Genomic DNA, 72,089 nt, shown 5'->3' on the forward strand with positions numbered 1-72,089 from the left:
CTAGCAAGTAGATATAGTCTGATGTTGATTTCATACTATTTTGGCATCCAGCATAATCGGAGTCGATATACCCAATAATCTCGAGTTTATCTGACGTCTAATACGTGAAATGTAGTCTTTTATTTTCTATAAATACCACAAGACTCGTTTGATTGCCTTCTAATGATCTAATGTAGGATTGCTTAAATATTTACCCAACATTCCAACAATGTACGCAATATCCGGACACGTACATACTTAAGCATGCATTAGACTCTCTACTACTGACTCCCTACTGCTGATGTATAATGAATCTTTTGCATTTTCTTTTCTTCAAAATCATTCTTAAGACATTGGTCGAGACTAAACTTGTCTCCTTTAGTCACAGGGGTATCACTTGTTTTGCAATTTTGCATACCACATCTTATAAAAAAATTTTCGATATAGCCCTTTTGTGATAGTGCAAAAATATCCAGAGCACGATTCCAATGTATCTGTATGCCTAACACAAAAGATGTATTATCACGATCTTTCATCTCAAAGTTCTTAGTTAAAAATTTCTTGTTTTCATCCAATAGTCCTATATCGTTGCTGGCAAACAAAATGTCATCAACATACAATACTTGAAAAATATATTTACTCTTACAGAACTTATGGTATATATAATCATTTACTAAATTCATTTTAAAATCAAATAAGATAATCACTTGATGAAATTTGAAATACCATTGTCGAAATACTTGTTTGAACCAATAGATGGATTTTTTAAATTTGTAAATCATATTCTTTCGATCTCTTGATATAAAATTTTCTATCTGCACTATATAGATCGTTTAATCATTATTACCATTGAGAAACGTTGTCTTTACATCAATCTAGTATAATTCAAAGTTGAAATGTGCCACTAATGCCATGATAATTCTAAAAGAGTCTTTCGAAAAGATCGGAGAAAAAGTTTCTTTATAGTCGATACCTTCCTTTTATATAAAATTCTTAATGACAAGATGAGTTTTGTATCTTTTCACATTGCTTTTCGAATCTCTCTTGATTTTAAATATCCATTTACAGCCAATGAATTTCACTCCTTCTGGTAATGAGATAAGATTCCAAATATCATTGTCTTTTATAGATTTAATCTCTTCATTTATGACATTGATCCACTTTTAAAATTTAAACTTTTCATAACTTGACGGAAGTTGATTAGATCATCTTCCATCAATCTAGTATCATTCTCATGTTCTTGGAGAAAAATAATGTAATCATTTGGCACTGCACTTCACCTTTCTTTAGTAAATCTTTTTAATGGCACTGATTCTTGAAAAGGGAAATTTGTTCTTCTATAATAGTTTATTTTTCGCCATTGTCTTGATTCGTTATATCATGATCAAGGTTAGGAATGGGATCTTGAACAAGATCAATAACACATGTGGGAATATTGACATATTTCTCTTCAAAGACAAGGTCCCTTACTATATCTTCTCCCCAAAACTCGACATTTAGAATCGGACATTTTCTGTCTCGAAAATCGATTTAGTTGTGGGATCATAAAACTTGTAACCTCCGGATCTTTTAGATTATCCAACAAACTAACAACTAACCGTCTTTGAGTCCAGTTTCTTTTCATTTGGCCTATAAGGTCTTGTCTCAACTGCACATCCTCAAATATGTAAATGCTTTAAATTGAACTTTTTGCCTGTCCAAAACTCATAAGGGGTTTGATAGTCATTTTAGTTGAAACTCTGTTAAGGATATATGCTGCAGTCTTAAGTGTTTCTTCTCAGAGTGATTTTAGTAAGATAAAATGACATGTCATATTTTTTTACCATGTTCTTAACCATTCTACTTCATCTTTCAACTACACCATTCATAGTGGATGAATCCGGTATAATGTACTGTAGGATGATACCGCATTGCTCTAAACATTTAGTAAATGGTCCTGGATGCTGTTCACATGAACCGTCATATATGCCATAGTATTCACCACCATGGTCAGATCTGATACTTTTGATTCTTTTGTTGAGTTGGTTCTCAACTTTAATTTTAAATATTTTAAACATGTCCAGCGATTGTGATATTTTAGAAATGAGATATATGTAGTCGTATCCTGAAAAATCGTATATGAACGTTATAAAATATTATTGACCATTCCAAACAGATATAAGAAATGATCCGTAAAAATCTATATGTATAAGTTCTAAGACGTTCAATAACCTATTGATTTCAAATCTCCTTTTATTGGTTTGTTTCCCCTTTATACAGTTAACACAATCATCAAAATCTATAAAACTTAAAGGGTCAAGAATTTCATTTGACATAAATCTTTCCATTCTTAGTCCAGAGATGTGACCCAATCTCTTATACCATAATGCAACTGAATTTTCATTGGTTAATTTTCTCTTTACTCCTTTAGTACTCAATTGCAAAGATTCATTAAATGAGGCAATTGTATCAATTAAATATAGATTATCATAGTGTATTAAAGAATCAGAATCAACTAATTTTGAATCATGAAACAAATTAAACTTTTCATTTTCAAATGAACAAAAATAACCAAATTTGTCCAAAGCAGAAATAGAAATCAAATTCCGTCAAAAAATGGTACAACAAATATTTCATTAAGATCCAAATAAAATCCGATCTTTAACAATAATCTAAAAACCTCTATTGTCTCAACTTGAACTATTTTGTCATCGCTCACGTAGATATATCTTTCGTTATCATTAGCCTTTTGGCAATCAGGCAACCTTGCATAGATACACTGATGTGAGTTGCTACACCAGAATTTAACCACTATGTGTATCTAGATACCAAAGTTAAATTAATTTCAGAATAAACTAAATTAAGAAGTATACCTTTTTTAGCACGTTAAGCGTGATAGTTGGTGCAATGTTTCTTTCTATGCTATTCAACTCCATAGAAGAAACAACTATTCTTTCCCAGATCAACGAATTTCTTTTGTTGTTTCTTTTGAAGTGCTATACCTACAGCTTCTTTATCCTTCTTCCTTTTATGTCCCTTACCTTTATTATTAGTGGTTAAAATCAGATGAGTATTTTCTGTCTGGTCTTGTTTTAACTTTTTCTCTTCCTCTACACAGTGTGACATAAGTTCATTTAAAAATCAAGTCTCCTTTTGACAGTTGCAACTCACATTAAATTGGCTAAACTATGTAGGAAGGGATATCAAAATCAACTACACAAGTAACTCTTTAGAGAGTACTAATTTAAGTGCATTTAACTTAGAAACAAGATGATATATCTCCATGATGTACTATCTGATGTTACGTTTACCACTATATTTCATCGAAATTAGGCGTGTCAAGAGCGTACTTATTTCAGCCTTTTCATTCTTCACAAACCTTTTTTTAATGTCTTGAAAGAACTCGTTAGCGGTAGCTGTCGTTTCTGATATTATTTCTCTAAATGCTTCTAGAACAGCTTTTTTAATGATAATCAAATACAAGCGATTTGATCTCTCCCACCTTTTCTTACTCCTCTTTTCATCAGAGGTACTCTAATCTGTAAAACGTGGAGCAGAATCATCCCTTAACACAAAGTCGAGATCCATTACTCCAAATAATATCAAGAGATTTTCTTTCCAGAACTTGAAATTTGTACTATTCAGTATAAAAATATTATTGATGTTGGTAGTAATATTTGTAAATTCATTCGCAACTAAATAGAAAACATAAAATAATTAAAACAAGTTCACATAACACAAAATAATAATAAATTCAAATAAAGGTAACCCCATCTCAAAATACTGATGTTCCATTAATATTCTGTTTTTGGACAAAAATATTAATTTTTAAGTGATATTTTGGCATAGTAATAAACACTGACAATAATAACATGTCAAAAAATAAAATTTTTTTTGGACTAATTTATAATCACATGTAAAAGAAAATTGAATAATCATCACGTGTTTATTACTACAAGTGCATATGTATTTTTGTTAAACATTGACCTTCATTTGAACCGATCAATATTTATAAAATTACAAGTACCTAACTAGTTATATTTTAGAATGAATTAATTTTCACAAAAGATGTCACTTTGGTGGCATATTATTTTAATTAATTTATTCTAAAATATATATAATCATACCAATATTCAAATTTAAAATTGCACAAATTACACAAAAATTTTGATCAAAACCAACTTTGATCAACTCTGGTCAAACCAGTCAAATGGATCAAGACTTATTGGACTAAAAGTCCATATTCATAACTTGATCCAAATTTGTCATTCAACCGCAAAATTTTCTTGAAATCTATAAATGCCTTATAAGACTATATATTTAGTGGGCCAACCTTATGGACTTTGTAAGGTTTAAATGTCTTATTTAACTTTATTAGGGTTCACTCAAACTAGAGAAACCCAGGGGGTCCGTTTGGATTAGCTGTTTTTGGGGTTGTTTTTCAAAAACAATACTGTAGCATTTCGTTTTTGAAATACAAGTCCGTTTGGATTAGTTGTTTTTTGAGTTATTTTTCAAAAACTATATGAAAAACTTTTACTGTAGATTTTTTTGGATTATTTTTAGAGGTATTTTTAAAATATATTTTTGAGTATTTTTATAATTTATAATTTTTATATTTTTATATTTATATAAATTTATGCATTTATGCATTTATAATACATTTATAAATAAATATATTTATATAAAAATATATAAATGTATTATATTATATATAATACATAATATAAATATATTTATAAATGTATATTATTATAAATGAATATTACATAAATGTATAATTTATAATTTATAATTTTTATATTTTTATATAAATATACATTTATGCATTTATAATACATTTATAAATATTTATAAAAAAATATATAAATGTATTATATTATATATAATACATAATATAAATGTATATTATAAATATACTTAAATATATATATTATGTATAAATGTACATTTATATAAATGTTAATTTTCTTAACATAAATATATGCATATTTATTCTCAAACAAGGAAACAAGCCAAATAATCCAATTGTTAACAAATTGAGCAATAAAGGCTTATATTGAATACTAATATGTATGATCATGAATCAACCAACTAAAATAATGTATCTATAATGATGAATCGGCCAAATCTGTATAGACAATTAATCGGTCAATCTTAAATATCATAGAAAGGAACTGAAGATTGGTTATCGTGAAGCCGACTAAATTCATGTTAATCAAAACAATGGATCGTACGGGGTGACTGACATCATAGCAATCATGCGAAACCCGAAACACGAAGCCGAAACATGAAACATGACCAAAACCTGGAGCCGAAACATGAAGCCATGTATTGTGTACAAAAGTGAACAATCAGCCAATTAAAGTTTGACCAAAGTGGGACCCATTGAATTCAATGTAACCAAAGAGAACTCTTATTGCATGATCTATTAAACCTTTTCTTCACAAATACCACATGAATTTAATCTGGATTCATGCGTCAAAAACAAAATCCGAAAATATTTGATCTAGTAGATCCAATACAAACGACATAGGAGCAGACCACTCATAATTTATAATCTTTAAAATAAAACTTTCAAAGACTACAAATTATGGATTTAAAACTTAACCTAATATTGGTTGCTCTGATACCACTTGTTAGAACTTCCAAGATCTCAATATCAGATATTTAAATAGAACTATAATATAAACAGAGAAACGTACCTGGATTCATGTTGACAAATTGGCGCTTGAATTTCTAGAGATTTGGGGTGGCCTTCCAGATCAACATGTATTTGTTAATCCCCTGAGAAAGTCTTTAATTTCTCTCTGGCATCTTTTTTGACGATGAAATATCAAGAAAGCCTATTTTATGGTACTAGAAAATACGATAATAAGAATACGTGTGATCTGAGGACTATAACCCTATTTATAGATAACTTTCCTGTTATCTTTTGGATTCATATTTCAACCCATCATAGAAATAGAAATTACCCTTAAGTCTCTACACATTAAAGACCCACGTCCTATTAGATACATTAAAGTCCAAATCACAATTGATCACTTTAATTTGACTTAATCTTAATTAACAATTTACAATACATAATTATTCACATATAAGTCCAACGTTAGATTAAGAATCCAACACTAGATGTACATGATTGCACACAAATCATTTTTTCATTTGTTTTTAGCAAAGGAGGGGTAGGAATTAGGAAGTAGAAAGGAGAGAAGAGGAATAGTACTCAAAATATCTAAATTATAAATTCTCAACTTTAGTCATTAGATCAAAGCCTTGTCAGTTGTATTCAAAACTATTTGAAGACAATATAGTCAATAACTCAACATGGAGATGGGGGCAAATGTTTGTGAGGAGGTGTTTTTGTTCTATGAAGAAGCTAAGATTGGGCTGTTAGGTTATTTGTTACTTGTAGATAAATATGGTAGACTCCTGAACAGGCAAGATCAAGGGAGAAATATACGAAAGAATAACGTTGAGTACTATTGTATTACATATCATGGGTCTCAGGGTCTCTGCAATTATCACAACACTTGGTTGGCCTACCCCTACTTAGAAAATGGATGATGGATGTTGAAATTTGTACTGTCTAACATTAATTGGCTAAATTATATACTCAACATCTTAATTTCTAAAAATATACATGTGATTGGTAATGACAATTCGTGTCCCTAATTCTTGTATTATATTTACGAGGAGGAATATGAAATGTTGGAGATGCGTTTTGAAGTTTCAAGTAAATATTGTCTAATCTAGATTTGGCCATTAAACATAAGTTTATGACACTTTTACTAACTCTTTGTGTGTATTTAACCATGACTTCTTTCTCTTTGAATTTGCTTCATGATTTTAATCCGCTCCACTTTTTCTCATGTGATTGTTGAGGGAGATGCTGCAACAATCATCAAGGGTTTATTAGAGGATGTAGAGGATTTCTATCCTATTGGTCCTTTACTAGATGATGTGAAGAGCTTGTATATAATCTTGTTCAGTATGAATTTGTTTGGTCATGTAGGAATTGTAATTGTGTCGCAGACCTACTTGCCAAGCAAGCCGAAGTCATTGGCTCTTTCATTTGGAATCATCCTCCAGAGTTCTTGTATTCTGCTTTGTTGGCAGATTCATCTGCTTTATGCAATGAAGTCATTTGTTATATATATATATAAAAAGTACATATGCACAACAAGAGTTTATAAGTTATAAAAATTATATTCCTTGTGGTAACTTTTACAAATAATACTAAGGGTTAATTTCAGAAACCTTCCTTGAGCTTTTTGACAATTTCACTCAGTTGCCTCCAGGTTTAGAAAATTACATTGAGCTCCCTTGGAGCAATAAAATAACTACAATGTCCTTTACTTGACAGGTAATTCACACCATATAAAAAACAAACCCTAAAGAAAAGGAAAAAATTGCCGCTACAAACCTACAACACATCTTGCTCTTTGCTCATGACTCAACCAACAACCCCTATTTCCTTATTTCTTTCTCTCCCCTATTCTCTTCTACCTCTTATCTGACTCTTCCCATAATCCCACTACCAGTCACCATTGCTTCCCAGCCACCAACTACGCCACCATGCAAACCTATCGGAATGTTGTCTATTTTCAATCTTATTTTCTCTTTCCTTTTTATTATACTATTAGCCCCATTAGTTTTTTCAAATTTTGTTATCCTTTGCTCATAATAGAGAACTGAAATTGCCAAAATCACAAATTGAGCAAGCGGATTTCCTTTGTTAAACAAGATGTAGATGAAGAAGATGATAGTGATAAAGGAAAAAATTTGAAGTTGATTGGTGGAAGGATGGATGAGGGTATGCCATTATGTCTATTGTGCACAAAAATATTAACATCTCCATGTGGGTTTTGTTTTTCTAAAGAAATTATTCCTAATACTAAGTTTACATAATTTCAGAAACCTCCTTGAGGTTTCTGACAATTTCGCTCAGCTCCCCTTAAGTTTAGAAAATTACACTGACCTCCCTTCCTTTTACTGTTTTAGTAACAATCTAGACCCAATAAACCAAAACTATCTTCAAATATCCTAAAATACCCATTTGTAAAATTATATAGTATATATAGAAAAGGGAAAGCAAAAATTTTTACTCAGCGGTTCTTCACCTTGCTTGAAAACTAGAACCTTACCAAATTGATCATGTTTGACGTTACCAAATTGATGAAGCAAACTTGATCAACTTTGGCAGCCCTAGTTTTGATTCCTAAATTCAACCAATTTTTGTATCCTCAAAATCCCTAATTTTTGCCCCTTTCACCACAAATCAACTATAAACCAAGATACCACCACCTCATATGATCCTAAAAGCTTACTTACAACCTCATATCACCTCAATTCTACAATCAATCCTGTATTCATGAGTTTTGCACTCTAAACTTTGAACCAAATGCCTGCAACCTACCTAATAAAAAAAAAGCTAGCCCTCAACTACTGATACCAACACTAAGAGCAACCCTAAACTCTAGCCTAGAGAGCCATTAGTCTGGAGGCAAACCAACACCAAAAAATTGCAAATAAAAAAACGCCACATGGAGATGTTAATATTTTTGTGCACAATAGACATAATAGCATACCCTCATCCATCCTTCCACCAATCAACTTCAAATTTTTTCCTTTATCACTATCATCTTCTTCATCTACATCTCGTTTAACAAAGGAAATCCGCTTGCTCAATTTGTGATTTTGGCAATTTTAGTTCTCTATTATGAGCAAAGGATAACAAGAATTGAAAAAACTAATGGGGCTAATAGTATAATAAAAAGGAAAGAGAAAATAAGATTAGAAATAGACACTATTCCGATAAGTTTGCATGGTGGTGTAGTTGGTGGCTGGGAAGCAATGGTGATTGGTAGTGGGATTTTGGGAAGAATGAGATAAGAGATAGAAGAGAACAAGGGAGAGAAAGAAATAAAGAAATAGGGATTGTTGGTTGAGTCATGAGCAAACAGAAAGACGTGTTGTAGGTTTGTAGCGGCAATTTTTTCCTTTTCTTTAGGGTTTGTTTTTTATATGGTGTGAATTACCTGCAGGGATGGCAATGGGGGCGGGCGGGGATCACCCGCCCCGCGGGGGGCTAATGGGGAGGGGGTTGGGGCGGGGACGGGGGGAATTTTTTTCCCCCAGCTTAGAAACGGGGCGGGGGAGTGTACCCCCGCCCCATCCCCCGCCCCGCCACCCGCTTTTAAAAAATAAATATATAAAATATATATGTATATAATATATAATTTAATTAGTTACAAACTTATGATAATGATATTATTAGTTATATGTATTATATAATGTCTATTAGTATATATAATATAATTGATATTATTAATTATACTAATAATTATATATGTGTACTAATACAAATTATTAATTGGTTATACTAAATTTACTAATACATTTATACTAAATCCCTAATTACACTTAATACAATAACATTTTTTTCTTAAAAAAAGCACAAGCACAATAATGAATTAGTGATTGTATTTGTGCCAAAAGTGAAAACTTGACTACTTTAGTTATATTTATTTCATCATGTTGGATTGTATTCAAATAATTTTTATTTGATTGTAAAATTACAATGAATAATAATTTGATGATGTGTTGATATTTTAGTACTTGATTATTTGCTAAAATTTAACCATAATAAAATTATATAGCAATTTTTTATTAGCCCCGCGGGGGCACCTGCGGGGGAAGCGGGGCGGGGGGGAGCGGGGGACGGGGGATGGGGCGGGGGCGGGGGGAGTTTGTAGGCAGCGGGGTGGGGGATGGGGGAGGGGTCCCCCGCCCCAACCCCGCCCGTTGCCATCCCTAGTTCCAAGGGAGGTCGATGTAATTTTCTAAATCTGGAGGAAGCTAAGTGAAATTGTCAAAAACCTCAAGGGAGGTTTCTGAGATTAACCCTATGACTTAATTCTCTTTTGAATTCAATATAAATAACTAAACTTATCTTTGCAAATAATTTGCTCATTTCAAGTTTTGTCCTCAAAGGAGATGCATTATGATGTTTTTTTCTAACATGGGACCAATTATTGACGATTTGTGCATAATTCTGTTTAATTCTTATGATATTGATGGAAATTGGGTTCTAAGGAAAGCGAACAAGGTTGCACATGAATTGGCATATTATGCCAAAATCTCTGACTTTATTGAATCCCTTGTGCTAGACAATTTCCAGTATTTTGAGTAATAAAATATCTTTCTTATCCAAAAAGAAAATAAAAAAACTAAACTTAGAGATTTCAAATTCTGTTTGAACGTAACAAAGTTGTAATGGAATAAAGTCAATTACTGCAGAAGTTTAATTATATGAATATTAATTATATGAAAACTACTAATTATGTATAGATTTGCGACTTTTATAATTGCTAATGTCAATTACACTCTCCAATCTATCCACTCACACAGCAAATACATAAACAAACAAAACGTGCAAAAACGCAATAAATATTTTCACCCAATGAAAGTTGTGTCCAATATATGGGGACGGTTGTCCACGGAATTGAGTTTTTTGGCCTTCTTAGACTTCATTTATATATCTGAACAACTTAATGCAGTTTTTTTTATGTTTACACCCCTTTTTCTTTGAAATGTTTACTTCCAATAGGGTGTGTGCACTGATTCCCTATTTTTCATTTTTATTTTTTTCAACTTTTCATTTCTTCAACTTCTTCGGTTTAGTTGCTTGTTGATCATCTGCTATAAATCAGCCAATGACCAAAATAAAAATTATACAAAATATTCATGAAGGAACCTAAGGTCGGGGGTACCTACTACAAATTATTTTGAAAGATCTCAATGTAAAAGATTCCAGAAGGTCAATTATTTTGAGTTATCAAATCAATAATCACAAGTAGTAGACCCCAAAGGACAATGAAATTTTTTTTTTTACATACAAAAATTATACGTGAGAATCAAGCTCAAAAACGCATAATATGTACTCTTAGAAGAATAAAAAGACGACTTCACCCTCGAAAACCACAAACAGTAACACTCATAGCCTTTTAGCTGGCAAAATATTTGTCACATGTTGAATATTGATCAATATCTATACTTTTGAGGTGGAGGTTTTGAGGTGAATAATTGTTATCACTTTCAACTTTACCCTTATAAAACTAAATTATTGCTTTATTACCTAAACATACATTATCTATACTATATAGTCATGATCGCAGACTAATCCACGAAAAAAAATCAAAGGAAGCCAGAGAGCAAGTAGGAAAAGCCCAACTGCATTTAAGTCAGATTTGATAAAATGATAGAATGATTAGTGATTACCCTACAACCATAGGTTATTTAGTCACAGCAACAAGACACCTAAAGTCTAATGTTTTGCACAGGACAGAATTTCAGAGAGAAATTTGATATTCTAAATTTGGACAGCCCAGAAGCACCGAAGCCTATATAAAATAGTTATCTAGGATAGATACATATAAAACTTGATAACCATTTCACTATGATGAAACGGCTATTAGGTGTGGCCTGCCATTGCTCGTAGCTGCGCAATCATCAGTGCAGCAGCTGAATCTGTAGCTTCTTCAGGAGTAGAAAGCAATTCACTGAAACAGGAAGAATCAAAATCCATGCCTTCTACAGTTACCTTAGCTAAAAATCCACCTAAAAAACAGAATAAATGGGATAAAACATATACTCCCTTTAGGAACACGAACACAAAATGATTTCTATGCATAGAAATATTGTTCATTCTTGCCCTTGCTACCTCACCTTCAGAAACTGTAGAAAAGAAGATCACAATATACATATACATTCATACGATAAGCAAATGAAGTCTTGGGTTCTTTCTTTGAATTATTTCCTTCTCGGCAACTTTGTTGTTGTGTTACTGAGGCCAAAGTGGCAGGCAGTATGAATCAGAGATGGTAAAAATTGGTTTAATGATGGCTTGAGAATTACATACAACTGTAGTAAGGCTTGATCCTGGGAAATTCTTCTTATCAATTGTTTTATGCCATATTAAGTGGGTAGCAGCTCTTATCAAAAGTAAAGAAGGCTAAGAGTATATATTCAGACAGCCCTAATATTTAGAAATTCAAGATCAATGTAGATATGTCTTTACCATCTGGGGCTGACACGGAATAATTGACCATCCAGCCATTCACACCACATATACCATTCAAATCCTGCAAGGAGAAATTTAGACATTTATCACACCATCCAAAAAAGAAAACTAACAACCAAACAGTTCACATGCCTAACACTATCTTAAAAACAAATCCAATCATAAAACATGTACGAAGAATACAGCAGGAGAATTTCTTTGAATCCTGCACCACTTGCCACCAAAAATTGAAAATGAAAAGGACACGAGGAAAAGTAGCAACAACAACATGTCAACCACTAATGGTTGTATTCTGGGTGCAAGATGACAGCCTGAGACTGACAAGGAGGAGCATCATGCAGTCTAACACATGCTTAGAAAAATATGACACCAAAGTTATGTAATTATTCTACTGACAAAATAAACAATTGTCTTACCTAATAAGAAAAGCATAGAAAAACACATCATTCCACAACCCCTTCACTAGTATCTAGTTCGCATTGTTTCCAAAAAGCACAGGAGTGAAAAGCTAAAAGAGAACTTCTTGAATGAAAGACATAAAATAAACAGACAAATCTAGTATGTTCATTTGCCTGAGTAGGAGACCGCAAATTAAAGATGGCATCTGATATCCTCTTTGTGGTTCTGAGTTGATTTAAGCGACGATGGCCACCATGTTGATAACTCTCATGCTGATATTTATCTTTGAAGCATGCATCATTACAACCATCCATGATGGCATCTAACATAAGAGCCAAAGCATCCTCATTGCCTAGTACAGAACAAGAAATGTGAACATAGGACATAGCTATTCAATTTCACCAAATAAATTAGTAATAAAGTGATAAAACTGCAGAAGAGCAAAAGGTTGTTAAGAACTTTTTCTTGTAAAGTTACCATCATGTCTTGCATTTATGGGCCTTTTAAAAGAAGCAAACTCATTCTCCATGTATAGTTTTACTCGCAGAGAGGAGGCCATCTTACCTATTGAATTATCCATGAATCGAGTGAAACTAACTTTGGGCATCTAACCCTTCATCCATTGCATAAACAAAGATTAACAGCTCAAGAATCTTCTAACTATATCACAAGGTTAGCATAAACCGTTGTAAATCTTAACTAGGTAGCTTTGTTCATAAATCTAATGCCAACTCAGTCTTAGTATGCAGCCTACACCTAAGAAAGGAAATAAAAAATATTCCTTGATAATTCAAGAATTTATAATCCAACAAATTGCCATGGAAATTTATATCATTTTGGAGGCTTGAATTCTTATTTTTCACCTCTTTTGTTCACTTGAAAAGCTGGCCCATATTCTAAAGAAGAATGTGACATGTTCAATTCTTTTCTTATGAGAACGGAGAGGAAAATTTAACTATGGTAGAGTTGGTATGCTGAAGAATCAAGAACCTAGCTTGGGAAAGGTGAAGCGGAAGAAGAGCTTAAATGTATTAAGTATGATACCAACTGAGGACCTTCATTTACTGAATGGAAGATATATTTTCTATTCCATTCAATTCTTGCACAAGGTATCAGGCATGTGCAGGGATAAAGAAACAAAACAAGTCAAGATAAGCACTATACCCTCTATGATCTTCTGGATGTTTTGATCACAAGCTGCAATCTCATCATGCATGAGGCGAGCTTGATGACACTGCCAAGACGAAAAGATAAGTCAATGAATGTTCTATACCAGTTTAGGAATGGCTAGGACTGAATAAAATGTCCAAATGGAACATTTAAGAAGATGAAGTCACTATGTAATTGGTTCATAGTTGGAATATTCACAGCAAGGAAATCAAGCTTGGAATACTAAGACAAACCAAATATTTGCAGCATTCAGAAGATTGACTTTCCAAAAAATGTACCAGATAATATTAGAGAGAGAGGTTTTTAGTATCCAGGACAATCTTTCCGTCTCACAAGTTTTAGCACTATTTTCTGCAATACACATGTTATAGCTAACTCTGATGCATATAAATCATACAAAGCCCAACTTGTTAGAAATACTTCCATCGCTTTTAGCTACCAATCGTATCAGCAAACAGAAATATTTACTGATCTCTTGCTTCTTGATGGAACTTAAAATATTTTGATGTACTTTTCCCTTCAATCTACTTCAACTTTCTGGCATTTCCTTAAAAAGATAAGATCAGGGTTCATTCAAGGAGCTATCAATAGTCAACATCATCCACCCCGTCACACTTCTCACAATAGCATTCACACAAATAAAAATTGGAGAAAGAAAAGATGAGAATGATTGACTTCCTTATGCTGCTGGTCAGACAATGAAGTCCGTCACTATCTTTTGGAAATAACCCTCTTCTAGGAAATAACATATCCTCTTCAACTAAAGCAACTGTACTTTTACCCTAGCCAAGTCTATCCAAGTGATGTTAGCAATGAAGTCCATCACTATCTTTTCGAAATAAAGTTGCTTAAAAGAATCTTTGGCATGAAAATCTTTATCTATCAGAGACAAGCACAAGGTACAGGCTAGACTACCAAAACCTTACCATTTTTGCTCTTTTACTGAATAAATGTCCCAAAGCAGTCTGTGCCAGTGCTACGTCTTTTGTTACAAGTGTAGCCTGCTGAGTTTCAACACTTCTGGCATTTGGCTCAAGACAAACTGGTGCATAATCTTCCCCTTGAGTCCAATTTAGATTGTATGGGAGAGTCCAATTGATGCCAATTCCAGAATCCTTTCCTTCTCTACTATTAAATCTATTTGATTTTGGGCTACCAGCTGACTCCACCTGCAGACAATTAAGTGTCACAAAAAGTAGATCACTAACAAATTCTCATAGAAAAAGGACACTAGTTAGGCAAGCAGTATCAAAAGCTGCAATGAGGCAGTTAAACATTGGTCCACTGAAAATGATGCTTTAGAACCACTAGAAGAAAAGTAAGTTGATTGACTAATAAAGAAAACCACACCAAACGATTACTTTTGTGTCCTACATATTTTTTGTAACAACTTAAAATAGCATTTCCAGCAGTGCATCTTCATCATCACACAAAAGCTGGAAATATGAGCACTGAATGATTAACCTCATCTCTAAAAGGAAATACTTTGAGCTTTTGATATCCGCAATCAGCAATTATAAATAGTCGGTAGAAGCTCAATGGAAAGAGTTACCTTCAGGTTATAGAGAATAAATTCACAGTGTACATGTTCAGAGAAATTTGACATTATATACTTGTGCAGTTGAAAGAAAAAGGCTGGTCCTAAATATGCTTTCTATTTTCAACATAATTTTCTCTAGACTACGGGAGAAGTCAAGATCAAGAAGCCTCAGCTAATAATTCAGAAAGTGAAACAATAAAACAATCTATCACGTAATCTGAAAGACAAGAAGAAAAAAAGAAAAGGGTTATTTTCTTTTGTATAAAACCTTTAACCTTGAGGAGCTAAACAATTCGATTTACATCCTGAAGTGGTTGGAATCACTCTTGCAAAGGCTAAAAATACATCCTAGAGTTGGATCTTCTATTTTCAAATTTTCAAGGAGACAAAAGAAGACGAAAAATACTTCAGCCAAACTCAATGGTGGACCAAAAAGATGGACACTCATGTCATAGCATCCATGACCAAAAAAAGCATTGACGAAGGATTGTAAAGAATAGGATACCAGAGGAATATAAAGAAGGTGGGGCTTGTACCATATGGGAATTGTCCTATATTACACATGTATTTAGTGATGAAAATGGTACCTGGGTAGTCTACTAGATGATGACTGTTCCTCCTCCCAAAGCATATAACCAGAAAAAAAACAAAAAGAAGAAAACCTACTGTTTATCATTCAGTACCACTGCAAATAAAGTTCACCATGCTGCTTTCACAACACAGTTAATCTTCCCTGTTTATGATGCGGTCCCTACTCACTAACAACTGAGGTCATCTTTCAAAATAATAGTCTGCACGGACTACAAATCTCTAAGGCACGTTTGTTTAAGCAATGCATCTTCTGAATGGGCAAGATACTTGCAGTTGTATACCGTACTTCTTTTGGCACAAAGTTAATTTTGTACATGCAGCAATAATAGTGTATGAACAAGAGAAGGTCGAGATGTCATGGCGCAGCCTCATGGTTTCACAATCACACTTCTGGTTCTTGTTGCAACTACTAGGTATATCTCCCCAGTTTGCACATGCAATTGATAAATTTCCAATAATCAAGTTCACTTATCATGTTGAACAAGCATCTCTTCACACTGCTTTATGTGCATGTGTATATAGGTGATTGTGTAGCTAAACTTTCACACAGATAAACATATTCTCAGACACCAAAACCAATTACCCTAGCCCACAAAAGAACCGACCCTGCCACGGGCAATTGTTAAGCATAAGAAGTTCCTCTAGCATCCTTGTAATCAATCTTCTTTTCTAAATTTAATCTAGGTAAAGAAAAACCATGATAAGGTAATTACTAAGGTGCTAAACTGTATTACAAATGCCGCCATTAAAAGTATCCAATCGGCATATAAATCTGCATCTATTCACTCCAGGAGTAGTTGCGCACTTCTCAGCTTAATGGAAATGTCCATGCTTTACTTCATAAAGCTTGTCAGCAAGTAAAACCCCGATGCAAGATGCAAATTCAAATTGCTATATTAGGTTGGTAAGCTAATTGTAAAGAGACAACAATGATTTTCCAGAACCTCTAATCTCAGACTAAAACAATCCCAGAACTCATACTGCTGCCTTTGAAGTAATAGGAGCATCTAAACTGCTACAACACCAGAGCAAAAATCAAATATCACAAAATCTCCTCAAAGATTATTAAATGTTAATAACTAGAGCTTGCAAATAATTGGTACAAGGCTACAAGCTACTTAAATACAATCTTTAACAGGACACACACAATTAATTGAAGTTTATTTGATTTAAGCGAAGACTTTCCTACTTCTTAGTATCATCGAACTCAGACTTCCACTGGGCACTTTAATTCGAATATCAACAAATGAGGGTGCATATGAACCTATATAGCTTAACTAACAAGAAACATATTACTTGCAAAGTTTTTTACCTTTATTGTAAGTCAGAATATTAAAGTCACTTACATTGACAGCTCCACCTACAGAAGCACATGCACCACTCTTTACAGGAATCTTCCTTTTCTGGTGATGGTAAACTCGCATAGGTGAATCTGCACTCTTATTCTTGTCCCCGTTTTTGGTAAATCTCATTATAACTCCACCATCATCCGTCTGCTGCCTTTTTCTGGGAAGGAAGCAGCTTATCTGGAGTTCATTAGTAGGACCCTGTTTTGAATCTTCAGAATCCTCATTGTTCATGGTATCCAAAGATTTATCAAGCTTTTCTGTGTCTTTGATTACTTTCTTTATCTCCTTACTATTGTATGCATCAATTGTATGTTTGCCACTAGAATTTCCACTGATAGAGTCTCTCAACCCTTCGACAGTTGAGTGAGTGAGTTTACCTGTATCAGAGTTTTTAGTGCCTTCAACTTTATTCTCCACCCTCTTAGCATTGTCACTACCACTGTTCTCTTCACTTATACAATCTATATAAACACAATTTTCTGACTTTTTCACAGTTGAGTGACTGATGTCCGATAATGCATCAAGGCTTCCTGTTTCTTTATCTTCTGTCTCTGCCCTCTTGGAGTTGTCAGTACCAGTTGTGTCTTCACCACTACAATTCTCCAACTCTTTCACAGTTGTGTGATTAATGTCCAAGAATTTATCTGATTGTTCTAGTTCCTGAGCTTCTTCAGTCTCCATCTTAAATTTGTCAGTAGCAACTGTCGCATTACCTCTAAATTGTGCATTTTTGCAGTTTCCGTCCAGTTTTTCTGCTTCTTGAACTTCTTTATCTGCCCTCTTGGAGTTCTCTGCACTAATTGTGTCTTTACCACTACAATTTGCATCAATGCAGTTCTCCAACTGTTTTAGAGTTGGGTGAGTGATGTCCCAGGATTTATCAGATTGTTCTGTTTCTTGAGCATCTTCATCCATCGTCTTAGATTTCTCAGTAACAGCTTTCTCATTAACAAGGTTCTCCAACTGTTTTAGAGTTGGGTGAGTGATCTCCCAGGATTTATCAGATTGTTCTGTTTCTTGAGCATCTTCATCCATCATCTTAGATTTCTCAGTAACAGCTTTCTCATTAACAAGGTTCTCCAACTGTTTTAGAGTTGGGTGAGTGATGTCCCAGGATTTATCAGATTGTTCTGTTTCTTCAGCATCTTCATCCATCATCTTAGATTTCTCAGTAACAGCTTTCTCATTAACAAGGTTCTCCAACTGTTTTAGAGTTGGGTGAGTGATGTCCCAGGATTTATCAGATTGTTCTGTTTCTTGAGCATCTTCATCCATCGTCTTAGATTTCTCAGTAACAGCTTTCTCATTAACAAGGTACTTTGCACTGTTGCAGTTCCCATCATTGCACTGCCCCTCATTGTTAACTTCTGCATAACAGGGATTTTCCAGCATTAGATAGCTATTGATCTCTATATTTCCCTGTTCCACACTAATATTCTGCAATCCATTTGAGGTAACTTGCTCTCTTTCAGAAAATTTTTCACCAAAATTCTCCTCAATTTTCAGAATGCTGCTCACATTGGATCTCTGCAAGCTAATTGAGGGAAATTCCCTGAAATAATTGGTGATTCAGAAAGTAAGACAGTGCAGAAAAGCTTTAATGTCTGTAGACTGTTTAAATAAATAAAGCACTCTACTCTTTTTAACAGCATAAGCTTTTACATTTAGTGCAACTCCACAGTTTATCAAATCTTATGGCCAGAAAAAGAAAATGTCATGAAAACAAACGAAAATGGAAAGAATCCATAGTTTAAGCAAATCCCAAACACTGAGGCAGATAGTTCAATCATTCCAATGGAATTTCCATGCAACTACTCCCTCAACTTAGAAACTTAACTATCATTTTGTCCAATGAAAATAATTCACAGTTGAGGCCCATAAATAATATTCTGCGATGTGTCATGCAGAACTCAGTCAAACAAGATCATGTAGATACACACATCTTCCTGTGAGCCTAAATTCAGCAGCCAAGTAATAAATGTTTGACCCCACAAACACATTGCACCAAGATTTTCAAGGGCACAAATGCACAAAAACTGCAAAAGTAGCCAAATCCTCTGAAGCATTCATAGAATTCATGACTCCTGCAAAACGACTAAATTGGGATAGAATCAGGTATACAACGGAAAAATTGATTTCTTTCCATTAAAAACAAAGAAACGAAGTTTGAAAAAGGTTGTCATTATATGCATGCTTCCTTAGAGTCAAATGGAGTCTGACAAAAACTACTTTATGCAGCTCATATAACTTTTTCTTATAAAGGTCCTTACACTAGATTCCTCAAAGTCTTTCATTATCCAGAACTGAAAAGAATGTCCAATGTACATGTGTTTTGTTACATTATACAATTGTAAACTACAGAATATAGGTTTGAGCATGAAACCTTTATAAACAGATATCATTTAACTTCAACGTCATAGTACAAATGCAACAGGTAGTCGTTAAGAATCTATGCTCATTTCTAGAGCAGTAAGAAAATATATTAGAAGCTGTGATACCAGTAGTAGCAAGCTAAATAAATATGCTAAGAAGTGGCAAGAAACAGAAGTTCACTGATGAGACACTAATGAGACGGTAATAAAAATAAGCACTGACAATTCCCTAACAACTTAGTTAAAACTATACAAGTTAAAAGCTCTAATTTCAGTCAAACATTTAATTTCTTGGATGATTCTACAAAGTCATCCTTCTTAGTCCACCAAACGACCTCCATTCCCCACCGCCCCAAAGGGTGCCTGACCAATTGGACACAAAGCCCAAGTGGAATAACGGATTACAACTTGCAAGAGTTTCCTTTCACGTAACAAAGACATAACCTTTCCAACCCTGACCACAAGACATGCATTCACAAGCCAAAATCCCTCCCTTTTGCTGATCATAGGAAGACCATCACATGCAAACAGTAAATCAAAGGAGGGGAAAAAACAGACCATATCCTCTACAACATGGCAATGAGGAAAAGACCAATTGAACCACCAGGATTTAAGTGACAATGATGAATGCATCACCTTTGAGGTAAGGGTTTGGAGATCTGCTCCATGTTCTCTTTGGGTAGATTAGGAAGTTAATGATAGGCAAATTTATTAGGTTTGAGGCCATTGCTATGTAGGTCTGGAAGGTGGGGGCGGGTACGGGAATTCCTGTGTGTATAAATGTAAGCAAGTCGAACGCAGTATTGAATCCTCAGTGGACTCCTCTTATATTTGAGAAAAGCTCAAACTCATTTGACCAAAATGAAGTCCGATGTAAATAGGTAACTTAGCTCCCTGTATTAAACTCCAAATGGTTACCGGAGGCCACAGAACAGGTACAGTCACCAATATTAAAGCAAAAAGATAACAGTGTTGCGAAATCCTAATTGGCCATTAAAAGTGTAGATCACATTTCAATACCATACTAAATGAATTTCCAATTTTTATGGCACGTAACTATGGACCACTGGACAACAGGACAAATATGACCATTAGTCCATGAAGTAGGGCAAGTGGAGAGAGGTAATTACATGGAATATCCTGAAAGAGCATTTGAAAATTAAATTTTGAAAGTTAGTGATGACGTAAAGTAGGAGCTAGATACTGCTGATTGCAGGACAGGGAAAACATATGGGGAAAGCTGGTTGGCTAAAGAGAAAGGCTTGAGAATTCTCACTCAGATGAACCAGCTGCTGCCAGTCTAGAGAGATTTAGACCTTGCCCTCATAAGGTGCAACCTATGAATCTACTGGCTGTAGGCCAATCGACTATGATGAAGATGAAAATATTCAAGGTGTTTATTTTAAATAGGTAATGAACTGCTCCATAAGAAACCTTGAATATGAAATAAAATGTAAGACAACTTCTGCGTTCAACCAGCAAAAGGAAAAAATGAAAATAGAAAAAACATTTTGAAGCAGTAGAAGAGGAAGATTTTATCAAGACGTCATGAAGAAAATTACATATCCAATTTAAATAATGTAATCATCTATAGCATAATGGGTCTTATATTTGTGCATCCATACATCTCACTAATGATAAGTTATTTTTTCTCAGGATATTAATAATATTGTCTTAAAGTTGAAAGCAAGCAAGCTGATCAAATGTCCTCAGAAAAATGTGACATGCTCTCATCAGAGCAAAAGAGGATTGGCCGCTCAGAAAATTCTCTGCAATTCAAGTTCACTTCTGGTCATGAGCATCCTGGTTGAAATCAAGACACTTCTCCTCTTCATGCCTGCTTTGCATAAGAAAGATATGTGCAATTTATACCTATTATCCATTATGTCAGTTACTCTTCGTAACCGATCCACTTCCGACAATAAAGAAACTGAGCATGAAATTGAAACTTTTACCTTATAAAATCCAATAGACTGAAAAAAAAGTAACTGATTACAGAGAAAAATGAAGTAAAGACCTTCTATCTCTGAATTAGTAATGATCTGGAAGATCCAGCAGAATGGAGAAAAGAAAGGAACCAAGTGTTTATGAAAGAAAACTACTAAGAAAAGAAATCGCTAGATGAATGATGCCACTTGTACCTTGAATACCAGCTTGACAGAATCATGGCATAAGGAAGCACGTTATAATGCTCAACCACTGTGGTAGTCATCCAGCTATGAGACATCCATTCAAACAGGGGGCCCTGCAAACTAATTCAAATGCAGAAGCACGTTTATGGTACCATCATTGTTACCTGGGAAGAAAAATGATAATTTAAAGCGTTTTCAAATCTTAAGTGGCATCCTTTAATTTTCAAGCAGCTCCTGAGTTTTTAAAGACAACAAATGATTGAAAATTCACTCAAAGATCTGATACAAGATAACTTGAAAAGCTCATTTAACTTCTATGGCCTACCTTGCAATTTCTGAGCAATCTACTGTGGAAATAATAAATCCAAAAAGATTTATAAAATGTTGTAATCATAGACATATAATCAAAGGTGTTTTACAGATGAGCTAATTTGGTCCAGTAAAATATCTGGTTGTCTCCTTACTCCTACACCAACTGGGCAAATTCTGAAGAATCTACAAGGAGAGGACAAAAGTATCTGATCGTCTTCCTAAGAGTGTTCCATATGGCCAAATTAGTACTCAACGCAAATCCCATGTGACTAATTAGGTATCCATAACTTTCACATTTTCCTAGATGAAATTAAGCAGCAACACTCTGTTGTCTAATTCTGTGGGCAGTCAGTGTTTACACAGTCCAGCTTCCAGCTTCAATGAGTCCTTCCATCTGTTTCTTTTATCCCAACCAAGTACTAGTTTCTTCTCACCACTTCTCAATCAACTGGATAGACACCTACTTAAAATGTCAAAATTTCCTATTCTTCTTGCTTTCCCTTGATCTTTTAGTGCTTTACTTGCTGAGCTGCAAAGTAGCACAATAGTTCCTGCAACAGCAAGTTCCCCTATTTGCCAACAAAGCAGTCACCACTGCTGGCTCTTCTCTTCAACTCTTGCTTCTCTAACCTATAATCTTTCTTTATTTCTTTCCTCACTGCCAGCAGCCAGAGTCCAGTAGCAACGAAACAATGCTTTGCAGCCACAGTAGCAGGTACAGAGTCTATCATTTTATTGATAAGGACAGGAAATGAAAATGAACGATCAGAAGAAGACGTTAGAGAGTAGTTTGAGGGTTAAAGAAATGACTGAATGGGAACTTTAAAAATTGTGTACCAACACAACTGGTGGCACCTGTCTCCTCTAACAATCCAGAACATTTTAACTTTTTTATGAGTGACTTTGCAGGCAATTTTGGGCTTGCAGGCACTTCAAAAATTGGAGAGTTTTTAGGTCATCCTTAGGTCATTTTACTTTACATCTGCGAACTGATTTTATACCCCCTCGCAAACCATGGATTATTATTATATCATCCTTTTAGGTCAATTAAGCTTACATATGAGAACTGATTTGACACCCCCTTGAGATTGACAGAAGCCATGAAACTAAAAAAGGGATTGGCAGAATCCCATGAAATTGAAAGAGACTTAGTGAGAACCGATGAAACTGATATAAACCTCCTTCATGTACACGTGGGTGAACTTAGTGCCAGAACCCTCTAGAGGAATCAGCTGGATTTATGGATCGATACTGCCTCGAAAAAACCTAAAGGAAAAAACTGAATTATTAACTATGTCTAATGCCTAGCTCAGATATCATATGAAAGAAACTGGGCATCCAATTTAGAAACCAATTCTCTAAGAGTAAAATTGTCCAACATCTTCCCTAGTTCAAAAGTGCTTGAACGACCAAAGAGGTACTTTGCATTTTAGCAGATACTGAGTTGTGCTCCATTAGAACATTTATTGTAACCTAGTATAAATCTAGAGGGAATGCATTAATATACCCTTTGCATTACATATGCATTTATTCTGGCAGTTCAGATGCATTCCATTGGGTATCATTTTCTATATCTATATCAGTAAAAAGTCCTTTGCTCTTCAAAAAGATACACTTAATCCAAAGAACCTAAAAAAACATCGGTTTGATTCTGGAAATGAAGCGTCTCTATTGGTTTGAAAAAACAAGGGAGAACTTAGATGTAAGTTTGTTTTAAAAAAAAAACACACACACATTCAAAATCAAGGCAGAATGCAACAAGCATAAACAATATTTGCAAATCTCTTCTGCTTCAAAGACTAATCAACATCATTTCTGAATTACATTAGTGTAGCTTTGACTGAGAATGTGTATTCCTCTGCCTTAAAAAAGATACAATTAAGTATAAAATTAAGGTTACAGCAAAAGTCATATAGGATTCCAAAATATAGAGAAATGAACAGTTGAATCAGAGTAACAATTAGAGGAGTTAAAAATAAATGACAGAAGAGCAAAGATGGCTTCTAGTATCAACTTTTAGTTCTAAACAAATCTGAAAACTAAATAAAGCTGAGAGGCTGCTCCAAAGCTATATGTCAAGATAAGAGCCTGTTATTAGCTTAATAATATGAACTGACATCAAATGCTCTTCATGAACTGACACCAAATGCTCTTAACATAATACCTAAGTTGAATCAGAGTAACAATTAGATTCTGAGCTGGAAATAGAGCTCAGAATCAAGGTCCTTAATGAGTGAAATTTACTCATTCAAATTTGTAACAAACAAAATAATAGCACTTCAATAAAACCTCATAATATGAACTTCAACTTCCAGAAACAACTATCATCAGGAAATAATGAATAGAACTAACCTCTCAATAGTATCTTTAATAGGAATTTGAATGTCTCCACCACTTGTGCATTGCATAATGTAGAAATAAGCAGCTGTCTTTTCTTTACTTAAAGAATACACCACATGCCTCTCCAAAACCATGAGATCAGAGTGATTAATGCCTATTTACAGTTACCAAAACATTCAAGCACCATAAGTACTGTTTGAAAAAAGAAACTTTACTTGGAGCGGACAGGGGGAGGAGGATGGAAAAAGACACTCAAGCAAATTGGTAAGATTTTTGAGACCTAATTCATATGAGTAGGAAATAACATAACAGATAACAATCTAAATACAATTCAGGCACTGACCAGATAAACAGTTACAATAAGTTTGACTTCAATATCACTACGAAGAAAAGAACTACACATGCAACAGCTCAAGGAGAAATTAAGAATTCAAGTCTTAGAGTAGCTCTATAGTCCATCGAGCCTGCTCTTAAATTAATTAGAAGACAGGAGAGTTGTAAAACTATCAAAGAAACACCAGAGATTCATTAGCCTCCATAACTCTTAAGTTCCAGCGAAGAATGCATTGCAATTTCCAATTTTAATAAGGTATTTTAAGATGTTAGACAAAAATGGAACAGGAAGAAGAAAACATGTCTATTTACTGAAGAGAGAAGCTCCATAAATAATTTTGTCCATTTAATTACCGAAAAAAAAAAATTACACGCATGGATGCTCAATAGTCCATATTCTGGAACAATGGCATACCTGTAGCTTCCTTGACAGCTATGGAGGCAAGCTGCTCAAAGTATGACTCTGTGAGTTGTTCACCTGTCATTGTTTGACTGATTCTTTTTCCCTCTGAGGTATTTTCCAAATCTATGTTGAAGTCATCGACAGATTTTTCAATAACAGACCAAACACCATTAGTAACAGAACCAAATAGCAGCACGCAATTCTCCTTTTCTGAGTCGACCAACAGCACTGAAACTTTTGAAATCGGCCATCCTTCTATGCTTGGAATGTCTTTCAGTGCATCTAAAGACAATGAGATATTGCAGGCATCCATGACTGCTTTCTCTGTCACTGAAAGTTGGTTTTCCAGATCATTCAACCCAACAGGATCGGTTTGGAGTGTAAACTTCATATGAGGCATTAGAGTTGGCTTTAAAGTTAAAGCCAACTTGCAAAATGGCACAAATTCTAAAAAGCACAACTCTGGATCTTGCTTCCTATGATAGTAGTTGTAGAGTAGCCCAACAGCATGCATCTGTAGCAAAGCAGAAACGGGTAAGAAACATCAGTTAGTAAAACAACAAAATCCATAAGATTCATAAATTCTGTACCAAATGCTTCAATTCAAAAACAAAATTTTGTCTCAACCCCAGTAGAAGGAAAAAATGAAAAACCATAAGATCCTACATTTGGCTAAGGTAAGTAAATGCATACTGCCACAAAAGAGCAAAGGACACGCCATTGATTTTGCATACCGCAATTCTTTCTATTGGTGAGAATTAAACACTACTACAAGATATGATTAGAATTGAGTATACTTAATAGAAGCATCCATGTCTTTTTGCATGGTTAAGATGTTATTTAGAGGGACAAAAAAAAGCATGATTGATGAGCTAAGTTCATGTGAAAATACTTCGGCAACAAACTTCCATGTTATCTTTTGGCTTTCCCCGATGCTACCATAACATCATCTTTTGATGATAGACGCCTAGAAATGAACAAGAATGGTTTTCAATGTTCTGAAGAAAAGTAAGCACCACCCTAAAAATGAAATAGAAAATCCTTCTTTCTCAGAGAAATGCTTCCAGCAGTAATAGATAAACGAATATGAAGTTAGCAATACTGATAACCATGGAAATCACTTCCAATCTCTACAATGATTTACAGACCAGTTTTAATTTTTTTCTTCAAATCCTTGGTCATTTAAGTACAATATAATTGGATAGCCCAGGACAAATATACTTGCATCATTGTAAATAGTTAAAAAGAATTTTAAATTACAAGGTTTAGTTAATACAAGCAGCTTTTCTAGAATAGACGACTCCAATCATACCTTATGCACAATGCGCAATTTGATTCTAAGTAATCTGCACTCTCATTACAATACAAAGGCAACTTTTAAACAGAAAACTACAGATGTAAGTAATTCCTTGAACACTTCTGCAGTTGGAATCTCCGTCCTCTCCCTCCCTCCCTCTCTCCCTTATATTCTAGTCCTAGTGACTTTTCCTTGCATGGCCATGGCAGCCTTTAATCTTTTAATAGAGGGCATCCTTCTTGACCTTTGGATCCAGTTACAAGTGCTACTCCCACATATATGTTTCTCATAAAGTGCCTAGAACCACTATCATTGAGCTCCAAACCATTTTCACACTTGGCTGTTCATTCAGTATCCTTCTTCATCGTATGGGTGTGTGGATTCTCCTTTTTAAGTCACCAACAAAATGGACAGACTTGTTGCCAATTTTCCAGGAAAGCAGTCTAATTATATGAAATGCACATGCTCAGGCCAATGAAACATTTTGAAATTTGAGAACCAAAATGACAATTTTTAGAGGTTTCTATGTCTGCACATAGTAATTTTCTTTTTCTTGTTATTTATTATGAAATGAGAATGTCTAAAACAAAAACCACTGTAGACTGTGGTGCACAGAATGCATTACTGCCAAATGTTTCACAAATGTGTTCATACCATAATCTATAAGATTCTACTACAATTAAAATAAAAATGATATCAGTACAAGTACTAACAAAGCAGAATTAGTTCTAAAAGAAGTATAAAAGAAAGCTTACAAAAAAAAAAAATCAACTAGGGGACAGAGAAAGAACACCTGTCTAGCAACAGACTGCTGATTGTCAAGTGAAGGAGGATCCTTTCCATATAGCTTCGAAGGTAACAGTGGATCAACCAAGCAATCCAACAATGCGCTTACTGCCTCCTCGATGGGTGCCACGTCCGACATAGAATAAGCTATCCTTAACTAAACAAAATGACAAAAACTCAACAATTAATCCAAGAATTATAAGATTAAAAGATATCCACAACATTGCAATTTCTGCTCTAAGATTACAATGTGAGATGAATATATCATTTCAATGTGTTACTTGCTTAAATTTAGTTGTGTGGGTTTGCATACATATGAAAAAACAAAATAATATTCCCTAACAAAACATGGAAAACAATTTCCCAACCAACTAGCGTAATCCTTAATATCTATTTGCCCCACAACCAGGGAACTTGAATTTCTTGTATATTGCAAAATATTCCTAACATTTATTAGTCCCCACAACCACGGAACTGGAATTTCAGTAATTTGCAAAATATAGTTCCATTACCACATAAATTTGGCTGGAACAATACCTGTTTCTATAACAGGGGTATCGAATGGTTGGGATTATGCAACTAATTATTTTAGCTATCAAGATTTTTTTTGAATATTAAAACACATTTGGTGCACAGAAAAAAAAACAAAAACTTAAAAAAATAAAAATAAAAACTAAAAGCCGCATGAACAACATTTCCTTAAAAACATTTCATAAAAAATCTTCATCACCAACGAATTATCAGCATGCATGCAAAGAAACTAACAAGTTTCCACAAATTCAACCGCTAACTTAGGGTTCCTGAAAAACATAGAAAATTACCAAATCAAAAACTTCATATAGGCCTTGAACTTCGGTATTCCTTGAAAAAAAAATAAAAACAAACGCAAACACAAACACAAGAACGAGAACAAAAGCTAAAAATTAAAACAAAGCAGAGAAAGAATTTTACCGATAAGATTCCTTCACACCGTTCGACCCAGCTAACAATCACTACTCACGGCGAACTCCACGGCGGCCAAAGCTTTTTATGGCGCTAAGGAGAGAACCGGAGGCTAAAACGGCGCCGTCGAAAATGCTAGCAAAGAACAGTGGACTGAAGTAGAGAGGATTGGAAGAAGCAACTTGGGAATTTGGGAATTGGTACTGACAACAACAAGAAGAAGAAGAATCGAAAGAAGAAGAAGACAGAAAGTGGGTGAGTGAATGCGTTACGACTCACTTACCATAACAATGTGCTGTGCTGTGCTGTGCTGTGCTGTGGTTTGCTTGAAAAGGCGCGCACTTTGCTGACGTGGCGCAAGGTAAAGAAGGAGAGCTTCCGTTACTAAATGAGATTTAAATGTAATTTGCATTCCAACCACTGGGCCAATGGCTTAGTGGCCACCAGGAAGTGGTTTAAGTCCCTTCTTGGGCTGTAGGTGAGGGTTCAAATTTCACTTGCAGCGAAAAAAATCTAAGAATTGTGGTATAGCTGATAGCACTCCTTTGGTGGGCCTAGTTGGAAAGGACAAATGTAGATATTAAAACAACACGTGTCTACATAGATTAAAAAAGTTGTGCTTTAAAACAGGACCTAAATCAGATACCCAACATTTCGCTTTTCTTGTGCCAAAAAATGAAAGACTGAGTCTACATTTTCACTTTTCTTGTGTTTTGATACACTGTGTGTGCGAGGACTCGTATTTTATTTTATTTTATTTATTTATTTTATTGATTTATTCACTTATTTATTGGTTTACTCCAAAATAGTTATTTTCATGATTAATTACCAAAGTGTTAGTTAATTATACTATCATTACAAGAATTTCTTAGAAATTTCACTTTATCGCGCACAAGTCGGAAGTTCGCGTTTTCACGTGAGCGATTAATTGAGGGACTTTAGAAAATTATTGCTGGACTATTAAGAGTGAATAATAATAGTGTTAAAGGAAGTGCATTAGAGGTTTAGTGCACAAGTGAAATAAACTCGAGAGGAAACGGGCACGAAACACGCGTGTATGCGCATTATTGAGAGTTGACTTTTGTGCTAAAATTTGAACTACAACTATCAAGCTTCTCCAAGAAGCTTCCCATATCAGCACCATCTCTCTCTTTTCTCTCTCAAAGCTACTAAACCCTCAAGGAAGAAGAAGGAGCAAAACTTCATCTCATCTCACTCAAATCTTGCACCTTTTCACTCCAAATTCACTGTACAAACTCACAATAACTTGGAGACTCACTTGGACTAGGAAGAGAGCATCATTTCCACGGTTTTCTTGGAGCTCTTAGTGGCCGAAATTTCTGAGTTTCATCAACCAAGAGGTAGTAAATCATCCAACCTTTGAAACTTGATTCTAGTGAGTTAGATTTCACTTGGAAGCTTGTAACTTCACGTGGGTATCTTTATTTTGTTGGAAATCATTTGAGTGGGCTCTATGAAATCCCACAATGGACATGTTGGACTGATATAATGATTTTGGGTGTTATTTATGTTGATTAAGTGTTAAACTAGTGGATATAAGTTGAAAAAGTGGAAAGAAAATCAAAGGAAAGCTTGCATGAGAAAGGGCTGAATTCTGCCCTATTTTTGCAGAGCACTTGGTGCAATTTTTTTGTGACCAAATGATCTTGATTTTGATGTAGATATGTTGTATAGGTTGTGTGGAAAGTTTCCACCAAAAATCACTTGATTTGGTTGGGTAAAAGTTAGATTTTCGAAATAACTTCAAAGCTGGAAAACGGGTAACAGGGATTACCTGGTAGCGAACTTTGAACGATCATAACTCCTTGCTCCGACGTCGAAATCGAGTACCATTTGCGGCATTTGAAACTAGATACTTCCAGTTTTTTAACGGTATAAAATGCATCTCCTGATTTAAACTGAGTGAGCCGTACCAGTTCTTCAAAGTTACCTATTCTGTTTTATTGCTGTGCTGGAGAGTCAGTGATGTGCTGGAACTTGTTGCTTGAATTTGAGCTAGCTATGAACTGAATTTCAAAACAATTTCTCTGATGAAATGTAGCCCTGGGAATGTAGTTTCCAACGCCACCAACCATGCCCAATTCCAAGTTGAATTGACTGAGTTATGGCCAAATTACAGAACTGCACCAGTGATAGAAAACCCTAATTTTGGCTAGCCGAATGGCTTAGCTCGAATGGGGACTTGTTATTTTGAAACTTTTGGTATCAATCACCTACCAAATGTATTTTGAATGTTTCTTAGACCTTTTCTTCATAAATGAACCATGTTTGAGATGATTTCATTGGTCAAAGGTTTGAAAAAAGGAAAACTGAAACATAAGGCAGAATTGCCTTGAAAATTCCTGGAACTTTAGTGGTCTTGTTAACTGACTTCCCGTATGAATTTTTGCATAAAATTTGATAGAGGAGTATCCCTTATATGGTAATGTAATCATACCAAATTTGGTGCTATTCCAAGTCCATTTCAATGCCCAACCGAAGTCCCAAAGTTTATGTTTCAAATCTGAAAAATTGCACAATGGTCTACATTTTGAACCAACTTTGAACTGCTATATCTTGGCGCTCAAAACTCCGATTCTTATTTCGTTTATTGTGTTTTAAACTTTGATTGTAACTCTAATTGAGTTTCAAATTTTAGAGGCTAGTTCACATTCTGTGAATTTTGCCGAATTTCCAAAATTTACCAAAAACCAACCCTGAATCTATCTTGGAAGTACAAATCAGTAATTTAAGCCGAAATTTGAGTATCTTCCATTTAGAATTATGGAAAAATATCTTCTAAAAACTTTTAGTACTTTGGAATTAGTTTCCAACGGTACTGAGTTTTCCAATTTTGGACCTATGGAGAATGAGATATGATTTTTCAAAGAATGCACCTCAAATCTGAAATTTCTGAACTTAAAGGAAATTGAGTTTTTAGAACTCTCCATTTCTCTTCGATATTGCTTGATCATTTTACACTTGATTTCAAAGATGAAAATCAGTTTTTCATTGTATTATTAAACCCCACTTTTGAGTCTCAATTTACGAATAATTAGGGCTCATTTTCATGATATTGTCTTAGATTGTACAAGAATACAATTTTCCTTGATAATTGGGGGTCTTAAGCGATAGTGTGTGATAGATAATTATTGTTTACTCAGACATTCAAGAGGACCTCACAACGGATGCTTAAATACTTGAATTGAGTACCACTCTCTCATTTTGACTAGGTGAGTGTCAAGTGTGTGAAAACGTGTTACGTGTTTAATTGTTATTGAAAATTGAATATTTTGAAAATGCTAAGTCGAGTGTGTACTTTACCGCACTCGTTCTCATTAAAGTGAAGTATACTTGAATTACTTGATATGAAATACTTGAAGTGAATATTTACGTGAAGTATACTTGAATTACTTGAAGTGACTTGTTAAGTAAATTAAGTGAAGTGTTTCAATGATTATTTATGCTATGGCTGCATAAGTCGATTGGAGTGAATCTACTCGACTCTTAGTGATACTAGTGGGGGACGTCCAAATCTCATCGGCCAACTTTGTAACTCGAGCCGGCATGGGTACGGTCGAGAAGCTTGGTGAGCCATGAGAAACGTGTATAAGCTTGATCTAATGGGGAGATCTTGCTTGCCATACTCGAGTAGTATCGCTTTAAATAAAAGACAGGTGAACCCGGTACAGGGGTATGTAATGGTGATCGGAGAACGAGTAAGTGAAGGTCTACGGATTATTACCTACCCGATTGACGGAGTGTCAACTAGTGAAGGTTCTTGATCGTGCAAGTGGAAAATAACTCCTGAGAGCTCTTATATCCTTGAATTGTTTCTGTTTACTTTTCTCGCCCGAATTGTTATTTAATTGAATATTACTGTTTATTTGTTAAATGGGATTGTTACTTGGACAATATGCTTGCATGTGTTTTTCTTGGCCTCACTGAGTATTGGCTCATTCCATTAGTTTGTTTTCTTAACAGGTGGATTGGAAGATTATGAAAAGCCAACTGGGTTATGTTTTTTATTGGAATCTTGGTTGTAATTATTTAGTCGACTTTTTAATGGTTGTATTTTGGGACTTGATGTATCTTTTGAGAACCTGATGTAAGATTTGGATATTGGGTTAAGGAAGCGACTTTTCTTCATTTTAGACTTGTATTATTTTGGTATGTACTGTTAAGTTTAAATTAAATTGTCTTGAGTCCTGACGAGAGTTGGGTAGGCGTCCCGCGGATACCGTTGGGTTCGCCCTTGGGAGAAGTGGGGGCGTCACAATGTGCTCATCATTAATCAAGTTTACATTTTTCTTGTCATTTCTACTAATTTTCTTCTCCCGTGCATAAACCACTTTAGCTCAATAAATAACTAGAAATAGGGGATGAAGACAAAAAGACCACCAAACAGAACCCAAAATTTAGTACATTTCTTGAAATAGGTAAGCTAATGGACATGCTAACTTATACAAGGATATCTTGCTTTAAGAAAACCAAACTCAATTCATATAGTTAGTACACTTTCGGATTTTGAGTTATGAGTTTTAGGTTGATACATGTGAATCTCATACTTGACTCACAAAATATTCAGGCTATGAACCTAATTTGGATTTAGCTCAAACTCACTTATTGCTCCTTAATTTACTTAATATAATTACTATAACTATTAAATTCTAAAACTAATTTAACATTCATAGGATCATAGCAATAATTTATCAGTTCATTAAAAAGTATATAAATAAAAAAATTTCCAACAATAATATATCCAATTAGTTCAAAATATATGAAAAATAGTAATAAATCATGATCAACAGTTAATACATCTTCAAAGATCTTACATTTGCTCATACTAAGATTTATCCTTCTAAATCTTTTGACATAATTTTGTATATTTAATATTTCTTACATAATTAAGATGGTTTGACACATAACTCATAAATATGAAGTATTAGCATTATATATTTAGATAATTATATGATCTTATACTAGCAATATCATAATAAGTAGAGAAAGATAGCTTTTTTTTTTATAAATTTTCAATTTTATTCATAGGAAAAACCAAATACAAGAAAGAGAAGCGCAATTTTCTAATTACAAGGCAAATTTTGTCCTCTCATGGCCCTCTTCGCTCTCCTAATAGCTGGTATTCCTCATTTGTCAAGTCGAATTTCCCCCTTTGCCAACATAGGAGTAGCATGAAGGCTGTCATAGATTCAAAGCGAGTCCTGGATATGTGCGACCCCCACGTTGGCCAAGACATCTGCCACTTTGTTCGTCTCTTGAACACAATGCGAGAACCTGTCCTCCTCCACCACCATTTGCCATATCTGTTCTACCTCCATCCGAACATACCAAGGGCAATGAAAACATCGTTGAAGGATGCCTACTAAGATCGTAGAATCCGACTGGACAAAGGGTGTGGCCACTCCCCTTGCCCCCGCACAACTGGAGTGCTATCAACAGAGGTAAAACCTCTGCCCATAAGTTGGATTGTTCGCCTAGGAAAGCTGAGAACACAACTACTAATTGACCATTGGAATCCCTAAACACTCCATCTCCATCACTCATTCCCGGATTGCCTTAGGGACACCTATCAGTGTTGAGCGTCAACTGGCCAGCTGCACTTGGTGTCGCGCCCCATTTTTTGATAAATAAATAAATGGTTTAAAAAATGTATTTTTTGATTCAATTGGAAAATGAATTGTGATTTAAAGAAAAAATGGGTCTAAATGGGGGGTTGAGAATGCGACGATTTGACCCAAATTTATAGTTTAAAAAGGGTTTTTGAAATAAAAATTGGAGTCGCCACTTGGTAATGAGTTAAGGTGTACCAAGTCACCAAAAAATGAATTTTTAAAGAAAAAATAGGAAAAAGTAGTAAGAAACCCCTTTTAAACGACTCCTAGTCCACGTAAACCAAAGAAAAAGGTTCGGGAGTCACATTTGACGAAGGGGAAGGCAAGGATAAAAATCCAAGGCACCCCTTCGACCTAGCCAAGGCTAGTTGCGTGATTTAACCCTTATTTTCCTAAACTTTTCTACCCAAGGTATGTATTGCAAGTTGGATATGACTAATGGATGAGAAATGCAATCCTAAATCTAAGAAATGTCTCTTATGAGGCTTTTGGTCCCATTCACATGAATTGCGACGGCCAAATAAGGAAAGCCCTCATAGAAATCGCAAATAATGCAAATGAAGACTCAAATATGTGCAAGTGTGAAAAGTGTAAGAAAAGTGCATGTGTGCAATTTGAGAAAAGTGTTTGTGTGCAAATGGATGAAAATATAAGTGCTCGTGTGTAAGTGAACGAAAATAGTAAATATAAGTAAAATGGGTGCAATGTGTGAAAGGACAAAATAAAGAAAGTGAAGAAGTGTGTGATTATGGCATGTGGATTTAAGATATATATTTAGTGAGAGAAATAGTGAGAAAATGATATGAAAATGCATGAACTTAGAGGAATGCATCAGGTCGGGTACGGGGATGACCTCTATTTTTTTGTGATTTCAATTTTCCCTTTGATTAGAAGGGAAAACTAGCGTGCTAAGGCTATTTTGAAGCCACACTCGCTCGTTTCCCTTACCCAAGGGGGTTTTCACGCAAATGAACCCTATAACTAGCATGAGATGCAAGTCCTAAAGTGAAGGGGAAGGGGTTTGAGGAACATACCAAATGATAAACTAAGGAAAAATGCGTGATATGTGGTGATCATGCACTTCATGAAAAAGGAAAAAAAATCTATTGTGTCTAACATTGGACTAGCCCCTCCTATGAATTCCGACTAGCGTTGGACTAGTGGAAACGATAAAAGAAGCCACAACTAGCGTTGGACTAGTGTGGTGACGTACATTCATTCATTCCATTCATCCACACTATAAAAAGCGAGTAGACATGCGAATCACTTATAAACACGTAGCACATAACACTTAGCATGCTTGACTAGATGCAAAATCCTAATAAAGCATTTAACATATAACACATAGGCATGCAACCATTACATTTGCTAACTAAAACAAAAGGGAAAGGGAAAATGGACCAAATTACTTGCTACGCCCTATCTATTACAAGCCAAGAGGTGTACACATACCCCATGAATAAATAAAAGAAATACTTAAAATGAAAGGAATTAAAGCAAATTTAAGAAAGCCAAGTAAACATGTAATTCTCAATTAGCACATTAGTCCACATAGGAGAGAAACAAAAGGGGTAAAAGAGATTATACCTCCCCGTTGGTGATACTAAGGAAGTAAACAAACTCAACTTGGCTAGATTCAACCAAGAAAAGACTAACTTAGGCTAAAATCACCAAAAACAAAAGATTAATGCACCAATTTAGTGATAAGATATAAACTAAACAATTTGAATCCATCAAAACATCAAACTTTCCCTCAATTGCAACTCAATGAAGTCAAAACTACTTAAAGACCAAGGCAAAAGGCATGATCATCCGATCCCTAAGCATAACATCTACTAAAGACCCAAAAGCAAGCACTACTCAATCATTTGAACCTAATTGAAACCTTTAAAAACACAAAAAGTTCCCCAAGTAAATAACAAGATTCAAACAAACATTATGGAGTTTTGAAGGTCCAAGAGTGAACAAGGGTCCATGAATGATTTAAACATGCATTTTGAAAACTCGATAGCCACCATTAATCAACCAAATAAAACTAATTGAAAAATTTAAGAGCTTCAAAAATCCCAAAAAAACAATGAAAGGCCAAATGATGACTCAAAGTACACCCACCTTAGGACCTAATTGTAAAGAAATGAGAACATGCTTGGGCTTTTGTGGAACATGGAGAAGCTTGAGGGACTAAATTGATTAAGTATTCAAATTACTTGGGCCATAGTGAGCTAGGGGGGACTTGGGGGGTTCAAAGGCAATTTTGAAACAATTTCCATGCAGGTTCATGCAAGCTACGTGAGCAAACATTCTGCAACCAAAACAAATATTTCTGCAGCCAAGAAACCATCGCAACTTGCATTCTCACGAACAGATATCAACCTCAACACTCATTTTGATCAAAAATCTTTCAACCAAACATTCAAAGTTAATCTAAACATCATAACACACACATTCAGAATTCAAACAAACTCAAATATAGAAGAAAACTGATGCAAAGACAGAAGGCAGCTCATGCATTCAGCATATTTTTCCAGCCGCAGCTTTTCTTTCCATTTCAATCGTGCAAACCAGATTTATAATTCAAATACAAAGCTTTGATTAGATATTTCTCAAAACAACATCTTAACTCTAACTAATTAACAAGCTGCTTAACTTAACTCCAAACCAACAAGAACAACGAAGGAGCTAATCATCAAAGGTAGAAAGAAAACTAAACAGCAAAAGAATGAAATAGAAAAAAAACGCAGCAAACTTTCTGCAATTCGGCACTTTACAAAATCCAGCTTTCAAACACAATCAAATCCAAACACAAGGCTTTAAACTAGGCAGCAAGCCATCATCCAAACAAATAGAAAGAAAAACTGAGCAAAATCCAGTGCAAACACAAATAAAATACGTTCAGCAAGTTGAAAAATCTGGAACATATAAAACTGATTTGGCAAGTTGAAATGCATTTTCCAGCAAGTGCTTGGGCATGAATCCGAATTTACCTCGGTTGAATCATTGTGTTAAGTACCCAAAACTAACATGCAAGGCTACTTAATGAAATTACTATCATTTCTAGTTCAGATCAAATTCGGACAGCTACTATAAACATCCACAAATCCAGAAATTCTGTTCACCATTCTTGGATGAACTTGCATGTAGCCGCTCACTATTTCATTTTTTTTCTTGCTTAGCCGAACCAATAAACTTCCTGCAAAGCTTAATCATCTAATTTTAATTAGTCAAACACCTAACCAAGTGAAAATCAACCACTTTCCAGCAAATTTCATGCTAAAATACCCATGCAATTTCCAAAACAACTTCAACGGCTAAACTGGAAAAATTGTTTCAGCAATCCATCAAATTCCATTAAAATTTCCAGCCATGTAACCGAAATTCAGACCACGTAGCTTACATGCAACATCAAATAAGAAACTATCTATCAATTTTGATCCATAAGCAAATTCGGACAACATCAAAACATTACTCAACCAGAATTCAAACAATCCTGCTCCCGGTTGGCTTGCATGCAACCTGATTTTGTATCTTTTCAATTTTCTGACTTAATCAAGGTTAACTACCTTCATGCAAATCTTAATCATCCAGGTTTTAGTCGATTAAATGTGCATCTAGGCTCAGATTATCACAGATTAGCTAATTAGAGTTACAAATTCCAGCTCAAACTTTCGGCAGCTCCAATTCTTCCAAACCAGATTTCTTAAGTCTCAATTCCTCATCTAACCTCACAAACCCACATGCATGCGTATAGACAGCTGCGTCAACCCATAAACAATTCATCTAAGTCCAGAATTTACCTTGGCTTGAAGCCTAAAACCCACGACTAGCAGCTGCAATCTTTTCTTCCTCTCGGCTATCCAGAAATGCCGCCTGCCAGCTCCTCCTCTCCCTTGCTCCAACTTGCGACTAGGATGGAGGAGGCCTGGTTTTCAGACCCTTCACCAGCTCACGGGTACAAGGATACAAAGCAGCAGGTTTCTTTTTTTTCTTTTTTTAGCTCACGGACAGGAAAAAAAGAAACAAAAGGCTCGGCTCTCTTTCAGTCGTTAATTCCAATGACACTGCTCTCTCCCTAGCTCACGGCAGCAAATGGAAATGGATGTGTGTCCTCTAGAGATCCGGAAGTGTTGTGGTAATTAGTAGTTGATATAGTAGTGTGTGGTAGTGGAGAAAGAAACCGGCACTAAGGATAGAAAATACTAGAATGTGAAGTGGAAATGGATTCGGCAGAAATAGGATTGTGATTTTTTTGATTGATTTTTTTTTAATTAATTAAATAAAACTGATAATAAAAATAGATAACAAACAACAAAAACAACAAAAAATTTAATTAACATTGGATAGAAACTAAATCTAAATAAACTAGAATCCACGAAAGCACAATTTTCCATTTTTCATCAATTTCCTCTTTTCTTTCCCTTTTTTTTTCACAAATTTTACGTTAAAACTTAAAACTAAAACTAAGACTAAAACGTGAACAAAATTAATATGACAAATAATTAGCAAATAAAAGACAAATAAAAAGGTAACAACTAAAATGCAGATAATCTAAAACAAAATCATGAATTAGATGCAACATACAAATTATTTAAAAATTTGGTGTCTACAGTTTGCCCCTCTTTGTCTGAGTTTTGAAAAAACTTGAGACAAAGAAGTAGACACCAAATACTTACCTGCGTTATTCGGCTGCAATGGACGCTTCTGAAATGAGGATCGACCTCTTTAACATTTTTTTTTTTGATTTTTTTTGATTTTTTTTGATTTTTTTTGATTTTTTTGATTTTTTTGATTTTTTTGATTTTTTTTGAAATGGGATTGATCCAAACAGGAAAGTAAAACGGGACTGACCCGAGCAGAAATTTAAAATTGGGACTGACTAGAGAAGGAAATTCAAATCATGGGACTGGCCCGAACAAGCTTTAATCGCGGGACTGACCCGAATAAGCTTTGAATCGTGGGACTGACCCGAATAATATTTGAATCATGGGACTGACCCGAATGAGCTTTTGAATCGTGGGACTGACCCGAATGAGCTTTTGATCGAGGGACTGACCCGAAAATGCTTTTGATCAGGGACTGACCCGAAAATGTTTTTGATCGAGGGACTGACCCGAAAATGCTTTTGATCGAGGGACTGACCCGAAAATGCTTTTGATCGAGGGACTGACCCGAAAATGCTTTTGATCGAGGGACTGACCCGAAAATGCTTTTGATCGAGGGACTGACCCGAAAATGTTTTTGACAATCGGTCAGTGGGATTAAACCCGATCCTGCCGTGATGAAATTTGATTCGATTTTGGTTTTTGATTGATGATTTTTGCTTCTTTTTGACTTTTCTTTTTGACTTTTAAAAATCTTTCCGAAAAATTAATTTGCTCCAGTATGATGAATTTTTGCAATGTGAGTCCAGAGTTGATTCTGTATCACCATGCTGTTGCATTTTTCGATGAAATTTGCTTGCGACATTTTCAATCTGCCTTTGTTCACCGGAGAACTCTTTCCGACACCGATTCCAGTGCGAGGTGTGATTACTTTCATCTGTGTATGCAGTTTTTCTGCAAAAGAGAAAAGAAAACAAAGAAATTGCCACCATCACTTGATCCGTTTTCCTTTGAGAATCGTGTAAACATGAGTCTTTCAACGCCTTTATCGACTTTTGCTGCGGCAGTCGATTGAGTTGGATTTTTCACCCTAAGGCTTTTCTGATTTACAAACTGATCAGGTATGTGCTTTGCCATATTGTGAAGTCTGCGTAACTGACTTTGTTGAACCTTAACCCTTTTCAAGAGATGACTGAACCCAAGTATGCTTCGAATAAACCACGGGGATTGTTATTCACCAAAATTCAAAGATAAAGAATGAAGTATGCAAGAAAATTCACATGTCATGAAAGAATAAATATGCACAAGAATGCACACATAACCACTTGTGCTTAAATTCTACAAAAATGCCATGAATGCAAGTAATTTGGAAAAATGAGCTTCCTAAGAATGTATTTGCAAAAGAATGTTTTACAAAATGACACAGTTTTGGCCAACAAATGTCATATTCAATTCTCTGGATATCTTTGTTCTGGAATTCAAAATTGACAGAAGTATGACAAAATGAGGAGAAATCCAAATGGATCAAACCACCAGTTGTTCCTCCTTGTGCTTGCTCGCTGCGGAAATCCTACCTTGGCGCCCTTTCGGGTTTTTACCAAGGTTGCCCCTACTCCTTTTCTTTTGTTTTGTTTTTGTTTTTGTTTTTCTCTTTTCCTTTTCTTTTCCTCCTTTTCTTTTGAGGTGCCCTTTCGGGTTTTCACCTAAAGACGCAAATGAAAGAGCTCAACCATGATCGACTCAGGAGTATGAGTTGAAGATTTCTGGCATCAGTAAAATGCACTTCCCTTAGAAGTTTAGGCGAAGGCATTATGGACATCACTTGTCAGTTGATTAGCAAACTTTCCAATAGAAATACTGCAAGTGACGAAAGCCAGGACTTTGGGCTTTTGTAATGGGGTCAGGTGGGGTATGTCAAGAAAAGTTAAGGCTTGAAAACAATTTGCTCTTATGAGAGGTGAAATAACCTGAGATTGCATCATTTGAAATCATCTTCAATTTCGAACGAAACTGAGGGAAATTTGCCCCAGTTCGATTGAATCCTCTCTCCTTGCATTTTCATTGCATTTTCCTCACTTTTTGCATTTTTCTTCAAAGCTAAATTTGCCCCAGTATGGGGTTCTCTTTTCCTTTTCATCTTTTTTTTTTGATTGATTTGTCTTTTGGCCTTTTGCCATTCTTTTGAACTTTTTCAAAAATTTGCCCCAGTGTAGGGTTTTCTGCTTTTTCTTTCTCTTTCAAAATAAATTTGCCCCAGTGTAGGGTTTTCTTTTCTTTTGATCATCTCTTTTCCAAAAAAACTTGGCCCCAGTGTGGGGTTTGCAACTCTCAGGGGCTGCCAAACGAAAATTACTGCTCTGATGGCTCAAAAGGGATAACTAGGGATGAAATGTTTTGATTGGAAAGGAAGATGGCCTGACTTTTACCTCGTCCCTTGCATGATTTCCAAAAGAAATTTGCATAATAAAAAATAAAGACTTCTTACACATGTCTGATTTGATAGGTTGAGAGAATGTTTGTCCATCCATCTCTTCAAGGATAAGTGCTCCACTCGGTGGCACCTTTTTGAATGACAAATGTCCTTACTAGTTTAGATCAAATTCGTCTTTGACTTCATCTTGCATTGGCAAAACTCGCTTTAACTCTTTGTCCTCCTTCTCTAAAGGCTCGGAGGCGGACCTTTTTGTTATGAACACAGGCCACGCACTTTGATAACATTAGCCATGGCACATGGCGTTCAGCTGCTTTTCATCCATCAAAATCAATTGTCGGTGACGCTGCTTTAATCAATCAGCTTCGAACTTGGCAAAGAAGGGATTTTCTCAATGAAGAGATTTTTCAATGAAGGCTTCCTCAATGAACGAATTCTTAATAAAGGGATTTCTCAATGAAGGCTTTCTCAATGAAGGAATTCCTCAATGAAGACTTTCTCAATGAAGGAATTTCTCAATGAAGACTTTCTCAATGAAGGGATTTTTCATGAAGGGGTCTCTCAAAGAAGAGGTTTTTGTCCTTCTCAAAGAAGGGATTTTTCAACGAAGGGATTTTTGGCATTTTCAAACGAAGGGATTTGTGGCCTTTTCAAACGAAGGGATTTTTGGCCTTTTCAACAAAGGAATTTTTCACGAAGAAATTTTTGAATGAATGGTATTATCGGAATTTAGAACAGTGATATTCAAATGGTCAAATAATTCCATCTTTGGCCATCTAAAAGAATTAAAAATTCGGGACAATAATCAAATAAACAGAAAAAACAAATTATGCATTTGATGGAAAAACTAATCAAAACGGAAACAAGACAAAAACTTAGTTGCAAAAGATGTTTTCATTAAGCTATTCACATATGCAAGAAATGGTTTTCGTGAACCTTAGTAAATAACAACCCCTAGATTTATCGAAATTCCCTTCGAGAGGGAAGATACTCGGCCATTCAAATTATGCAAAGTTCCTTCAGGATTTTCAAATTTCGTCATTGGAGGTGGATGCTTCGAAGGTGTCCTTGTGTTCAGGGAAAGGATTTGTACTTATGCTCGGCCCTTGTTCACCTCTTTTCCTTAGCATTATTTCCCCTGCCTCGATCATGTCTTGGACTTTGTGCTTGAGTGCCCTGCAATCGACGGTTGAGTGACCAGGTACTCCCGAATGATAGGCACAAATAGCATGTGGATTGTACTCAGCAGGCATGCCATGAAGGTAAGTTGGAGGGGGAATCACGCCTATTTTGTTGGCAACCTTCAATTGCTCATACAATTGGTCCAAAGGCCTGCCTAGGTTGGTGAAGGTTCGGGTACGGCTTTGATTGTAGGTTTCAGTGGGTCGGGGATAGTTGTAGGTGGGTCTATTTGGTGGGGGAAATCTTTGGTGGTAAGGAGGCCGAGGACGAGCTTGTTGAAAGCTTGGTTGAGATATTTGGAAAGGGGTTGTAGGCGGGTTGGCATAATTTGGGCGAGGTCGAGGATGAGTGATATTGGTGTGGTAAACAGGATGAGGATTTGAGTAGTAGGAGTAAGGGTTTGAGTAGGTAGGGTATTGTCGAGGTCTGGGTCTTGGGACAGGGTTTTGATTCCAGGTGAAGGCAGTTTCCCCCTCTTTCTTTTTAAATTGCGGGTTCTTCTCACTAGTCCCCTGTCCTTGCAAAGCATCCAACTGGGATTTGAGGGCAGAGACATTAACAATCTTCCCAACTTTCACGAAGTCATCGTACTCCTCAAGTTTATTGACAATGGCGGCGAACGAGCATCCAGTCATGCGGAAAATTTCTTCAAAATACGGGGGATCATGTGCTTTAATGAAAGTGCGTATGATTTCGTCCTCAGTCATCGGTGGCTCGACTTTTGCAACTATTTTCCTCCACCTCTTGGCATAAGTCTTGTGATCCTCGGAGGGTTTTCTTTTTGTTCCTTCCAACGTGGTTCGTGTCGGAGCCAGCTCGTAGTTATACTCATATTGCCTTACAAAAGCATTGGACAAGTCAATACAGGTTTTTACTTCTTCGGACTTCAAATTTGAGTACCAGTCGAGGGCATCCCCCTCCAGACTTTCCGGAAACAACCTTAGAGGCAGGTTCTCGTCGTCTACAGGCTTTCCCAACTTGTTAGCAAATAGTCGGAGGTGTGTCTTGGGATTACCCGTCCCATCGTACTTGTTAAACTTCGGAGTTTTGAACCCCTCAGGCAATTGCACATTCGGGAAAAGGCAAAGCTCATCATAGTCCAGCACTCCTTGTTTGTTCAGCCCCTGACTCTTCCTTATAAATTCATCAAAACGATCAAGGCGCTTAAGTAACTTCATATCAACGGGAGCGGAAGATTCCCCCATTTCTGGCTTGGTTTGAAAAGTATGGTCCGGCAGGAATGGCTCAGCAGCAGGGTAATAAAAGGTATGTGGCTCAGGTGGTATATTTGAAGTGATTTGGGGTTGTGGACCTCGCATGTGAGTAAGAAAAAATGAAGGATGAGGAGGGTAAGTGTATGGCAAATTTGTGGTGGGATAGGTGAAAGTTTCTTCGGGTGCAATAGGAAATGATGGAGTAACAGTGGTATGGGCCGAAGGTAGGACAAATGTCTCTTGCTCAGGCTGTCTGGCGGGTACAGGTTCGGGTTGAACTCCGCTGCTAATTAGCTCATCATTCAACTTCCTTTGGGCGGCCATCTCATACGCCATCTCTCCAAACTTGGTAAGCATCTCAGTCAACTGAATCCCCGAACTTGCAGTCTCGGGTTGAGCGGTAGTAGCAGACCTATCTGACTGTTCCGGTTGTGAACTCATGTTTACACGACTCCTCTGGGCTTGACTACGGGATCGCGTTATGATGGGGCTTCGACGAGAAGCTATATTTAAATATTACCTGAGAATTTTTGACAGATTGCCTTTAGATTTAACCCTCGCTTAGTTATTCCAATAAAAACAAAGAAAAAGAAAAGAAAAAACAAGAGTTAGTAGATATTCAGAAAATTCGGATGCATGTCCTATGGGGGAACCCTTTTGTGCCAAGGGTAGGCCTAGCATGAAAATGCAGTCCTCCAGAGCAGGCACTATACAATACCTGATGGATCTGATCGACTGATCGTGTGAGGAATGATTTGAAAAATTTGGCCACTTGGAGTGAGAAGAGACATTTGCCCTAAAACATGAGGACGAAGTCGGAACGGATTGCTTGCTTTGATCTACACATAAAATGATTTGTGAAAGGGATTGCCATGTCTCGATTAATTTATTCAATGAACCCTAAAGGGGAAAAAGCGAGTCAAATGGATAAAATTGGTGATTTATTCAAAATCGACCGATTTACCTAAAAATAGGTAAGCTGGATAACATTGACGATTTATTCAAAATTGATCGAATAGATAGACTTGGTCAACTGAATTGAATGAAATTGATGATCTCTTCAAAATCAACTTGATTTCGCCCTAAAAATGGGTAAATTGGCCAAAGAGATGAAATGGAGTTAATGATTTATTTTAAAAATCGGCCAAATCCCTAAAAGGGTAAATTGGTCAAATGAATTGGATGAAATGAATTTATTCAAAAATGATTAGATTGAACTAAAATTGAATGAATTGACAAAAATGGATTGGATAAAATGGATGATTTGTTCAAAAATCGATTGAGTTCTCTACCCATTGGGTAGTTTCAAGAAATCATTACAATGCCTTAGTCTATGAGCCTCCTAAAATCAAGATTTGGCCTCCATTGATTTATCGTCTCAATAGTGAAGAATTATTTGGGTTTCTTCAAATTAATGTCCTTTACGCAAGGGATTTTTACCAATTTTGATAAAGTGGCCAAAAGGTGATTATTAGACGCTCATATTCCAAAGATCGCTCTATGAAAATGATCGGATCCTACCTTACCTTGTGCACTACCCTTTTGGATGATACAAAAAATGTAAACGTGCAAGTCTCCTTGGATTAAGTATCCGAGACATATGGTGGCTTATTCCTAAACACGGGATCCCCTAAATGGCATTCCCTTCCTAGGGTGGATGCGTGATGCCAGTTTATTAAAAGCAGTAAGATATGCAATTTGAAATGAGACATGACCTAAGGAACCCTTTGTTTGCCAGGGTAAGCCTAAAAATGACATGCCATTATTAATTTACGAATGAAATACACCGAAATTTCTAAACATGCAATAGCCTATCTATAAGGGTAGGTCCTAAAAGAAGGTCATGCCCGACCTCTTATTTCCTAACGTTTATGAATGCAAAGGCAAGAGACAAGGAAAGTTAGTTCAACACATAATCACATAACACGTTGGACAATTAAATGATATAAAAAGTAGGAAAAGTAAATAAGGAAAAGGGTGGGATCCCTCCCCTCGTGAATGGTGTCCCTACTAGGGCAAGGCAGACTCTACCCTAGGTGAACTATATGGATGCATGCGGTTGGGGTTCACTAATGCATCTAGACTCGATAAGCTCAGGTCCCCAAGCCTTCAGACTCGTGGCCAAGGGTCATCAATCCCAAGGCCCTTTGTCGGTGGCTCGAGCGATTCCCCAAACACCGCTACGCACACGTCGTGTTACGGCTGCATGTTTGAGTGAATCTATAAAAAACCCTCAACCTTCGACTAAAAACTAAAGGCTATCAACCCAAAGTTTAAAGCGGAAGATTGAGTGACCCATTGGATCGTGCTACGCACACGTCGTGTCACGATCACACGTCCAAGTGGGTCTCCTAATCCTAATAGGGTGGAGTGGCGTGACAAGCCACTAAAAAGAAAATAAAGAGGGATGAATAATAAAGCGTATGCGCGTATGATAGTATACGTTTTGGAGGGGAGGGATCGAGAACCAACGCGTGGCTCTAAGGGTGACACACCCCCCCCAAAATGCAAATGCAAAGCGCGAGATAAAGCAAGTACAATCATACATCCAATCATCCAATCATACATACGTGAGTGAGGGAGTAGTTTGATATGCGCGTACGTGGCAAAAAGTCCTAGAAAGGGAAAATGCAATCCTAATATCCAAATGCTATACATAAAGAGGGTAGAAAAAAGGAAAAGAATGGCTAAATCAAATGCTTGGACCCACTTAGGAAGTCCCCAGTGGAGTCGCCAACTGTCGCGCCCCATTTTTTGATAAATAAATAAATGGTTTAAAAAATGTATTTTTTGATTCAATTGGAAAATGAATTGTGATTTAAAGAAAAAATGGGTCTAAATGGGGGGTTGAGAATGCGACGATTTGACCCAAATTTATAGTTTAAAAAGGGTTTTTGAAATAAAAATTGGAGTCGCCACTTGGTAATGAGTTAAGGTGTACCAAGTCACCAAAAAATGAATTTTTAAAGAAAAAATAGGAAAAAGTAGTAAGAAACCCCTTTTAAACGACTCCTAGTCCACGTAAACCAAAGAAAAAGGTTCGGGAGTCACATTTGACGAAGGGGAAGGCAAGGATAAAAATCCAAGGCACCCCTTCGACCTAGCCAAGGCTAGTTGCGTGATTTAACCCTTATTTTCCTAAACTTTTCTACCCAAGGTATGTATTGCAAGTTGGATATGACTAATGGATGAGAAATGCAATCCTAAATCTAAGAAATGTCTCTTATGAGGCTTTTGGTCCCATTCACATGAATTGTGACGGCCAAATAAGGAAAGCCCTCATAGAAATCGCAAATAATGCAAATGAAGACTCAAATATGTGCAAGTGTGAAAAGTGTAAGAAAAGTGCATGTGTGCAATTTGAGAAAAGTGTTTGTGTGCAAATGGATGAAAATATAAGTGCTCGTGTGTAAGTGAACGAAAAATAGTAAATATAAGTAAAATGGGTGCAATGTGTGAAAGGACAAAATAAAGAAAGTGAAGAAGTGTGTGATTATGGCATGTGGATTTAAGATATATATTTAGTGAGAGAAATAGTGAGAAAATGATATGAAAATGCATGAACTTAGAGGAATGCATCAGGTCGGGTACGGGGATGACCTCTATTTTTTTGTGATTTCAATTTTCCCTTTGATTAGAAGGGAAAACTAGCGTGCTAAGGCTATTTTGAAGCCACACTCGCTCGTTTCCCTTACCCAAGGGGGTTTTCACGCAAATGAACCCTATAACTAGCATGAGATGCAAGTCCTAAAGTGAAGGGGAAGGGGTTTGAGGAACATACCAAATGATAAACTAAGGAAAAATGCGTGATATGTGGTGATCATGCACTTCATGAAAAAGGAAAAAAAATCTATTGTGTCTAACATTGGACTAGCCCCTCCTATGAATTCCGACTAGCGTTGGACTAGTGGAAACGATAAAAGAAGCCACAACTAGCGTTGGACTAGTGTGGTGACGTACATTCATTCATTCCATTCATCCACACTATAAAAAGCGAGTAGACATGCGAATCACTTATAAACACGTAGCACATAACACTTAGCATGCTTGACTAGATGCAAAATCCTAATAAAGCATTTAACATATAACACATAGGCATGCAACCATTACATTTGCTAACTAAAACAAAAGGGAAAGGGAAAATGGACCAAATTACTTGCTACGCCCTATCTATTACAAGCCAAGAGGTGTACACATACCCCATGAATAAATAAAAGAAATACTTAAAATGAAAGGAATTAAAGCAAATTTAAGAAAGCCAAGTAAACATGTAATTCTCAATTAGCACATTAGTCCACATAGGAGAGAAACAAAAGGGGTAAAAGAGATTATACCTCCCCGTTGGTGATACTAAGGAAGTAAACAAACTCAACTTGGCTAGATTCAACCAAGAAAAGACTAACTTAGGCTAAAATCACCAAAAACAAAAGATTAATGCACCAATTTAGTGATAAGATATAAACTAAACAATTTGAATCCATCAAAACATCAAACTTTCCCTCAATTGCAACTCAATGAAGTCAAAACTACTTAAAGACCAAGGCAAAAGGCATGATCATCCGATCCCTAAGCATAACATCTACTAAAGACCCAAAAGCAAGCACTACTCAATCATTTGAACCTAATTGAAACCTTTAAAAACACAAAAAGTTCCCCAAGTAAATAACAAGGTTCAAACAAACATTATGGAGTTTTGAAGGTCCAAGAGTGAACAAGGGTCCATGAATGATTTAAACATGCATTTTGAAAACTCGATAGCCACCATTAATCAACCAAATAAAACTAATTGAAAAATTTAAGAGCTTCAAAAATCCCAAAAAAACAATGAAAGGCCAAATGATGACTCAAAGTACACCCACCTTAGGACCTAATTGTAAAGAAATGAGAACATGCTTGGGCTTTTGTGGAACATGGAGAAGCTTGAGGGACTAAATTGATTAAGTATTCAAATTACTTGGGCCATAGTGAGCTAGGGGGGACTTGGGGGGTTCAAAGGCAATTTTGAAACAATTTCCATGCAGGTTCATGCAAGCTACGTGAGCAAACATTCTGCAACCAAAACAAATATTTCTGCAGCCAAGAAACCATCGCAACTTGCATTCTCACGAACAGATATCAACCTCAACACTCATTTTGATCAAAAATCTTTCAACCAAACATTCAAAGTTAATCTAAACATCATAACACACACATTCAGAATTCAAACAAACTCAAATATAGAAGAAAACTGATGCAAAGACAGAAGGCAGCTCATGCATTCAGCATATTTTTCCAGCCGCAGCTTTTCTTTCCATTTCAATCGTGCAAACCAGATTTATAATTCAAATACAAAGCTTTGATTAGATATTTCTCAAAACAACATCTTAACTCTAACTAATTAACAAGCTGCTTAACTTAACTCCAAACCAACAAGAACAACGAAGGAGCTAATCATCAAAGGTAGAAAGAAAACTAAACAGCAAAAGAATGAAATAGAAAAAAAACGCAGCAAACTTTCTGCAATTCGGCACTTTACAAAATCCAGCTTTCAAACACAATCAAATCCAAACACAAGGCTTTAAACTAGGCAGCAAGCCATCATCCAAACAAATAGAAAGAAAAACTGAGCAAAATCCAGTGCAAACACAAATAAAATACGTTCAGCAAGTTGAAAAATCTGGAACATATAAAACTGATTTGGCAAGTTGAAATGCATTTTCCAGCAAGTGCTTGGGCATGAATCCGAATTTACCTCGGTTGAATCATTGTGTTAAGTACCCAAAACTAACATGCAAGGCTACTTAATGAAATTACTATCATTTCTAGTTCAGATCAAATTCGGACAGCTACTATAAACATCCACAAATCCAGAAATTCTGTTCACCATTCTTGGATGAACTTGCATGTAGCCGCTCACTATTTCATTTTTTTTCTTGCTTAGCCGAACCAATAAACTTCCTGCAAAGCTTAATCATCTAATTTTAATTAGTCAAACACCTAACCAAGTGAAAATCAACCACTTTCCAGCAAATTTCATGCTAAAATACCCATGCAATTTCCAAAACAACTTCAACGGCTAAACTGGAAAAATTGTTTCAGCAATCCATCAAATTCCATTAAAATTTCCAGCCATGTAACCGAAATTCAGACCACGTAGCTTACATGCAACATCAAATAAGAAACTATCTATCAATTTTGATCCATAAGCAAATTCGGACAACATCAAAACATTACTCAACCAGAATTCAAACAATCCTGCTCCCGGTTGGCTTGCATGCAACCTGATTTTGTATCTTTTCAATTTTCTGACTTAATCAAGGTTAACTACCTTCATGCAAATCTTAATCATCCAGGTTTTAGTCGATTAAATGTGCATCTAGGCTCAGATTATCACAGATTAGCTAATTAGAGTTACAAATTCCAGCTCAAACTTTCGGCAGCTCCAATTCTTCCAAACCAGATTTCTTAAGTCTCAATTCCTCATCTAACCTCACAAACCCACATGCATGCGTATAGACAGCTGCGTCAACCCATAAACAATTCATCTAAGTCCAGAATTTACCTTGGCTTGAAGCCTAAAACCCACGACTAGCAGCTGCAATCTTTTCTTCCTCTCGGCTATCCAGAAATGCCGCCTGCCAGCTCCTCCTCTCCCTTGCTCCAACTTGCGACTAGGATGGAGGAGGCCTGGTTTTCAGACCCTTCACCAGCTCACGGGTACAAGGATACAAAGCAGCAGGTTTCTTTTTTTTCTTTTTTTAGCTCACGGACAGGAAAAAAAGAAACAAAAGGCTCGGCTCTCTTTCAGTCGTTAATTCCAATGACACTGCTCTCTCCCTAGCTCACGGCAGCAAATGGAAATGGATGTGTGTCCTCTAGAGATCCGGAAGTGTTGTGGTAATTAGTAGTTGATATAGTAGTGTGTGGTAGTGGAGAAAGAAACCGGCACTAAGGATAGAAAATACTAGAATGTGAAGTGGAAATGGATTCGGCAGAAATAGGATTGTGATTTTTTTGATTGATTTTTTTTTAATTAATTAAATAAAACTGATAATAAAAATAGATAACAAACAACAAAAACAACAAAAAATTTAATTAACATTGGATAGAAACTAAATCTAAATAAACTAGAATCCACGAAAGCACAATTTTCCATTTTTCATCAATTTCCTCTTTTCTTTCCCTTTTTTTTTCACAAATTTTACGTTAAAACTTAAAACTAAAACTAAGACTAAAACGTGAACAAAATTAATATGACAAATAATTAGCAAATAAAAGACAAATAAAAAGGTAACAACTAAAATGCAGATAATCTAAAACAAAATCATGAATTAGATGCAACATACAAATTATTTAAAAATTTGGTGTCTACACTTGGCTTCCATCCCATAATGTTGAAACCATATCATAAGCGAAGTGGAAACAATTTCCAACTATACATAAAATGATTCCAAATCCAAACTGTACAAGATATAGGCCATCCAAACATGTGAATAAGCACAACAAGTCCTTCCTTCGCTTTGAGCCCTGTGGAGGGGAATAAAATATTTTTGGGGTGAGTTAGAAGCTCAGCGAGTAACCAGTAAAAGCAGTCATCAAATATATTTCACAATAATGCATTTCAATGATGTCATGATTCCAAGATCAAATGTACATTATTGCTCTCGTGAGCTAGTGAAATCATTGCACTTGAACACCCAACGCTCAAATAGATCATTTAACATTAACATTGAGAGGGAGCCCCTTTTTGAGCTCCAGATAAACATGAACATGAACCATGAACAGAGGTGGAGACGTTGGTGTCCAACACAAGACTTTCCCAGAACTCATTGAAGCCAAATCATGTCATGAATCCACATGCAAGCACGCATGATATGCAATCGAATCAATAATGCAAGAAATATTTCACAAGTACTTCGGAAATAGTTTAGGGTCACTCACCTCCACGGATCAGAAATCATCCATCCAATATCATTGCCTTGCTCAAATCCAAGTTTTAAATCACAAACTCAATGCAAACAAGTTTCTTCAAAGTTCGGACAGCACTTCCCCTGAATTTGTTAACTTTTCCAGCCATCATGGCTTCGTTATTTCCTCAGCCAGTCCCAAAGGTACACACACAACAACAAGTTCATCCAATAGCCATTCAGCAAGCTCCAAGTAGTACTAATACAAGTCAAGCTAGGGAAAAGTTCGGAAATGAAAGTTAAGCTCAAAACCAGAAAAATAGCTTTTGACATCCTTTTGCGGTAATGGCACCAAAGGCACTATGATTGTCGGATGAAGGTGAAAGATACACCGTTTCGAAGCTAAAAGATAGGGTTACAATATTACAGAAGGTCACTCAACCCAGTTTCGAGTGTAACCAGGTCAAAAATGCAAGATACCATACCAGAATCACAAAAACAGATTCACAGAACGCATTCTAGCGGAAACATCATAACTCAGGCTCTCCAAGTCCAAATCCAGAAATTCCAAAACCAACTGAAATCTAAGAAACAGGGCTAAATTTCATCAGAAGGCCTCAACAACCAATTTGGAAGCAATTCCAGCCAAAACAACCAATTACAGGTGCAATTCTTACATTCGGGTAAAACCAGAACATCAATAGTAATTTCGACTTTCTCACTCTACGCTACTCCGATTGACCTGAAATTTTGTAGGCACCTCTAAAATGTCATTCCCTATAACTTTCATGTTTTAAGTCAAGGCCAATTAGGCCTCTAACTAGGAGATAAAAATTCAGGCAGAATGTTCCTTCACAAAACCTAATTTTCTGAAATTTCTTCCAAAACAGAAATTGATTGCAATTGTCCACTTTTCCACCTTCTAGAATCATTATATACCATTTCCAATCATCATAGATAGCCACACAATCATGCTTATATTAAAACAGAAAAATCTCCAAAAATAATAAAACTTCATCAAGTCAACCACAACTCAAGATATAATCCATCAAACCATCTCTTTAGCCATCACAAGTCACTAATTTAGCATAATCAAGAACAAAGAAAGGATTGCTAGACATGAACCTTGAAATATCAAGAAAGTTGATGGCTTAGTCCTTTGCCTTCTCTAATCACTCCACCACTACCTTCAATCTTCCTAAACAAGTGACTTTTGTGGAGAAATTTGGAATTTAATCGGTTGAATCACAAGATTGAGCAAGAAATTGAAGTAGACAAGAAAGGCTTCTCTTGTATTTTTGCTCCAAGAGGTTCGGCCAAGACAAGTTTAAAATGGAGAGAAATTGGTCAATTTTTGAGGTTTAGTAATGGTGATGCAAATTAGTCAAAGTCCAACTTTGAATAAGAAGGTGACACATGTCACCTTTTGGTTTAAAACTTATCTTTTTGTCTCTCCAATACAAATATCTTAACACTTTGTAAAATAATATCACTTAATACAAAATGCCAACAAGTTGTCAAAAATATAATGCATTTACCGCACTAGCGGATCCTACGTTCAAAATACGCTCTTAATTTCTCAAAAACTAACTGATACTAGAAAAATCATTTTAAAACTATCTTTGCTCATAAACTTTATCTGGGGTATTTTTCTAATAAAGAAAATGTAGAAAAGGCGGGCGATTAAATAAAATAAACCCGAGAAAATTAGAAAATTTCCGGGTTCTCACTCTTATATTTTTCGGGGCGTCACAGGGGGAGCTTTGGCAATTGCGTCATACAGCTCAGGAAACGCCTGCACATCCATTGTCTGCTAAAATTGAATCTTGAAGATCGCATGGCAGACATCTCGACCCTACGGCCTAACTCCATCAAAAACTGCTTTATTTCTCGCTTTCCAAATATACCAACATATCCAATTGGGCAATCTGGTGAGCAAAAACCGCCGCTGTGCTGATGTAGTTGCAAGCTACCACCAACTCAGAAGACACGCTCTTAAATTTTGGGGCTGAGAAACTATACCACAAGTGCCATTGAAGAGACTCCAGACCTCCAACGCTAGTCTTCCAGTGAAAAAGGCATGTTCAATAGTCTCCGCCTCAGCCGCTTCACAACAAAAACAATTGGATGGCAACTGAAACCCCATCTTACATAACACCTCGTCCAGAGGCAACCTTCCCCTCAACAAACGCAGCATTAGAAAAGAGACTTTAAATGGGAGATTCGGTTTCCATATTTGAGAGAAAACAAAAGACCTATTCTTAGCTTGTCTGACCTCTTGATATGCTGAGGACAGGGTGAACTTCCCCATTGTTGTCGGCATCCAGACTGCCTCTACCTCCCATTCCCTGCTCGGGGCCAGTAGCTTCAAGATGGAGGAGGTGATTTCCGGGGCCAACACCTATGCCAACCGCTGGATATCCCACTAAGATAGCCATCACCCCACTTCTCCTTTTGGCTCTGATACCAGACGGGACGAGGGGTTAGCCCCTATATAATTATATATATATGCAGATTAAAGGACTGTACCTATATCGGGTTGAACCTAATATGGCCCAAGTTCGGCTCACATTTAATTCAACCTAATATTTAGATCCAACTCAGTCGAACTCAATAAAAGGTTAGGCTCATTGGGCTTTTTTCTGAGTCGAGAAGGTTGAGTTCGTGCTGACCATACCTCATTAATAGTCCTAATGGAGACTTAAGAGAAGGTCCATCTTAGATGTAATATGAATTGTGAAGATGAGAAGAAAATTTTGGAAAGTTTACCTGTCTTCTCCTTAGGTTAAGATTTTATATTAGAAAAGAACTAGTTTCTTTCCCATGCATTTGCACGAGTCATTTTGCATTCAGCAACATAATTAAATATTGCAATACAAATTTTAAACATTTAAATACTTATTTATATAGATAAACTACTGTTTTGATTAACTATTCAAAAGTAGTTTGAAAATGACAAAAAATAATATATTATATATGAAACTTAAAATGAGCCAAATTTTGAAAAGGATAAGTAACATAAACACTAAACAAAATGAGAATTAGGTAGGAGCACTAAATGAAATTTTGCAAAATTTTAATATAAAGTTAAGGTAATTAACCAAATTAACGATGGCAAAGGAGGTCTTGGTTTAGAGGTTGAGATTGAGATTCTAGGATTCAGATATTTGGCTCTTAATCTTCCTTCCCCCTCTAGGTTTTTTAAATCCCACCCAAAAAAAACATTAACTATGAGCACAATGTAACACAAACTCAATCTAAAATTAATTTTGAAACTAGTATATAGTCTATTAGACCTGTGCATATGTCAGACCAATAGCAATATTTTCCTTAAGATGGGAATAATTGTCATAAGGCATTCAATAATTAAATGTCCAAATTTTAGTACAAAAAAGGTGGGAAAACAATATATTGAAAGAATTTTGTTATAAATAAAGAAGTAAAGAAGTAATGAATTATAGAAAAAAAAATTATCCAAATTTTAGTAATAGTAACTTTTAACATATAATCAAGCCAAATTATCATAATATAGAAATGATTCGAAAGAAATATATATATATATATATACATATATAAAAGAAAACGACAAGTTGAGTGCTAAAAGGATTTAGTAAGAAATAATTAATATGAATGTATATAAGGCGGAAACTAATAATTGATTGAAGGTTGCTATAAATAAGGAAGTGAAAAAGGAAGAAAATTAAACTGTTATCAAACAATAGAAAAAGAATAAAACATAAAATATACAAACATTAAAGATGTCCATGTGGCAAAAATAGATTGTCCACTTGGCATCAAGTTAGAATAGCCAAGTCAGCAACCTACCAAAATTGGAACTGAACATTGTCTTATTATATATACTAGTTTCTTTCCCATGCATTTGTATGGACATTTTTTTATGTTCTATAATTTTTATTTTTTGAACAAAAATTGTTATAAAAAGAACTTAAAATGCTATTTTACAAAATTTAATATACTAATAGTAATACAAACAATAAAATTAAACACATTAAAAATGGTTAATTTATAACAACTTAATAATTAGTTCCAATCAAATCTTATCCTGTAATTCAATTATGTTTACTCTAGTTAATGGTGGCAAGTCAACATATGAGTGAAGAAGATATTTGATTCTTTCATGACTAAAAAGAATTTAAAAAGCAAACTAAAAGATGATGAACTTATTATTTATTCAAATTATTAAAAACTAAGAAAAGCAATTTGGGAGAACTTTTACAACCCCGTGTAAAAGAACTTGATTGAAAAATATGAACCACTATTAAAAAAAATTTTGGAAAAACTTTCACAATTCCGTATAAGCCACTATGAGGAATAAAGTTTTTTTTTGGAAAAATTTTACAACCTCTTGTAAAAGAACGTGATTAAAAAACATGAACCAATATTAGGAATAAAGAACGTGATTGAAGATGATTGACTAAAAAATAAAGAAGGTACAATTAATACAAATTTATATAAAGTAGGACATTAATAGATTTAATGAAATTGATTAATATAAATAAGAAAGTAAAAAAGGAAGGGGAATTAATAATTATAAAAATTAAACAGAATGAAAAATTAAAAAAACACAAACATTAATGATGTCCACGTAGAGAAAAGATAGATAGTCCACTTCACAGAAAGTTAAAATAGCCAACTCAACAACCCATCAAAACTAGAACTAAACATTGTTATATATATATATATATATATATATATATATGATTCAAGATATTTAGACAATTTAATTGACTACAATCTTGATTAACCAATTTTAAGATAACCTTTGGTACTCACATAATAGGGAGATTTCTTAGGAGAAATGATTAAGATGAATTAAAGATATATAAAACATTTAACGAACCTTCAAACTAGGCCAGATCAAATAAATTCTGGCAACTCCTAAAATGTATAAACATTGCACTATTTTCTTGACCATAGGAAAGAAGAAAAGCAAATTGAAGACCAATAAACTTATTCAGTTACATATCAAACATAAAATGTCTATTGCAAGGTGGATCCTTGCTAATGTTTGTATGTTTCATTTTAACTTTTGAAGCGGGTTATTTTTTCTCAAGGATGTGATTTTCATATGGAATGGACATTAACCAGATTAATGTTACTATTTTGGAGAGCCATATAGTATATGCTTTAAGTATAGAAAAGCCATTTCACTTTTATGTGACGCAACACAGTTAGTCAAAACAACGAAGATCTTCAAGTTTCTATCATGGATATTGTCACCAGTGTTGTTAAACCGAACTAGCTAGCCCGACTATGAACCGGCCTTGTTCCCGGTTAGTATCACAAAATCGTTTTGATAAAAAAAAAAACTAGTTAAAACTGTCAAAAACTGGTCAAATCGATGAGTCGGTTCGATTGTTTTACCCAATTCTCAAACTTTTCTTTCTTATTTTTCCCAAACATAATTTGAGTTATCTAAATTGTAAAACTTTCATTTATTAATAAGAATAAAAAAATGCCACCCACTAAGTGTAAATACCAAAGTCACTCACACTCCTAAACGATCTCTAAACCAAGAATTTTCATCCCTATCATTTTTATCAATTTATCATCAGTGATTCCAACTTGCATTAGAAAGCCATATTCCCAACAAAAAGATCTCGAATTGGATATGATTTGTTCGAATTTTGTTTTTTAAGTAGTTTTGGAAAATGGACGTATTTTAGACATGAATTCACATTTTTATATATAATGTTTAGGTGTATATTTGATTGTAAACCTAATATTTTTGAACTTTTTTCATAGTTGGCCGAAATATAATTAAGAACTTAATTTCAATATTTCTGAAACTTGTAAAAATATAAGATAATTATGACATCATACTGATGTCAACCAATGTTTAGAATAATCCGACCGATCCGATCAGTTGACCCCTAATTTAGTAGTTTAGCCGAATCGCTATTTGGTTCGAGTTTAACAACATTGGTTGTGACAAGGTTGGCTTATGTCCTGCTGGTCATTAATAGTAGTTTATTTTTAGTTTTTGGTATTCTGCATAACTTTCACTTCTAGATAATAGTCAGTGGTAAACCTGAAATTTACATTCATTTAGTTACATTATCCCTTGTATATGTTAAAGAAAAATGCATTTTCTCTGCAAAGTGACTGGGGGTACCAAAGCTAAAATCATGCAAATCTTACAAATATTACTATTAGGCCTTTTTAAGTTTCACAAAGTTTCCTTAATTGCCTTTTTCTTTCTCTTTTCCCATATAGCAATAAGTTTAGAATCTAAATCTCAAAAAATATATGAGATCTTCCATACTATAAGTTCAGTAATCGGTAGTGCAAGACTTTAAGTATGAATGATTCTAGTGTTATGACTAAATTCATGTAAGTTGAGTTGAGAAGAACTCTGGAAGTCTCAGGTTGGTGCCCTAATATAAACGTGTTCAAGATCCTTGAACTCCAATTAAAACAATGTTTGTCTAACAGGTGCTCATAGAACACTTATTAAGATGTATTGCAGGTGTTAAATTTTTAAAAAGATAAAATTAATTAGAAAAAATGTATAAATGTAATGGGATTGATATTATGAAAAGTGTATAAATACAAGAAAAAGTAGTAATTGTCCTTGTGTGTATATATATATTGTAGGTTGGATGGAATATAAATATATTAATGAATAGGGCACCTGTTAGAAAAACCCTTAAAAATAAATGTGTTTAAGATATTTGAACTCGAATTAAACGTATTATATTTAGAGCAAGACTTCGTAACTTGGCTTTAGCATTTTGTAGTGGTGGATTAAGATTTCATAAGTTCTCTAACTTTCTATGATCTTGTTCTTAGTTTTCTATAATCATCTGATGGTTGTGAATCATTAGGAACTTAGAGGAGTCAACTATACTGTCCATTGTTAAAGGATTTTTTTTAGAGTATCATTGTGAAAAGCGTTTACTTTTGGAGTTGAGTTGGAAGGAATAAGGAACTCAACATAATTTACTGGCAAGGACTTTTGGTTAATAATATGTCTTGCACAATGAAATGTAATCACCTAAGATTAAGTTCATAGCTATATTATGCTGGTTTTTGTCTTCCAATCAATCCTATTTAACACATAATCAATCCTTTTTAAGTTTCACAAAGTTTCCTTAATTGCCTTTTTCTTTCTCTTTTCCCATATAGCAATAAGTTTAGAATCTAAATCTCAAAAAATATATGAGATCTTCCATACTATAAGTTCAGTAATCGGTAGTGCAAGACTTTAAGTATGAATGATTCTAGTGTTATGACTAAATTCATGTAAGTTGAGTTGAGAAGAACTCTGGAAGTCTCAGGTTGGTGCCCTAATATAAACGTGTTCAAGATCCTTGAACTCCAATTAAAACAATGTTTGTCTAACAGGTGCTCATAGAACACTTATTAAGATGTATTGCAGGTGTTAAATTTTTAAAAAGATAAAATTAATTAGAAAAAATGTATAAATGTAATGGGATTGATATTATGAAAAGTGTATAAATACAAGAAAAAGTAGTAATTGTCCTTGTGTGTATATATATATTGTAGGTTGGATGGAATATAAATATATTAATGAATAGGGCACCTGTTAGAAAAACCCTTAAAAATAAATGTGTTTAAGATATTTGAACTCGAATTAAACGTATTATATTTAGAGCAAGACTTCGTAACTTGGCTTTAGCATTTTGTAGTGGTGGATTAAGATTTCATAAGTTCTCTAACTTTCTATGATCTTGTTCTTAGTTTTCTATAATCATCTGATGGTTGTGAATCATTAGGAACTTAGAGGAGTCAACTATACTGTCCATTGTTAAAGGATTTTTTTTAGAGTATCATTGTGAAAAGCGTTTACTTTTGGAGTTGAGTTGGAAGGAATAAGGAACTCAACATAATTTACTGGCAAGGACTTTTGGTTAATAATATGTCTTGCACAATGAAATGTAATCACCTAAGATTAAGTTCATAGCTATATTATGCTGGTTTTTGTCTTCCAATCAATCCTATTTAACACATAATCAAAGAGTTATATGTCTAATTTTCTCTGTATGTCTCCCCCTCCAAAAATTTGCTTTCAATCCCATTTGTTGCACCTAAATATTAGGGAAGATCTCATATAACATGCTTAATTTAACAACAATTTAAAATTTAGAAACTATAATTTATTAACTGTAACCTTAAACTTTAAAATTCTATATTAAACTATTCATACATGATCCTTAAAAAAAAAAGAAAAAGGATTAAAATTCTTACAATGAGTTATAACCCTATCTTGCCTCTTGCATGTCTTACTACCTCCTTAACATCCTTTACAAAATTATCACTACATCACAAAATAAAATTTTGTTTTATATAATGGTAGTGGCTTGAATTTTGAATATACAAAAAAGATATTATATCATTCCCAAACTCTAAGGACAAAAGTTAAACTGAAATTTGAAAATAGAGGAAAAAAAAAGAACAAAACCCGCGGAGTAAGAAACTAATCCTTCTCTAAAATTTGCCATTTTATGACAATTGATAAGTATTAAATTTGCATACTTTTAGTATGTTTTATTGCTTAATTTTTGGTGTATTTTAGTTATTTTAAAAGTTAAATGACTAGATTTCTAGTCAATTTTGTATTTTTGTAGTTAAAGTGAGAAAATTACATTTCCCAATTTAAGTGGTTAAAAGTTCATGTTCTTGTAGGTTTTAATGATTTAATCATCAGTTAGGGTGAAATGAGAAAATATTTGAATGATTTTTTATGATTTAAAGTTGATTTCAAATGACATGAAGAGCAAAATATTCAAAGGATGAAGTGAAATCAAGTTCAAAGAAGTAAAGATCGGTTGCATTGACATATTTTAGTTTTTAAGTTATAACTTGAGTTACAATATTGAATTGAAATGATTCTTGAATCAATCTAAAGATAAGATCTAGGGTTACATTTCATAACATACGGGACATTGAATCTACTTCGCAAGCTAAGATCCATGGTAACATTTCATACAAGACATTTGAATCTAATTCACACTTTTTGAGGGTAAAAGAGATGAAATATAGTTATGAATTTTTGTTGCTATAATCTAGAATAGGGTTCTGACCAATCAAGAGTGTTTTAGTCATTTCTTAGTCTCTGGAGTTTCAAATGATATGATTCTTGATAAAATAGAAAACTAACTCAATGGTTACAATTTTTATATTATATGCAATGGCTAGTTCGACCTTCGTCATCGAGAAATTCGCAAATCAAATTAGTACAAAAATAGAGCATTTTCAAGGATTCATTAGAAAGTGCCAAACCTGTAGGGGAAGTGAACATTGTAAACACATTGTGTAATCATTTTAAAGGCAATGCAAGAGCTTTCCTTAGCCTTCAACCTTTTTCTTCTTTATTTACTTCTTTGGCTTTTACATAACTGCGCATTTGAGAGTTAGGTTGAACTAGCAATCGTTCATAGTTTAAATCTTGAAATTTGCTATTGCTTAACGGGCATTGTACTAATAGGAATTTTAGCCAACCCAGGACACCTAGACTACCGGTCAAATGAGATAGTATTTCATAAATCATGTGAAAAGACATATTTAGATCCAACTTAACTATGAAGGGACAAATATGCCCATAAAACCCTTTTAAAAAAGAAATTTCACTTCCAAAAATGCCCTTTATGGAGTGGCGGGACAAAAATAAAGCAAGAATAAAACAAAAAAAATCAAATGACATAGCCATTTTTCTTCTTCGTCATTATCGACCCAAACTCGCTCCACTCTACCTCATAGAGACCCTAGAAAGAAATCTCCTCAATCAAGTGTTTGACGATGGATCAACTAACAAAGTCAAAGAAATCAACCTTGAATGGAGGTGAAACAGAAGATCGAAACTCAATCAACTTGAAGCTAAAATTTGAAAGTGAAGGATAAAACAAAAAGATTAGATTCTAAACACTAAAGAGTTAATATTTTAAGAGAACTAATGAACATTAAATGAATCTTTGGCTCACAAATAGACATCATTTGTAGTTTGTGATTGTTGTTAGTTCATTATGGTCCCATATGTTTCATTTCTGGTTATACTACCATGTTCCTAACACCTTTGTCATTGGAATGCTTGTTGAGTTGATTGGAGTTAGTTAGGCTTTGGTAGAAAAGGAATGTTGTGGAAATTGAAGACATGTTTAGTTTGGATTCTATTTGAAAAAGAAATACTACAATAGTAGTATCAACTTGGAATTATATTAAAACAAAAGAATTTGAGATTGAAAAAAATAGTACTACAAGAGATGATTAATTCTTTTCCATTTTTGGTAATTGAACCACAACTTTTGACACTTACTATGTGATTGAACTTTTCCTAACTAATATCTTAGTTTTCTATCAAAAATGGCATTGCCTTGGTGAAGTAGTTTTTTTCTATTCATATGTGATTGGAATTCTTAATTAGGGGACTTTTTTTTATGATTTTAATACTTTTATTGTTGATTATGCATGTGCATAATATAGTCTATTTGTTGTCTTTCCAGCTGTACAGTCATGTATACTTGATAGGATAGGAGTTGCGTCTATTCGTGTGCTAAAGGAGTAGTACTGCATCTCTTGTATTCTCTTCACATATTTGTTTCTTGCTAGGAGATTTTTTTGAGAAAAAATCTTTATTAAATCTTATATGAATATGTAAAATAAACTATTAAATTATTATTAATTATTTTTAAAAAAATTAAATAATAAGCGGGGCAGAACGCATACCCGTTAATCTGATCCTAAAAAGTCATGTATACTTTGGAGATTCATTATAATAGTACATTTGTCCATGCTCCTATGCTCATTTATGTTGGGAGTAAAGTGGCACAATCTGATGAAGTAGACCCTGATTTGATGTCTTATTTTGAACTTTTGGATTGCACAAGGAAAATTGATGTGAATTTAGAATGCCAGCATACCACAAGATTGCTTGTTTTGACTTACAACATGGGCTTAGACTAGTCAATAGTAATAGACTTATCTTAGAAATGTTTCAATTAAACAGGGATCAGACCACCATAGAACTTTATGTTGGTTTTAGGATAGATAACATTGACATTTTTCAAGGCCTAGTGATTCATAATGATCCCAATTTTGGGAAAAAATGGTCCTGGTAATCGAAATGAACATAATAACATTGGCAACAATATTTTTTTAGAAAACCTACATGTTGAAAATGGACTAAATGCTATGGAAAATGATAATGGAGCTCAAAATGATGATCAACCTATCCAGCATGAGGGCATTGTCAATGACACATCTGATGAACATGTCATGCTTGAGAGAAAAAATTTATCATTTCCGTGGATTTTGTGGTATTAGATATGGAAGAAGATATGTCTATGCTTGGTCAATCATTTTTAACAACTGCAAGTACTATTATCGATGTTAAAATTGGCAAACTTAAGTTTCAAGTAGATGAAGAAGAGGCAGAATTTAATTTGAATGAAATGAAAAATACCCTTCTTTTACTGATAATGCTTATTCTATTGGCACTATTGATAAGCTAACCCAAGATTTGAATCGAGTCAATTTCAACTTCCATTTTGTTGGACTTTGTTTGATGAATTTAGGGATGCAAGAGAGAGATTGTGAAAAAATTGAAGAATTAGCCAAGTATTTGGATTTTCAAGTACCCTATAATTGGGGTAACGTTTATGAAAATTTTGGTCAAGGAAAAGGGCTCCTATTACCTTCAGAGATTGAATCCTCCAAAATTAGAGTTCAAACCACTTCCAAATCATCTAAAGTACAAATTTCTTGGAGAAAATAGCACTTTATCAGTCATTGTTAGTGCTTACTTGGATGAGAACAATGTGCGAAGTTGCTAAGGATTCTACGAAAGTACAAGAAAGCAATTGAATAGACAATCTCACACATCAAGGGTATAAGTCCTTCTATATATATGCATTGCATTCTATTAGAAGACAATTGCAAACTGGAGGTGGAAAATGCAAAGAAAACTCAATCTAAATATGAAAGAGGTGGTAAGAAATAAAATTCTTAAATAGCTCGATGCAGGTATAATCTTTCCTACCTTTGATAGTATTTGGATTAGTCCAATTCATGTTATCTCTAAAAAAGGTGGAATCACTATAAATATGGGCAAAATGATGAAATGATTCCATCTCGACTATGGTCGGGTGAAGAGTGTGTATTGATTATAAAAAATTAAATGTAATTGCTAAAAAAAAAATACTTTCCCTTACCCTTTCTTGATCAACTTTTGGAGTAAACAGCCGGTTATGAAATTTACTATTTTCTGGATAGCTTTTCAGGTTATAACCAAATAGCTATAGTTCCGAAAGATCAAGAGAAAGCCACATTTACTTGCCCTTATGGCACCTTTACCTTTAGGAGGTTGCCATTTAGTCTATGCAATGCCCCTGTTACATTTCAACGTTGCATGATAACCATTTTTTCTGATTATATTAAGAAAATTATGAAGATATTTATGGATGATTTTTTGGTATTTGGCTCATCATTTAACCAATATCTTCATAATTTAGATTTGATTTTGCAGAGATGTGAGAAGACAAATCTTATGCTAAATTAAGAAAAATGCCATTCTATGGTACGGGAAGGAATCGTCTTAGAGTACACAATTTTTTTAAGGGAATTGAGGTGGACAAAGTAAAAATAGAAGTTATTGAGAGAATGCCACATCTAAATAATGTCAATGGGATAAGAAACTTTCTTGGACACGTTGATTTTTATAGAGGTTTTATTAAAATTTTTTCTAAAACAGCAAAGTTGTGAGGACCCGAAATTCTCTTTTACTGGCTTATCTATTTATTTATTTATTCATTTGCCCCAATTAAATTAATTGCATCTGCATTATATATTGTCTTATTTTTTTTTATTAAAAACACGTTTGCTCTTAAACTTGATTTTTCTGTCGCCCAATTAGTGAAAATTTTGAGAAAGCACACTTTTTGAGGCAACATTTAGTTTGAGAGTGCAGTGGTCTTGGAGAGTTAAGGATGATCAATTGTAAACTAAGAAAAGTTAATTGAGGGTTAGAGGTGAGTGATTTGAGTTAAACTCAATTAGGAGTATTAATGGACCACTATTCAAATGTTGACTTTTGCACCATAAAAGTTGGCTTTATGTCACATTTCTCTTTCACCGTTTCACTTCACAAAAATCACTCAACAACCACTCTCTCTTCCTTTCCCTTGGCCTATTCTCTCCCCCTCCCTTGGCAAAAAAAACTTCATCTTCTTCCTCTCAATCTTGCTCACTAATCTTACTCCCAACCTTGCTCACATCTTGGATCATCTTCAAGCTTGGTAGAAGACTTGGTGGAGGGAAGATTCTTAGAGGTTTAGTGCTTCGTTTCTTGAGGTCTTGCTTGCTATCTTTAGAAGAAGGTAACCTCTCCAAACTCCAATCTTTCTTTTATCCATTAGCTAAATTTTAGTTAGATACACTTGGGGTTGTTGAAGGGTTCTATGAACCTTGACATTAGGTAGCATGTCTTGAGGATTTTCTTGCTTTCTTGACTTGCTCTTAGGAAGATGCCTTGAGGGATGATATGTTTGATTTGGTTGGATGATCATGTGATATAGCATGGATTTTTGGCTTGCTTGATGGCTTGATTTTACCTCTTTACTAGCTTGCACGGTTATGGCTTTGTTGGTTAATATTGACTTGCTTTGTTGGTTGTTGTGGTGGCATGAAAAGTGAGTTATAATGCTTGAATCTTGGTGGAAAAATTTTAGTTTTGGCACCTTCCTTGTTGATCGAAAAACTCAAGAGAAATTTCAGTTTTTCAAGGCCACTAGTTGGCCGAATATTGAGGCTAAAAATTTCAGTTTTGAGCCCCCCCTCTTTGGACGAAAATGGTGCTAAAAATTTCTGATTTTAGTGACCTCCTTTGTAGCTTAAAATCTTAGTCAAAAATTGGTTTTGGTGAAGCCACCTTGGCCGAGAGTTAAAGCTGAAAACTTTTAGTTTTTGAGCCATTATTTTGGTTGGAAATGATAGCTAAAATTTCAGGTTTTAAAGCCTCTTGTTGGCCGAGACTTTGAGGACAAAATTTCAGGTTTTAGAGCTTCATTTTAACTCCAACCATGTACAAAAATTTCTGGTTTTAAAATCACCAATTTAGCTCCAACTTGGAGCTCAAAAAATTCTAGTTTTGAGGCCATACTCATGGCCGAAAGTTTGAGCAGAAAATTTAGTTTTTGGAGCCTCTTCTTGAGCTAAAATCTTACTAAAACGATGGCCTTAGATGCACCTTGATCGGAGCAATTAAACTGGCTTTAAACGAAAGGAAAAGAGAAAGGTTTCACTAGTAGGTTTGCTGGAATTTTCGTATTTCAGGTTTCAAAAATCAGCTTTTGAAAAACTGTTGTATCTTGGTGTAGAAAAATTCAAATTGAGTTTCGTTTATTGCGTTTGAAACTAGACTTGAAGTTCTTTCAGTGGTATAAATTTTAGACGCTAGTTCGATTCCTATGAATTTTGTTTTTACTGAAGCAGCAATTTGGAACTAAAATTTGACTGATTTCTGATTTGAATCTAGTAGAAGTGTCTTCTAGAGAGTTTTAGTTCATTGAGTTTATTTTCCAACGGTATAAGATTTGCAATTTTTTGACTTATGAAACTCAAGTTATGATTTTTCAAATAACATTACAAAAACTGAAATTCTCTTTATAAAGTGACAAAAGTTCAAAAGTGGCTTGGAAACATTTTCTAGGTTTCAAGCCTAACTTTTTTGATTATTTGCACCTCATTTCATACTTTGGAAATGGATTTCACCGAGTACATGAGATTTCTCTTGACTTGGATCGGAAAACTTGATTGTTTGGAAGTTGGCCAAGTTTCAAGCGAAATTAGTTGGCTTCCTTTGGTTCCGAAATAAAATTTTTCACTTCCCAGTCTTACGCCCTTGGTTTCTGTGAAAATGAACCATAAATTGAAAGTTTTAGCTAGCGTAATTCTTGAGGAATTTCACTAGTTTCGTATTTGAAACTTGGAGTTTTTAGCTCCAATATTTACTATGAAATAAATGACGCTTTTGATGGATTTTGACTTCGTAAGTTTAGAAACGTGAACGCTCACTTATATTCTAAAATTTGAGCATAGGATTAGAAGTTTTAAAATATGAAAATATTTTTTTTCCTTCCTCGATTTTCGTGCAAAAAATTAAGCGTTGTACTCCTTTTTTGAAATCGAAAGTTCTTGCCACGACTTGACTCGAAAATGGAACTTTTGAGTCCTCCTTGAATATTATTTGAGTGATTAAGTGAGAAAGTTTCTCTTTTAATTTGATTTGAGTTTGAGGCTCTTGAGTGTGGGTAGCAAGGAAATTTTTTTTTCTTATTAGCTTTGGTCGAATATCTAGGTAACCATGATTGTGCATGTCTCAGGTGATCATGTGGACATCGAGGAGCTCGTTTGACCTCTTGCTTTTGCTCTCGTTTTGCTCTTGACTTTGGTAAGTGTCAAGTGCATGCTTCATGTTGCTTTGAGTGAAATGATACTTGTACAAGTGCTATGTGATTCTTGTGATTTGTAAATTTGTCGAGACGAGGGTGTACTTTATCACCCTCGTCCTCTCCCGGTTAAATACTCACTACTTGTTATATGAATTTGTGCGACTTGCACTTGTACTCGAACATGCTTTTAACTCGTAAGCACTGAGCGGCAGCATGTACCACACCCTATTCGAGTGGGAGGTACCTCTTATCCCGACTCAGTGCTATGATCGATTCTAAGTCGATTGGAACGTTGTCTCATCGACCAAGTATACTTGTGGGGACGTTCCAACCCATTGGCTAATCTCATAACTCGAGCTGACAAGGGCTATGTCGAGAAGTTTGGTGAACCATGGAAAATTTTATAACTTGATCTTTTGAGATCTTACTTGACATACTCGAATAGTATTGCCACCTCATGTTTGTTTGGTTCCAGATCCGAAAGGGTGATATGGTGGATGGAGGAAGCAAGTGGAGTTCTACGGACATATTGCTACTTGAGTTGACAGAGGGTTAACCAAAAATAGATTGAACCGGCCGTGAAGTGGGAATAGCTCTTGAGAGTTTCTATATCCTTTCTACCTGTGTTTTACTTCCTACTTGCTCACTTATATGAAATTCATGTTAAGTTGCTTTTGAATGTGCTATTTGATTTGGTTCGTGCTACTTGCTTGTTTACTTGATTTTCTTGACCTCACTGAGCATTGGCTCACGCTAAGTTGTTATTTCTTAGCAGGTTTTGGAAGTGGAAGTTGGGAACTCTAGACAAGCGGTTTTTGGATTGTAATAGTAGATAGTAGTGTTAGAAGAATTTGGCTTGTATATTCGAAATATTCCTTTAATCTAAGTCCTTGGTTGACTTGCGGATCTTTATTAAGCTAGAATAAGTGCGTGAGTCCTAACCAGAGTTGGGCAGGCATCCCACTGATACCTTGGGGCTCGCCCTAAAGAGAGGTGGGGACGTCACAAAAGCCATTGTGTGATTTATTATGTGAGAGTACCCCTTTTCAATTTCATGACAATTATTTGATTGCTTTTGATATGTTGAAGAAGGAGTTGACTCTTAAATATTTGCTTCATAATAAAGATGTAAAACCTCATCTAATTCGATGAATTCTATTATTATAGGAATTTGATGTGACAAAAAAGGATAAAAAGGGATCCAAACCTTATGGCGGATCACATATTGCGATTAAAATATATCCCTACCAATAATCAAATTTCAATTAAAGAGAATTTTTCTAATGAATTTGTCCTAACAATTGTCAATTCTCCATGGTATGCATATTTTACTAATTATTTGATAAGTGGAGTAATACCAAAGGATTTTAACTATCACCAAAGGAAGAATTTTTTGATGATGTTAAAAGTTACTTTTGGGAGTAACCACTACTATATAAAGATTGTGTCAATGGTATGGTATGTAGATATATTCTCGAGAATGAAATACGTGATATTTTATATTATTGTCACACTCTAAAAATGGGTGGTCATTTTAGTACATCAAATACTATAATAAAGGTATGGCAATAGAGATTTTATTGGCCTATAATGTACCAAAATGTTAGAAAATATGTTAAAAGTTATGATGCTTGCCAAAGAACAGGTAATATATCAAGAAAAAATGAAATGCCCCTTACTACTTTCTTAAAATTGAATTATTTGATATATGGGGGATGGATTTTATGGTGCTATTTTCTAGTTCTTTTAATAATAAGTATATCCTAATAATTATGGATTATGTTTTTGAATGGGTGGAGGCAATCGTTTCACCTACTAATAACACTAAGATAATATATCGATTTCTTAAAAATAACATTTTTAGTAGATTTTGTATACCTAGAGTTATAGTAAGTGATGAACGAAAACATTTCTATAATATACAACTTGATTTCTTATTGTTTAAATATGGTTGCAAACACAAGACATCACTTCCATACAATCCTCAAGCCAATTGATAAGCGTTGCTAGAAAATTGGGAGATCAAAGTAATTTTGGAGAAAATGGTGAACAAATCTCAAAAGAATTGGACGAGAAAACTCGATGATGCACTTTGGGGATATCGGACAACATTTAAGACACCCTTGGGAATATCACCATATCGTTTTGTTTATAGAAAATCTTGTTATTTACCTGTAGAGATTGAACATAAGACATATTGGGCTATTAAAACAATTAATTTTAATTTTAATCTTACAGGTGGAAGAAGGTTGTTTGAATTGAGTAAATTGGAGGAACATTGACTATATGCTTATGAAAATACTAAAATTTATAAAGATAAGGTCAAGTATTGGCATCATAAGCATATTATGTCTAAACAATTTGAGATGGGACAAAAAGTGCTTTTATACAATTCACACCTTAGATTGTTTTCGGAAAAACTCAAGTCAAGATGATCGGGACCATTTGAAATCACTCAAGTATTTTTTTTATGGAGTCGTTGAAGTAGTTAATGCAAGAAACGAGGGATTTAAGGTCAATGGACAAAGATTAAAACCCTACTCGACGTGTAAAATCATCCCTAAGGGACTTGTTTGTCTTTTAAGTGATTCTTCTTCGACCTAAAGAGCCAATGTTTTTTAGTCGAACCAACGACTATAAACAAAAGTGCTAATTGGGAGGCAACCCAATGTTTTTATTATATATGTTAATTTGGTGTGATTTTGTGTTTAGATTATGTATTTAAATTGTTTGTTATTTTTGTATTGTGGGATTTGAAGATGGAAACAAAGATGACTATTTGGAGTGAATAAGACAAATTTTAATCAAGAAACTTAACCCCTCGATTTGTGCAAATGTTGTTTTTGATTCATTAGAAAGGGATAAAAGGCATGCTTTGATCATTTTACATGTACGCACAATGATTATTTTGACAAAAGAAAGATTTAGAATGCATTTTGAGTAATTGGGCAACAAGTGTAATTTTTGAAAAGTCAGAAATTTCTGTAGAAAAATTGTAGATATTTGAAAAAGTGGCTCAAAAACACGACCTTAAGTCGCATTTTCTCCAACTACGTATTCGATTCTGCAACATTAAAGCAAAATACGTGGGCACCAATACAGGACTTCAGGTTGCGTTTTCTTGAAGTCACGTATTCTTTTTTGCAACTTTAATGTAGAAAATGCGACTCAAAGAAAACGTGAGCACAGGTCGTGTTTTCAAATCGTTTTTTTCTGAAAACCATCTTCAGAAATGCGAGTTCCTTCATTTCTTCTCTTGTTCTTCTACTTACGTTTTCACCCACCCACACACACATACACACAATTAACAAATTCTCTCTTTTACTCTATTTCCTTGTAAAAAAATATCAACCCAACACCTTTTAATCTTCCTAGAACCTTTTCAACTAATTGAAAATTCAAGAAAAACAACCAAAAAATTGATTTTTAAGAAATTGGAGGTTAGGGTTCTTAGTTCTTAAAATTTTCAATTGGAGGTCCATTGGGGCATTTTTCATAGGGCTTTTTGCATAATTTTCTTCTCCAAACATCATTTTATTAGATTGAAATAAGTTTCTTTATAAAATCTATGTATTTTAGAAGTTTGTATTTTTCAATTACCTGAGTTTTCTGATATCTTCTAATTTCGATGATGTTTATTGACGTTTTTGGCCTCCGATATACTTATTAAAGTTATTTAAGCATATTTACATATTCAAATGTAACAAATTGATGGATTATTAGTTTAAATTTTTAATTTGTTATATTTGTATAAAATTGAAAAAGTAGTTTGGATTATTATCTGAACCCTTTTGATTGTTGTTTATGACTAAAAATGTTTAGTTGATGATATTTTAGTATGTACATTGTGTATAGAGAAAGTAATTTTGATGAATTTTGTGATTTTTAGGGATAATTCTTGCTCCATCATGTTTATGACTGTGTATTATTGTTGCTAATTAATGCTTGTTGTAAACTTGATTATTGCCAAATTCGTTAATTGGAATATATTTGTTGTCTATTTTAATAAATTGGTGGTTTTGACAATTATTGGTAAATTTTTGACAATTTTAATGTCATGTCTTATATGTTATAATATTGTACATTTTGAGATTTTTCATTGATTATTTATGACATTAAGATGTGTGTGTATGGTTAATTGAGCCAATTTTGATCCCTATCCTTGAAAGAAAATTCTATAAAATGCCTACATTTACTATAATTGAAAAGATTTTTCTTTAGGTATTTTATAAGAAAATTTTCTTGTATAATATGTGATGTGTACAACTTTATAACTTGGTATATGAATGTAATAGTATTTTTTTTTTAGATACCATGACAAGAGGAAGATGACATGTTATTTGTGAACCTTTCTCCTCTAGCACTGAGGATAGTGAAGGTAGCGAGGAGATGGAGGTGAGTGAAAAATATGAAAAAAGTGAAGAAGAGAGATCTTCTTCGCCCCAACTTGTGAGAAGGCGTCAATGGGAGAGTACATCTGGACGCGTTGAACTCGATGTTTACAATAGTACCAAATTTTCAATTCGAAAGAATAAAGAATGGCACAAGGCACATGCTAACTTGGAGTTCTTCTTTGAAAAGCATGTTAGTTCGAAGATTGAAATGGTCTACCACATCTCTGAGGCGTTTAACCAATTTGGTTGAGCGCTGATTCTCACTTTACTGGCTCACTATTATCCAAATTTGGTGAGTGAATTTTATGCAAACATTATTAACAAGCCAAGTCACAATGGAGAGTTGGTGAACTTGTAGGTACGCGGTACTAGGATTTACTTAAGTGCGATCTCCTAACACGCATATTGGGTTGCAACAACACTGGTTCAGTGGTTGATTTGAAGAAAGGGTTCGTTGTTCTCAACAAGAATTGGAATCCATCACACGCCATGCTTCGATTTGGTCTTGAGTACTAACCATTCTGTTCTTCAAGGAAGGAGACGATGGTGGCAAGTGTTTTTGACAATCGCCATCGCCCCATTATATACATGATGACATACAACGTAATCCCAAAGAAGAGTGGTCACGGAGAAATCCGAAAATGTGACATTTATTTTCTGGATTACATGTTTCACAATCGGGAATCGTTCTTTGCTCGTATCCCGCTACCGAACACATCATGTCAATGGCGAGGAGACTTACTACTTCTTTCAAGATTCCTTTTCCCCGTCTCCTGTCTTTAGTGTTTGAATGGGTAGGAGTTAATTTGCAAGGAGAAACTTGGAAGCTGCCTGCTCTAGTACAGAGTTATTAGCTTCTTTACTTTGTGCCATGGAAATTGCTATGGATCATCTTCCTCCACCTAGTCAAGAGTAATGAACGAAGGCATGCCATGGACAAGACGAAACTGGACCCTCCACTGCTACTCAACGTCCTCCATCACCTCAATCCAATTAGAAACGACTTTTTAGTCATTTGGATACAATTGAATATCAATTGTGGTCAATGGACATTCGCATGCGAAGAATTGAAGACCATTTGGACATACCACCTCCTCATGATGATGAGGCCGCAGATGATTGAAGACACCATGGCCTCTTGAAGTCTTTTACTTTTGCTTTTGCTTCCATGTTTCTTAGTAGTTTTCTTTTCATCTTTCCTTGTATAATGTATACTTTTGCACTTATCATTTTGCATTTAGGGACTTGTGGCAGTTTTATTTGATTTTGGTAGTTGATTATTGATGGCTCGTGACTCAAGGTTGAATTGGACCG

The 72,089-nt window shown here is 34.8% G+C and overlaps 1 protein-coding gene across 2 annotated transcripts; it reads right to left on the reverse strand.

Moving 5' to 3' along the window:
* Nucleotides 1-11,179: 11,179 nt before the first annotated feature.
* On the reverse strand, nt 11,180-28,314 carry LOC113764444. 2 transcript variants are annotated; one of them, XM_027308351.1, is made up of 11 exons: nt 28,019-28,314; nt 27,075-27,224; nt 24,997-25,498; nt 24,261-24,402; nt 21,606-21,716; nt 17,090-18,644; nt 14,539-14,781; nt 13,607-13,676; nt 12,616-12,794; nt 12,041-12,104; nt 11,180-11,522 (listed from the first exon to the last, which is right to left on the reverse strand). In XM_027308351.1, the coding sequence occupies exons 2-11, from the start codon at nt 27,204-27,206 to the stop codon at nt 11,473-11,475; spliced, it is 3,048 nt and encodes a 1,015-aa protein (XP_027164152.1). In that variant the 5' UTR covers nt 27,207-27,224; nt 28,019-28,314; the 3' UTR covers nt 11,180-11,472. The 2 variants fall into 2 exon arrangements, with proteins under 2 accessions (XP_027164152.1, XP_027164150.1); XM_027308349.1 differs by having other exon boundaries at nt 11,180-11,580; nt 28,019-28,313.
* Between the last annotated feature and the right edge of the window lie 43,775 nt (nt 28,315-72,089).

This window comes from Coffea eugenioides, chromosome 3, assembly GCF_003713205.1.
Source record: "Coffea eugenioides isolate CCC68of chromosome 3, Ceug_1.0, whole genome shotgun sequence".
NCBI lineage: Eukaryota > Viridiplantae > Streptophyta > Magnoliopsida > Gentianales > Rubiaceae > Coffea > Coffea eugenioides.

Bases quoted from the DNA above. Each gene is read 5' to 3' on its own strand.
- LOC113764444 (XM_027308349.1), bottom strand. From the start codon at position 27,206: ATGTCGGACGTGGCACCCATCGAGGAGGCAGTAAGCGCATTGTTGGAT. The intron at 14,782-17,089 runs GTAAGTGACTTT...AATTGTCTGCAG, and splicing joins CTGTAGGTGGAGCTGTCAAT to GTGGAGTCAGCTGGTAGCCC. The intron at 13,677-14,538 runs GTAAGGTTTTGG...TCGTCTTGGCAG, and splicing joins TCAGTAAAAGAGCAAAAATG to TGTCATCAAGCTCGCCTCAT.